We start from the raw sequence: 72,089 nt of genomic DNA on the forward strand, positions 1-72,089 counted from the left end.
TAGGAACTTCTATCCGAGCATGACAGCCATTGTTGCGAATTGGAAATGTGGGTCATTACACTAAAACTAATTAGAATTCTCCAAGCACTATTCCCCCAAGCGCAAGCGGTGCCCCGCGCACCTGTCTAGGCGCCATTTCCATCAACAGGTCACTCAGGTACCAAATTCCATCAGTCGAAGCTCAGCGCCCTCTAGTGTCACAGCGCGACGTCCTGTATCTACGTGCACACTCAACAGTGCAGGAAAAGGGCCAGAGAAAGGACAGAAATCCCAGGAAGTGAAGTCTGCGGGCTCCATCCCGAAAGATGAATCATTTTGGCAGCGAATTTGCACAAAATTCACGTCTAAACTAGAGGTAAGTGTATTTTTCTGTGTCTTTGATCAACAGGTGTGCAGATCATGGTAATGTGGAACTAGCAGACCTCACGTGTCATGCGCTGCAGACTCGTATTCCACTCGCGACAAAACATGGCGGACCAACTCGTCGCACAACTTTGGTCACTTGCTTCACGTCTTTAACTCATTGATCGCAAGTAAAGTTTCTATGTATTATTTTGCAGCTGATGTATTTATTTATCAACTCTGTCACTTGTTTCGCCGACATGGTCAAGATAGCGAAGCACGCGGACAGTTATCGAGTTAGGGGTGTGTAATCGACTCGCGGTCATGAGCGAGTGGGTTTGTCCCAATTTTGCGGGAACACGGCATGGTCGAGAGCCGTTTGTTTAAACAGGATGCATTTAGAAGGCCACAGCTGCATACCGAATATTGCCAGCTCCTTTTATCAAAACAATCAATAAACTTTTGAGAAAAGTTAGAGTGAAAGGCTCACTGTTCTGCTAATCGATAAAGTGTAGAATCACCATTATTTCCCGGGGGCTTACTGTGTGACATGAAGACAGGCCTGAGGACGGTCCTCCCCCCCCCACTTCTCGGGGTGGGTGAGATAAGACCGACCCGTGTACACAGTCTGCATTTGTAAACAGCTTGTTTCTAAAGGGTATGGGTTGTATTTGTGGGTCTGCCAAACTTGGGTTGGCAAACCCAGGTATGAAGTTTGGTTGTCATTTGGTGAATTTCAGGAATGCAGTGTTTCAGCAACGGGGGAATTTTGGGATTTGATTCCCGAGAAACCGTCCTCCCTGAAAACTGGGAACATCAATAATCATTTGGCAAGAACATATATTATTTCATATGTTGTGCAAATAAATATATGTTTTAAAACCCAACACAAGTTGGCAACTCTGCACGGATCACAGGAGTTTTATAATTTGTTAGAAATTGGTGTTTCAATCTCAATAAAAACAATCTGTTCTATCTTTGGAAATATTTTAGTTCCAAAAGAAGTCTGAGGCCATTAACAGGCATTAGAATCAACAGGTGGTATGTGAAGGAAATTTCAGCCTCTGTTCACAGCAGTTATGTTTCATTTGTTTTCAAGAGGTATACACATTGCTGATGCGAACTTTTATGCTGGGTGTGTAAACTATTTAATTTGTCTTCTTGTGTTTTAATTTTTGTGAAAAACGATTAAGTAAAAACCATTGTTGTAATCATTAAAAAATAGGTTTTCAGCTTATTAAAGTAAATATTATGTATATCAATATGATCAATTAATTTTAAAGTAGTTTATGAAGGTCATCTACAAAGAATTCTGAGTGTCTTTTTGAACTGAAAGAAAAGTCTTTTCATATGCAAATGTCAAGATGTTATATGTCACTTTCATGTTTCAAATATGTGGCTTAGTTCACAAAGTAGTCTGGCTGCCATTCTCCTGCATCTCACATCTTCCCGAGGCAAGGGAGTTAACTGACTATAAAAGACCACCCTTGTTGAACTAGGCCGGAATTTCTGGGTTCGATCGTAGTTCCACCAGTGGCTTTTACGAGTTGTGTCCCTTCAATGTCCCTCCTGTTGACCATTCAGATTCAACCTTTGTTTAAAACCGAAATCTGCACTGCAGTTTACAAACTGGATGTTCACTTCTTTGACGCGATTCTGATTGGGCTATGCATAGACTCGTTAGTCCAGCCAAAGTAACTCCATAATTGCTGCCTAGTTAGGCAAGGGTGGAAACTAGACTTTTATAATCAGGTAACTCCCTTGACTTGGGAAGATGGTATCTGAAGCCGGACAGTCCCCTTTTTCTACTACCTTTATCTTTGAAGTTAGACTAATGCATAGTCTCTGAAATGAACATATATACAGAAGAAACAGTTGTTAAATTATAGTTATGAAATACGAAAATAAGCCCAGAAACCTTCTTCATTTTCCTGATACTGCGGTACTTTAGACTTGCCAAATATTGTGGACTTGCATGGACTAGATTGGATGAGTTGTTTCGGGGTCTGTATGACAGACTACTTTGATTTGGAAATCTATCAAAGAGATGACATTTATGATAGTATATATACATGTTTTAAAATTTATCCAAAAATTGTTCCCCCAAGATGGAGTTTCAAGCTAATCATTTGATGGTACCAGAGGGCCTTTGCTGTTTAAATTTCAAAACTTTTGAGACCCGTGAAGATCCAGGGTAGAATAGGTCTTCTGCAACCCATGCTTGCCATAAAAGGCGACTATGCTTGTAGTGAGAGGCGACTAACAGGATCGGGTGGTCGGACTCGATGACTTGGTTCATACATGTCATCGTATCCCAATTGCGTGGATTGATGCTCATGATGTCAATCACTGGATTGTCTGGTCCAGACTCGAATATTTACAGACAACCGTCATATAGCTGGAATATTGCTAAGTGGCGTTAAACAATTATAATGGAATTGGTTCTCACAATATGCCCATTACCTTCCGATGTGCTGAAATATCAGCCTAGAAAGGGCACTTCGAGCATAAATGTTGGCTGAAAATAGATTTTAATTTGTCTAATCATGAATATACCATAAAGCTGTGCATAAATATTGCAGGAAAACATTCTCTTAAACTTTAAGTTAAAGAAGGGCTGTGATGCAGCACATTTGCTACGCTGGGGTAGAGAACATAGTGTCACTGTGCTAACCTTGGGTAATTGGATGCACACGTTATGAGTTTTCATGTGTTCAGATATGAAGTAAAAAAAACCAGAATATGCCACCACACCCAGCCCAACTCATCCTTCCGAAAATGGGAGTAGAGTTTGTACCTTTTAACAGGAAAATTTAAAAAAATGTACTTAATTTCCAGAAGAAAAATAAACTAAACTTTTATTTTACCATTTTGAAGTTGAAGTTGAAAGGATGATCTTGAATCAGACTAATTGATAAACTTAATATATCTTCTTAAAAAAATGTACAACAAACTCTTGAAATATTGCCATCATAACATCCTCACTAGAAAAACCCATGTAATTTGACACACAATAGCATTGTTCCAATCTGACCAAAATCTACATTTGAGATTGGCTGTGACAGCCAGAGTTGCTAGCTTGGACTAAAAGCATTAAATACTGTCATATTTGACCTTTACTGTGGTGAAAGGGAACAGAATCATCAGCTGGGGATGTTGACAAGCTTTAGAGGTTCGGCACCAGGAAATGGCAGCACGCTGGTGATGGAAGATAAGGCATAACTAGGAATTGTCTCGTACACAACAGGAAGCAAAGCCACTGTACCACTTTCAAATTGAGACATGGTATCATCAAGCATTTTCCGGTTTTAATGAAATTTGTTTAATCGTGGTGCTTTAAAGTGGTTTTTGTCCTGCATGATGTGGAGGGATGCACAGTTGGAGTTGGTACTAGTGCAATGGTAGCAACGAGGCTGGTTTGATATGTACTGTGCTCAGCCTGTATAATGGTGAGTGGAGTTTGTTCATGCAGACCTTAATTGTTGAATATTTCAAATAATGAAATTCAAAGTTCATATCTTGATGTCATGCCTTTGCAGTATTATCAATTGTTTACAACAAACTAACTCTTCTCCATCACTGGTCCTCAGAAATATGTATAAAAGAAAGTATTTCAAGTTACAGCCGTCTTTGCTTGTCCTGCTTTCTTCTGATTGAACCATGTATTGAACTAGTGCAGTCAGTTACGAAGTGATATTTTCCTGGACTCTAGGTCTTTCACAAAGTTTGCAAGACTTAATAAGGACTTGAATTAGGCAGTTCGGTCTTAAATTTGAACCTGACTTGAAAAGTCTTTTAAAAGCCTTGAATTTAGCGACCGCTGTTAACACTGCTGTTAAGAGTATATATTAAAATTATTTTTCTTCTGATAATGTGTTCATGACATCATGAAGCAAAAGAGTAGTCCTAAACATTGATATTAAATAATATTGAAACAGTTGACTTGGATATGAATATTTTATAATGTGTATTTGGATGTACAAGTGCAACCATTATGACAATGAAATGGAGTAAGTGTCCTTATTAATCTGTTTGAAAGCACATTAGTCATACTTTCAAATTTGAAAATGGTGAACAGTGCCTTGAAGAAGGTTTTTAAACTGGTTGTTTGTGTTTATGAAGGTAGTGTACATTTATCGTCATTGGTTAAACAAAAAAGCAATATTTTAGAGCATTTCCAATTAATGTAATAAACAGAATTTTCAAGAATTAAAAATAAATGAGTAAAGCATGTGTATCTGTTAGAAATGAGTTAAACCCCTCCAAATCTATGGTTGATTAATTTATCTGCTATCCATCAGTATCCATTAATTAGGAACCTTAAAAAGCTAATATTGTTAATTGATATCTTGTAGAAGTGGTTTCATGAAAAGATGATGATTGGGTCATGTTAATAATGAATAGAGAGAGGCAGAGAAGTAATATGACACTGTAACTATATGTCAAGATATGAACATAGGAATGGTGTTGCTTTGATGTTATCTTTGCTGTGCATTTTGAATGACATCTATTCATAATTAATGGACTGTTGGTTGACTAAACTCTGATTGATTTTAGAGGCTGTAAATTCTTTGGTTCCTGGTATTCCAGCATGTGCCATGTTATGAATGTTTAACACACCTTTGCTTGGTCGTTAACTGAGTAGACGTGTGTTATGGTGGCACCATGGCAATTGTTGTACTGGAGTTCTTCAAGAAGACGTCTTGTTTAAATCACTATGGTGAAATGGTCATTTTACCTGCCTGATAATTAATGCCATGCTAATTCTGAAACTACTTAAGTTCTCAGATTCCCTTTAGAAATTAATGAGATGTTTTTGTCTTGCCACATCTGTTCTGTTGGTGATCGGCTGTGCTAAGATATGTGTAAAACTTTCATAATGGCATGTGTAGTGAAACAATAACAGCTGTCAGTTAAATATGAAACATGTAATCACAGAAAAACATATTTTGAGGACGATCTATTGAGCTGTGATTTGCATCACAATAATTGATACTGCTCACAGTGTACTAGTCCTGCACCATGACCGTGGAATATATTTATTTTATGAAAAAATAATAATCTAGATATGCATACAAAAACAAGTCTAGCCAGCTCAAGCTAGCTCTATTCCACAGCATGCATAGGGAATTTTTTTTATTTTTAGAGTCAAGAAGGATATTGTGTAATATAAGATTTCAGAGACTAAATGTTAGTCTAACAGTGTACTTTTCAACAGAAAAAAACTATGAATACAGCATGTGCTTTTGTTGTAGGAAAATAAAAGCATGAACATTTAAGTCATATATATTTGTGTATAGGGGAACTATGTCACAATATTTTGTGATATTTATATTTATTTAATTGGTCCCCATAGTTTTGTATTGGGGAACTGAGAGTTTGGTCAAATACTTCCCTGTTTGGCATCCTGACATGATGAGTCGTAGACAACAGGTAGGTGATCATGTGTTGTAAATCACGTATGTTGATACAGTATTTAAAGTTAAGCATGACAGTCAAGGGATACTTGTTGTTACTCCTACATTAAAACGCTATAACAGCACATCCTAAGGACACCAGGACCACCTTTACAGTTAGAACACTTGATATGTTCGTTTGTTTGTTGTTTAACGCTTCACTCAGCAGTATTACAGCTATATGATGGCTGCTATGTTCTGCTGTTGCACATTTGCCTGTAGTCTGTCTTACAGACCCTGATACATTTATATCAACTACAGCCCATGCAAGTCTATAATGTTTGGCAAGTCTAGATTACTGCAGTATCTGAAAATGAAGAGAGTCACTGGGCTCCCTTTTTATTAGATTTTTATTTTCTGTATGATATGTTCATTTCAGAGACTATATGTTAGTCTAATTTGCCTGTTGACCAGAACCAAGAAGACTTTGCCTTGTCCGATAGGTACTTTATTTGTTATCTACCATATCAGGAGAGTCATCTGGTTGAGAGAAACAGCAATGTGATCAATATTTTACTCTGGTTAAATATCTCGTGGTGGACTATAGTGGCAGCATTTTTGCACCCGAGATTTGTGACAGTAAAGATAATATCCAGATAAATTTATGTATATCATGATAAGTTTATTTATCCACATATGTTTATGTGTGCTGATAAACTTTTGTGTCCACATAAGTTTATATAGATGTTTGGACCCTTTAGAATATAGGATTACGAGCTACCAATGAAGAGAAGACAGAACAGTAAACGTTTTTTGTACATAAATTTGTACATTATTTATGTGGCTTTGTTATAAGATAGGTTCTAATCTGAAACCTGTGATGATGTCTTCAAAAGATGGAAAGTGATTTTCAGGTTGAAAAACTTTGAAAATCCCATTCACATGTTGTAGCTTAAAATCACCAAGTGCCATGTTGTCTCTTGAACTCTGCTTGTCAAACAGGTTTGTTAAAAGTGCACAACATTCTTAAATGATGCCGAAATAATATGTAATATTTTTGTCAACCATTCTGTCAATGATTATCTCCCTTTGTATGTTGATAGTGTACAGTTTAAACAGGAACTCTCTTGTTACCTTGAGAATTTAGCTTTTGAAATGTCTTGAAAGAAATTATCACATTTACTGGTGTTTTTTTTGTTAGGCTAAGATGAATGAGGAAGTGACTCTCTTGAGCAGATTCACATTTCTCAGATGGTTGTATATATATCAGATTATTTTGTAATATCTTGTAACTATTATCAAGCTTGAGCATTGTGTAAGGTATATTTTACAACTTAATATACAGGGAATTTTCGAATACATTTAATATAGGTAGTAGATATCTAATAAAGAATAAAGCTCAATTAATTCTTTTAGTATTTTTCCATATTTTCAACGTATGCTAATTGCTAAAACTAAACATTACTATTAAAAAGAATTTTGACAGGATAGTTGTGGGAGCTCGGAGACATTTTATGGCCTTAATATGTATCAGTTTACTTTGTGACAGAGGAGACAGAAGATTTCTTGAAATCATGTTACAATAAAGATTGATGGTTATGTCCTCATTATTGTACAATGTATATTTGAAAGGCACCTGGTGATCAACAAGCCCAGACTTGAGTGACTACTTGCTCTTTTGCTTGCTACTTTTGCATTAGAGTTCCTGATATTTCATGCTAATCAGCCATAACCACATGTAATCAACAATGGTTCATAGCCATCAATTCTAAATAACCAAACATTTAAGCGTAACACAAGCTTCTCGCCTGAAACAAAGTTGGAAATGTACAGACTCGTGACAATTATCTTTTAGCTCATCTAGCCTTTATTTGCTGTTGATGTGCCATGTTTAACATTCGAGGCCTATAAACTTCCAGAGGGCATTGTGGAAGGGGAGTGCCTAGTTCCTAGTCAACCTTGTAGCAGAGGGAACGGTGTCAGGTGCTGACACAGGGAGAGGATGGTTGCTCACTGGACCAAATCCAGTCCCATTTCTCTTGGTAATGGTTGACAAACACTGTTTCCCCAGGGCTGAATGAGTAAGCCCTCAGATGGAATTTGGGAACATTAATGTAGTACTGGAGGGTAGTCACACTTTGAAAAGAAACAGTTCTATCTTTCTTCTCCTGTCATACTGAAAAGTTTTCATGTAGATATATTTTAATGGTTTTGTTTGTTTGATAGTTCTGTGTGAGTAAACATGCATTTGTCCTTTCCTTTTTATTGTGAATTATGAATTTTGCAAAAATCAAATTTGGCAAATAAAATATTTCATTTCATAAGAGACATGTATAAATTTGCAATGTTAGCATACCTGTGTCAATTTGTTTGAAGAGAAAACAAGACTTTTTTTTGGTACTGACCTTGAAATATGGATGATGAGCAATTTCTAGTCCTTAAAATATATATGAAATATTACATAGCCAATATTGTGGAAATTAATCATGAACGACACACAATGCACCACCCCCAAGTTAATTTATGATACTGCTTGGCAAATATTTGTCTATAATTTGTATAAGTGATGGGATTTGAGATTTATTGTAATCCTGAGATTACTGTATATTTGTGAGAGCGTTAGTATAGCTGACACAGCTTTCAACAATATTCTTGCAGCATAATGACTGGATATCAAAATGTTGGCTTTTACATGTGTGACCATTTGCCATTATTATTTATGTTCATGCTGCATGCAGTGTGGTGTATAAATTTTATCATTTTTGGAAGTCTTTTTACAAATTTTCAATTTCCCATCTTACATGAAACATTTTAATACCACACAGCAAAAAGTTAGTTTGGTAATAAGGTGTAATATGTACCCAGGAGTCACCCAAGAAATAACCATGATGAAAGGAATCTGGCAATCTGAGGCTGAAGTCAATCCGTTACACATCACTGAATAAGACATGGTGAAATGATGCTTTTCAGTTGACGGAGCAGGCAAAGAAATGGTGTATCACATTCATAGTACACAGCTGTTTGATACACATCAGTATTCCATGTGTGAAGCAGGGGTACTGTCTGACTGTAGTATCAAGCATGTTATTCAATAGCCTTTGTGTTCGAATGTAAGGCTCAGCCATAGGATGCCTCATATGAAAAGCTTTTGGATAAAAATTTCAACTAGAAGTGTCTAGAAAGAACATATACATGAAGATATGCAATTTACTCTAATTCATGGGACACTTTTGTGAGACATGAAGTTTGACTTATATCTATCGATTTTTTTTTATCAGATTACTGCCTTAAAGGCATATTAGAGCATGTGAGAGTGAAATGATTATTCATGAAAAATGAAATCCCATTATATGCAGTGCTGTTTGTAGACATGGTAGACATTAGAATGTTTCAAGTTGTAAAAGTCTAATAGTTTGGAATGTTTGTAACAAATATTGTAATCTGTGAACGATTGAACCCTTGGCCATTACAGAAATTAATGGGATGTTATGGTGTAGGTCCATGTTGAAGCTTGTTTGGAATTGACATCAACAGGAGAAAAATGCTTTACGCTCCTGAACAAGATTTACTTTCCTGGGACCTCATGAATAACTCCAGTTTGAAAGGCTGCAAAGAATTAGCCATTAGTTCGGATAGTATGCAATTAATCTTTTCATAAACATTAAATTCAAGAAAGAAAAAACAATCTACCTGAACAGACCAGAATCTAGTTCTAGTCTGGTTGCTTCTAATTGATGGTGCTGAGAAACTCAAATAGGATGAGACCTCAGTGACGATGACAATAGCTTTGATAGGAAGAAGGGAAGTGCATGAACATTGTTCCTGATGAATCGTGTTTCATGCTCCAGAGCTCCTGGTTAAATGGAGAGGAACAGTTTACCAGCTTCTGAATTCTGAATGTAGGTTTCATAATGTAAACTTGGATGGAAATGGATTCTGCTGTTGTTGCTACAGGACTGCCTTTTGCAATTACCAGTGGCACTGTCAGCATCCAGTCAAGCATTGCTGAGTTCTTCAATTAAGAATTTGAAATAATCTGAGTTCAAACATGTCTTGAAAGATGAACTTGACAAATGATCATGATCAAGATTATTAAAGCATGTGTAATTAAAGGGAGAATTATTTTTGAAAAGAAATAAATATTTTGTGCAATGGAATTTCTCTTAATGATACAACAGTACCGAAATGTGAGCCCAGAAGTTGGGAATTTGAATTTAAAGAGGAAGTACAATCTCTATTCTGCAAACAACTCAGGTCATTTTGACCGCAGTACACGACTGTAGCTTAATATATTTGTGTACAGTTATCCCTGTGCAGGTAACTGGGAGAAATGAAATCACTGAAGCGTTACAGGCCGCACATCGTTCTTAATGCGCTGTTAGATTTCCGTCTGAGAATGCCAAAGCTTTTAGTTCACCAGGATACAATTGTCAGTGAATGATGCTATTGGCGTATTGCATTAGTTCACAACACACCTGTTCTTAGAAGTGTTTTTTTCATAACTTGTTTTTAACCAGCCTTTGAAAGGACTGGCCCTTATGTTATGTAATCCTCCTTCCAAGTAAGAGGTGTTTAATTCAGGCCTGCTTTAGGGCACTTCCCCACTTCAGTGAATAGACATTTGCAGAAAACAGCATGAATGTGTGATCTGAAATAAAAGGTATCCACAGAGTAAATGCTTTCAGTTTGTCTTTATTGGGAATGGGAGGTACAAATGGATGTACAAACAAGCAAGTCTATGTATGTGAAAAACTTATAAATAATTACTTAAAGGATTCTGAAGAGAGACAGCCTATTGGGAGACATTAGGACACTTTGACCATTAAACTGATGCCCTAAAATGTTAGATGTGAATGTGATTGATTACTTTCAAACTAGAAAGTGTTACCTTAGATTGTGAGGCAGAATAGCTGGTTGAATTTGCTAGCAAATAAATAATAAATAAATAAATGTTGGAATATCTACAGTTCACTTTGGAGAATCAAAATCTAGCAAATAAGTAAATGTTGGAATATTTACAGTTCACTTTGGAGAATCAAAATCTAGCAAATAAATAAATGTTGGAATATCTACACAAGGATAGAAAGCTGCAAAATCCATGTTGATTTGTGCCATTTTGTACAGTCAACAGGTTTGCTTGCCAGTTCTCAGCTGTGTAATTAAGGTGGATGAGGCAAAGTTCTGCTTGACTGATGAAGCTTGAAATCATTGATGCATGACTGCTTCGATTCATAGACAGATTGCTATGATAGGCAAGTCTTCTGACACTAATTTGTCTGCCAAGGAATGAGAACCAATCGGTTAATGTCTGAAGGATTTGTATGCCCATACAAGCCATTTTTCATTTTGCCGATAAAACATGTTCTAATGTGATCTGTGGTTTAGCCACAAATCATAAAGGATGGAAATGCACTTTGTAGTACAATATTTCCCTAAGAAATGTAAACTGAATATATATATATATATATATATATATATATATATGACACTAAATGTGCTTTACCTCGGAAAGAGTTTTGTATTTGAGATTGAACATATGTTACACCTTGGTTCCCAGGTACCCACTGTTTCAAACCTCCTGCTTGACAATCCTTTATTTCTGCTTCAGCCTAAAACTTAAAAGTAAATTTCTGACATTTAATATTATAAGGTGTGTGGTTTCTGAAGAAATTGCACAGATAATGTGTTGTCACTGGTGCTGCAACAGTTTTCCTTATGTGGGTTATGTTACAGGATGTGAAAACTATATGGCTCTGTAGGCCAGTTCAATGTTGAATTAGGAAAGTCCGATGTTCCAGAGAATTTCATATTCACCATTTGTCCTTTCTGAAAGTGCAGTGAATAACTGTTTTAAAATATGTTTTTCTGGTTTCTTGATTACATTGTACTAAGAGTTGAAATGAATCAGGTTCCTCTGTACAGATAAAGATAACAGGTACTGTGTCCCTTCCATAAGGGGCTGCCATTGATTGGATTCATTCCACTTACAAAAGGTGATATGCTTTGTATGACTTGATGCTCCAATGTACATCCCTGTTCTATAACAGTAAGTCAATAGATGAGAACTGTCTATCATGTCACCAATTTCAACCCAGAGTTGTAGTATAGGGAGGCAGTAAACATGGTTGTACCAGCGGTGGTATAAAGGGGACCCAGAATTGGTTTTCATGGGGTCCATAAATTGCTGCTACTATGTCAGCTGATTCAGGTGGGATGGGGGCTACCGGGGACAGGTGGGGGAGGGGTACTCAGAGACAGAGTGCCCTGTTCCTCGTTGACTCACCTGTGCTAATGGCAGGTAGCAGACAGGTAGGCCAGGTAAACGAGCCGCAAACTGGCGGGCGGAATATGTAGGATTGTGCTGCCTACCAACCAACACACCTGAGTGCTTCTCTTTATTCTTGGGTGTGGGAATCGGGCAACGCGAGATGCATTTGCTTCTGTTTCGGTTAGCTTTACATTTATGTGGATTCAGTTTTTTTGTGATCTGTTCAAATAGCAAGTTGAGAAAATTACTTTGCGCTTTGAAGATGTATGTTGTCTGTGCCATGCTGCCTAAGTTCATCCCGGGTAGGTGATGCTTAATGTTTCGATAAAAGGGAATGAAATTGCAAAGGGATTTCCATTACATGATGCATCCTGGGTGACTGGCCAAGTGTTGAAAGCAAATCAACATGCATCTACATGATCTCAGCATGGACCTAGTCACCTCCTCTACTGGCAGTGGAGTGGGATACTTTGTGTGTCATTAAACACAATCATCTCATAGTGTGTCATAGCAAATATGCAGAAATATCACAATTAGAAACATATTAGTTTTGTGTTTGATGTTGGTTCTTAGTTGGTTGGAGAATACAGGACAAAAGATTAACATCTTCAGTGATCTGCCTAAAATTGAAAGGCCTTTTAATTAAAATGTTAAATTCCTGCAATGTTTCTGGAAATGATGCAGTGAAGCCTCGTTACAATATGCTTTGATATACTCTATTCACAATGTGAGTCAAGTCACAATACACTGAAGCCTCGTTACAATATGCTTTGATATACTCTATTCACAATGTGAGTCAAGTCACAATACACTGAAGCCTCGTTACAATATGCATTGTGATATTCTGTTCATAATGTGAGTCAAGTCACAATACACTGAAGCCTCTTTTCAATATGCATCTTGATACTCTATTCACAATGTGAGTCAAGCCATGTTACACTGAAGCAAGGTTACAATATGCATTGTGATATTCTGTTCATAATGTGAGTCAAGTCACAATATACTGAAGCCACATTACAGTACAACACCAAAACATGACTGTTCAGATTCTGGTTGATGAAGTCAAATTGTTGCACATATCAGTACAGAATCAAGTGTATCTATCATGTATCATATCATTTCAGCTTTGAATGTTGCTGTACTAGATTTAGTCTGTCTCACAGACCCTAGAGAATACACTGAAAAAGGAGTCCAACTCAAGTCTAGAATGATTTGGCAAGTCTAGATTGCCTCAGCTCTAGAAATTAAGAATTGTTCTGAGCTCCATTTGGATTTCTTTTTTTGCGTGTAGATGTGTTTTTTAAATAAGATTACTTTATTTCTGGGACTAAATGTCAGGACTGTGACTTCATGGGAGAGTTGGTTACATTGGGATCATTCTTACAGTTTGTAGGACTTTCTATAAATATGTAAAGTGTGGAGTGTAGTCTCAATGGCTGGTTGAAACAAGTGCATGACTAAAAAGGATGATTCTGAATCAAATAATAACTTAAACAATCACATACAGTATGCATATAGCTTAGGAAATATTAGTTTGATCTCATCATTGAAACTTCTGTGAATGCCGGCACAGTCTAACGATGCACAACTTGCGAAAGCTACTAAAAGGGCCGTAGGGAAGTCCTCACTTGGCATATGGGCCTGAGTTATGATTGAGAGTTAAGTGGGAATATTTGGCACTCTCTGATTCAGTTGACTGGTGGCCGACCCTGAACTAATCATCTGGTGTTATTCTATCAATCATGGTGGACGATGAGGACACAGCTTCTAGGATAAAATGTCACTGGTGGTTTACCAGGAAGATAGTTCAGTCTACATCGGTAGTGGAAGCTAAACTTGGCTCCAAACCTTGTAGGAAATTAGCCACGTCATAGTTGGTGATAGGGTCCTTACTTTTCCAGGTGAATATTCAGATATGGCTCATGTATTTTGAGAAACCAGCAAATAAATAAATCAGATGAATCAATGTTTCAAATACCCTCAGTATCCTGATGTGTAGCTAGATGAATCTTTGTTTCTGATGGAATGTAAGCATACTGAATATATGGGATATATGTGCTGTATATCAACATACAGCAACAGACCAGAACTGTATGGTACTGAATCTACTGATACACATCAAGTAAAGCACCTCACACATGCAACACTACTATTACAGTGTATTAATGCCAATATGCTACTACATGATAGGAGTTGAGAAAAGACAGGTGGACAGTGATGTAGCTTCGTGGTATGGACGATCCAGGTGTGTTTCCCCACCAGACTTCAGCAACACGCCCCAAGCTTGTGTCTTGAATGTACAGAAAATGATATAAAAACTCAAATTCTGGTTGGTTTTTGTCTGAGACTGGGATGCAGATGATGAAGTGCAGTAATGGTGTCAGCAGCCGTGATAATCCCAACTTATATTAACTCTCAACTCTGGGTACAATACAAGATAATTAACCATTTAGCCATTAGCAAATTACACTGCCAGTGCCAGTCCAAAGTGGACATTTTCAGATCCTGAAAGGATGTCTATTACACTTCATTTCAAGAGGAACATGTGACATGGAAATATTCCATACAATAATTGTGTTTCTACTTTTGCTGGACCTTGTCTCCTCGTCATATTGTCTTGTTATGGACTTTGTAGACAATAACAGTATCACAAGTACCACAAGAAGTAGCAGTTTTTTGCCTCTGAATTTTTCTTTGGATCAGATGTTGAATAAAACACTTTTCATGATAATTGGGAGTTTGTTAAAGGTAATGATGAAATGCATCTTAGTAATATTTAATACTTGGTTAGACTATCACACCTTCACCTTCACTTGTCACTCTTCTGGGATTTTTTTTGGAGAAATTTATAATTTGCAAAATAACCTACAAAGAAGTGATGAACTTGGAACACTGCCAGAGTGAACTTGATGTCTGGATGATTTATTTAAAGTTTACCTCTGATTGTAAGTGATGTTTTGAATCATGTTTAGTGTTGATCAGCTACATGTGAAAGGGCTTTTCTTAAACATGTTGGATGCCTCTAGAACCTGGCCACTTGTCAACATTTGGCTCCTGAATATGTTTCCAGATTCCAATGATATGTTATATATCATAGCGGTTTGCCCCAGGACATATTGACAGGGCTTGTGAAGAGTCATGATGGAAATAGTTTACAACTGGCGTCTGTAGATCTTCCCCGAGCACCTTATTCCTAAATCACTTGGTTTCAATGGCATGATTGATAGATACCTTCAAGTACTGGTTCACGAACATTACTGTTTTTTCTATTTGAAAGCTATGATAGAGGTAAAATATCAAATTTGAAATGAAATTGCTAAATTTCTGGTACTGAAAACTCCTGTCTGAAGGTACCAAGATCCCAGAAAAGAAGGTAAGTCTTTGGTGACCTAGGTCATTGTTATGAGGAGCAAACACTTTGATATCTAAGACTACCCCATCACTCCAAACCTAGGTGTTGGAGGTGCCATCAGCAAATATAACAAACCATCGTGCAAGCAGGAATAGATATGACTATCCCCATATGTCTTTCCAAAACAACTTCATGGTGGTGTATTATTAAACTCAAATCAGTCTGTCTTAAGCAAAGTAATATTTCTTAACTTATAAAAACTTCAATATATAAACATGTAATGGGAGTAATTTTTCATTTATTGAAACGTGTGAAACACATGTAGGGGATGCATTGTTCTTCATAAATTTCTGATCAATAACACAAGTTCATCAGAAACAATCACATATGTTGCCAAAATGGAAAATTCTGATTTTGAAGTTACAGAAAAAATAGAACTCCATTGATTCATATGACAGGTGTTGAATTTATGACCAGTAAGTGAAGGCTGAGGGATTCCTAGTATTGATTCTGTTGCTTGACTTAATCTCACATCGCATCTGTTGACTTTCAAGCAGTTGGATAGCTCTTTTATACCATTGTGATTGACAGTCTATGTTTGCAATAGTTTTGTTTTATGGGTCATAGACAGTGCTGTTATACAGTGTTAATTAGCATAAGTTTGATGATTGGCTGTAGCTGTTCACAACACGGCAATTAGAACCACTGTGGCTGTAATTGAGTTGGATTGAATTGGCACAGATTGGCAAGAATTAAGAATCAAGGAAAAAAACAACACAATTTGATTTGAGCGAGAAATTATCTATTCTAGGGATCCACCATTATTCTTGGAAGGGGTGGAGGGGGGCTGGATGTCTGTTAGAGATAGGACTTTTTTCGGTTACTGCGTCAAACTGTTCTCCAGTGAAAAGAGGAGCCATACAGTTTTGATTGAAGACACATTGTTTCGGGATAACCATGCCTGGTCATGAAAACAAGTTATTTTCTTCCATTTATCTTGCATATGTTGTATGTCATGAGAAGGACCAATAGTTGGGCCCTGGTGTGTTGATTGGTGATCCCATATTAATTATGTTTTGTAAAAAGTAATAATTCTGTCGTAATTGAAAACTTCTATGTTCATGGGGTGTCCTGACATGTATGTATGAGTACATGTATTTAATGGCAGTAGCATAGTAAGGAGTATTTTATCATGGGCTATTAGTACTAACTTTCATGCAGTCTCTATACATGTATGTCAGTATGCAGCTTCACTGTTGATTTACTGGCAGATAAGATCACTTGGTTTAAAGAACATTTTAGTGGGTTTTTTTAAGCATGCAAGGAAAAGAGTACAATGTTGGGAGGGGGCAGAAAGACGCTATTTCATATATTGATCGTCTTCAGCGGGTAGGAGTGTCACTAAGTGGGATTAGATCCATGTAAAACAAGTTGGCTAGATTGAGACAAGACAGTATACAGCTCATGTTTCCTGTAGCATGGAGCAAAGTACAGACTATGGAATGTTTGTTACTGCATACAAGGTATATGATGGCAAGCGCTCTTTCTACTCACTGTAATTCATGTACCAAGATTACCCTGCCAGATTAAACTGATACACTACAGTTAAACTGCTGTAGATGAATTTTGTCATCTGTGTTGCTTGACTGTGGAATTACCAGACAGAAAGGTTGTGAATAGCATTATTTTGGTTGTGTAATGTTAAATGTTGAATAATTGGTAGCAGTGTATGTGTCTTTGTGTTTAGATGTTGATATTATTATCAATCACTTCTTACTTAATTCAGGCAGATGAATTTCTACGATGTTAGAAAAAATCGTTTTTTTTAAATCAAATTTACATTGAAATTAGATACAGACTGTTTTTCATTGCCTAGAAATGACTACTCTTATCAAGGATAATGTTCAACAAAGACAGAAGTTATGAAAGATGTTAGCCCAACTGAAGATGAAAAAGTGATGTTTGTGATTACCTGATGAAATCACAGCTACCTGTTGAATTCTACCTGTAATAAAACCAAGCTTAATTGCAGGTAGCTCAGGGAGCCATGGCTTTATGGGACTGCCATTGCCCTTAAAATATGCTTGAAGGAAACACCCCCACCGGCAAGTGAGATCCTTCCTTGGTGAAAGTTGCAGGTTCAGATAACAGTATATTCACTGCTTCCTTGAAATTGGTTGCAAAATGTCCAGGGAAGGAAAAAATATGTGTATACTTAAAGTTTGTGAAAGTTAAATTTGATCAGGGAAAATTTATTGGCATTTATGGATGTAGCTAAAGTAGGTTTGAAAATTCTCAAATCATCAAGAAATTTTCAAAACATGAAAGAAATTTTTTCCAAAAAATAGAATTTCATGATATAGTATGAATTAAGAAGTAAGCATTAATAGGGTTTCTTCTTGAAAAGGAAAACGCTGTGTTGAAAGAATTGGTGCTCACAACTGCTACTGAAAAATTCAGGCTTCTCAGCACCAGTAAATGAGTATGTAAGTAGTATTATATCCAGCCAATTATGTGTGGAGTTATGCAAGAAGCAGGTAACTGCAGACTGTTGAGTTAATCTGGTGCCAGGTTTTATTGTGCTGAACCCCAGGGACCTCTACTCCTTGTCACAGATGGAGTTGCTGGTCCCAGCTCAAAGTTCAAAGAGATTGAATTCAGGTATGGCCCAGATCCTATCAGCATGAGACCCAAGCTCATGGATTTGGTTGGTCCCAGGCCTCCACGCCTGATAGTCGTCCATTAAGCGAACCGCTAGCTCTGCCTCTCAGCAGAATACCATGTGACAAGCCGTTTGAAGCACCTCGATTCATTTCGGGACTCGTCAGCTACCTGTCTCTTAAGTCCGACCGTCTCTCTCCCTGCCGGCCTGGCTGCGACAACAATGGTTTATCGTTTATCATCCTCAGTCCACACACACGGGGATAGGATTCGCTCAGACCTCTCTGATTAAAACTTTCTATTGTGCAGGCTTGGCAGCAAGTGGCCTGTTGAAAGACTGCTTATTCTTTTGTGGGGACTTTTTTAAGTCTTTGGATCCAGACTCTCTGTTGACATGCTCTTGTGATTCTAAATATAGAGCCATTGAACTAGTATTGACTAAGTGGAGAGGCTCCGTGGCACATGTTGGTACGCCTAAAAGAGATATACAGTTTTTACACCAACATATTTATGAAGCATTCTGTTCAGCAGTCGAGGCTAAGTTGACGTAATCAGGTAGCACAGGAAAGCGGAATCGAGTCACGGTCATAATCACAGGTAGCAGGCACAGAGGCAGCAGACGGACTTGCTAGCAGACGACACTCTCTCTCTCTCTCTTCATCATGGTAAGTTTAAATGTCTTAAATCTTTCTTTCCCACTTGGTATTTACTGTTTGAGATAGAAGCTACAACCACTTTTTGAAGTTGTACAAGTTAAAAGGAATTTGTGATGTGACACAGTCACTTTCTTAGAATGATGGACTCAACTCATGGGACACTCCCACCTGTACAGCTCTCCTGTGTTGCCTCACTATAATGCCCTCAAGTCAAGCAGCCACTGTCTTTGATCTTGTGGCTCTTTGTTCTACTGAACTGAGCTGGTTGCCTACTGTTTATTCTCTGTTTTATTTCTACCTTTATTCCCTACTTGGTTTATATAGCTGTGCCATTGTTAGTCTTATAATGAGGCAATTGGGTGCATGTATGATGCTATGTTTGCTCGATGTTGAAGTATCAATGTCATTGGATGAAAGGGCAAGCTACAGGTGTATTTATTATAAGGGGCATCTGTTGTACCTGCCAAATCTTATGGGGGCACCCAGGTGCTCCTACATTTATACACGTTATCAACAACATTACCAGGAAATGTGGTCGCCACACATATTTTATGAGTTAGATTCTTGATTTCTATGGTTGCCTGCATCTCAAATCATTATCCGTTGTGAGGCCTAAAGGGAGAAAAGTATTTGATAGGAGTTTGAAATGCTGTGACTCAGAAGTAATGGAGACCTGACCTGGTTTCTGATAATACCATTGCGAGTACCTCCTGGACTACCCTGTGGCAGATCCAGGCTGAGCTCCGTTGACTCTGCTACCATCCCCCTCCTGGTGTTCAGTCACTAGTAGCCCCCCTCATTCCCAGGCTTGTCGGCTGGCTGGTAGGCAGAAAGGCCACTTGTTGATACCAGCATATTTGCTCTGCTATGATAGGCACAAGTTATTGATTGGCTTTCCTTCACTGCCGTCTAATTCTCATCTGTTAGAATCAATTCTCACTCACAAAACCAGTTTCCTATATATACCTAGAAATGTAAGGGGGACAGTTGATATAAGATTGAGGTTTGTCACTGTGACATGCGTTTCAAGCAGCCACAGAACAGCCTGTGGAAGGAGGAGTTTGATTGTCACTGCTGCCCCACCCACAAACAGGCTTTAATTTCTGTCTCCACAGGAAAGGTGGCTTTGTCTGCAGCTGTTGCAAAGCAACTTGAAATTATTCCAGATTTTATATTGGGTTGAGAAAGAAGCATATGTTGCCATGTCTCACCAGGCTGTCTCTGCCAGTCTTAATGCCAAGTGAAGAATAGGAAACAGCCTGACTACATCCAGTGTAATACGAAACTTGGCATCAGAATGTAGCGCTATCTAATCATATCATATATGATGTTATAATATTGATCCCAATTTATGAGAACTTTCTAAGTTTGAGTTAAGTAAGCTGGTAGATACTTGATATGTTAATGTTTAATATGGTTAAGTTTTAGTTTAAGAATTAGAATAATAAACAATCTGCTAAAATGGTAGTGGCTGAAATAGTGATTTCTGTGACCACAATAATGTTGATGATATTTATTATCATGAACCATTTCAATATTTGTCTTCCAGTATTTTAATATTTTAGGTTATCATGTAACAAGTTTTCATCCTGTCTAAATTGCTTCCCCAGACCTCATAAAAAACTCACAACTTTTAATTTGTTAATGTGCCACACAGTAGAAGAATGCCTAGTTCTCTTTGAAATACAAATCTTTGTGAGCTATCCTAAGTGCACTGCAGGTGTGGGAGCCAGGAATGGGACCAGTGTATTGGCATGTAGATTTCAGGACAGGAGGTGTCCCCTCTATTTATCAAGGTCCAAGCCTCTGTTCCTGGGACTTGATAGATAACATTGTTGTCAGGTTTTCTCTCCTCACTCTGTGTGCTCATGACTTGAAGTCATGGAATTATGGGGGTGGCATTCTCTTTTACACAGGGTTCATAAGGGTCAGGAAAGACTGGAATAGTCATGGAAGTCTACTCATGCTTTAACAGGCCTGAAATAGTTTTGGAAATAGAAACGTGTTATAAAGTCATGGAAAAATATTTATATATATACCAGTAACATTTCTCTGGTGAAATCAGTGACAGGAAAGTAAGTACCGGTAAAGCCCAACCATCAGCCATTTCCTATGTTATTCGGACTTAACACTTTTTAGAATCAATTGATTTATTACTAGGGAACTAGAAAATATACAACTTTTGATTTACAAGTCACTAACTAGTTAATTGGCTTATGAAAGGAATTTTACTTAGTCTGGGCTAAAATGTTTCCTTCTACTAGCCCAAACATGGCGCTATTAAAGCATCATTTTTAGTAGAGTTTAGTGCAATCATAAGGACAATTGTAGCTGAGCTTATTTGAACTAACAGAATTTGACTCGACTCAGGCCTGGGACTACTGGCTAAAGTCACAGACTATTTACTGAAGGGTTGGGAGTTGATAGTTCTGATGCTATTTTATATCTGGCTTCATGTATCTATCATATGTGGAAACTTCGACCAAGTGGTCCCGCATACATGAGAAGTCAATTCTTGAAGAGAACTATTCATTGTATTGAATTTCACAGCAGAACTCACCAGCTGACTAGGGTCAAGTCTTTGTCAGGTTAAATGTGGACATACTAAATATTCTTGTATCGTGCACATAAGGTTATTTTTTTTGCATGCTTGAAATGGAAACATTAGAAAGTTGCATTGAAGTGGGGTCAACAGTCCCTCCCTATGTGACGTTCAGGGAGGGCACAGGGAAGTTAATTGTGCATGAGTAATTACATTTGCAGGTTCCAGGGACTGAACATCCATGATAAGATAACTAGTAAGTGCCTCTAAATCGCAGATGATTTCCTGTTAAGAACTTGTATTACAACCTGTCAAATATAGTCACGGAAATATTTACTCTCTGGTAGTCTTTTCCCTGTTTCCTTCATGATAAATCTTTTATCAGTTTCTGCTTAACAGAAAATATCACATTCCAGGCATCAAGGGCAATTGCCTATTTGGTTTAGCATACTGCTGTGTGCTGCACAACTCTTGAAAGTGCTTGTACCGGTAATGAATATGTTTTATATTCGTTTCTATCTTCCTCCTGGACCGCTTTGTCTCACCACAGTCATGTATTTTACAGACATTTTGCTTTTGATGAAGAAAAGGATAAATTAAGTCATGACAAAAGCTGTCTACTGAGATTTTTTAAAATACGTTTTTGTGACAACATGTAATTGAATATCACTCTCAGTTGTTCATGTTTTTCACAAGGATATCTGTAAACATAAGTTTAGTCCATTTCCATGGATTGTTGACTTGAAGGTAGTCCTGGAGAAAATCTCCCCTTTTCAAGGACAACCCAAAACATGATCTTAGGCAAAACATTGCAGTCACTCTTCAAACTGTTCATATGCACCATTAGGACAATGCCTGTAGCAAGGGTAGACATCATGGGCTAAATCCAAGTAATCCACTTTTCATTTGCACAAATTTATTTGTTGCTACTACATTCTGGTTGGAGACTATTAGTCCTTGCTATTTATCACTAGTCTCAGACTAGCGGAACTGTACAGTGTCAAAACTTGTATTCAGTAATTTGATTAAGTTAAAAAAACCTATGACTTGAAGATATTCTTGAAATTCAAATGAATAAGAAAACTGAATCAGTTGTTGAATGAAAGTTGGAGGTGTATCCCAGTGTACGGATCAGAGGTTACCAACTTTATATCATGTTTGAGAGGTTAGGTAGATTTACAACAGAATTTAAGTTGAGGCACTGCATGCTGGGCAGCGTTACGTAACAGGGAAGGGGTTAAGTCTGTACATCCGAGAATGTTGTTCAAACAGACTAGCCACTTGAAGCAGCCAGTTTGTGGGGGAGAGAGGGAGGGGTTGGCAGTCTCATGGCTTCATGGCCATTGTAGTCAAAAGGAAGCAGATAAGAAGACTTGGGTCATGCGTCTCAATAAGGACCAGTAGAGTCGTCAACATGCATGTTTGGTAGGACCAGGGATAAAGAGAGCACTTGGTGCCCCAGCCAGGAAGTGTGATGGTAGAGATTGAGGGACCATGCTGGGAAAGAGAGGACAGTAATCAGGGCTGAACACAATTCACTGGACTTATGTCTCTTTAAGTCTTTTTATGATTCTGTTAGGATGAGAGGCATTGATGTGTTTGTCATGTATAAAAGTCTCAACACTGACTGGTGAATTCAAGGAAAGTGATCAGGATTGAGCCTCAGTGAATGATGATGCAAAGTTGGTCATACCATTTTTAACTCAAAATCTTTCTGGATCCGTGGTTATTTTTTCTCTCCTAAATCAAGTATTTGATGGTAGATGAAAGAACTTGTGTAATGTTTCATGGAGAACTATTCCTGCACCACCTGACACAGTTGGCAAATGTTCCCCTTAGTGATTCAATAGATTTTAAGTTTCTTGGACAAAGATTTATTAAGGAATGCATGATCTCCCATCATAAGAATGGAAACAATTCACACTCTATCATTATTTCTACTGGTGTCTGTTTCGGTGTAGGGGTTGATATTGGTAGCATGTGCTCTGGGTTGTCAGCATTAGGAGCGTGAAGGATTGATGTCTTCGTCAGCAGACATCACCGGGCTACATTATTAATGTACCTGCCTGTATTTCATAATGGAACATTGTTTGAGGTGATGCTCACGTCAAGACTACAGATGACTCCAGCTGAGATCTTTTGTTCCCCCCAAATAATGTAAATGACAACAATTGAAAATTGAAATTCCTCATATGCACAGGGATTTACTTGGGTATATCGATTTTGAATCTGGGGACTCTGAGTAATACATTTGAGGGGGAGCAAGGCATGAACATGGGTCTCCCAAATATGAATATGTGACTCGATAAAAAAATTATAATCATTGTACATGCTCAGAAGCCTCAAGCCTACTTGATGAGGGGTTCGACCATTTCACACTAAACATTGAGTTACCAGAGTCAGTTTATGTAACATGCCGTCTTCAGTTCGATCAATTTAATTATTCCAACACATACTCTTTTTGCATCCCACAGGACTTGCAATGTTAATTATTTGTGTGTATTCCCAATGTGTATAACATGCAGTATTCAGTGCGGTAAAACCCGGATATGCAGGACTTACAGAAATGAAATCTGATACTGGAGTGAACCCCATGAGGTGAGCATGCTGTTGTGTAGCACATCCCACAGCAGTGTAATGGTGGTTACAGCAAGTGTGTAGAGAGATAAACCAGCTAGAGATTAGACAATCAAATACTCTTCTGACATGACTTAGGTGATCAATTGAATGAACACAAATACCTTAAAACTAGCCTTCACCTCACTTAGATTATCTGATACTGAGAACATCCGGGGTAGATTAGGTCTTCAGCAACCCATGTTGCAAGCAACATGCTTGTCAAAAGAGGCAACTAACAGGATCAATTGGCCAGGCTCGCTGACTTGGTTGATGCATGTTATCATATCCCAATTGCGTAGATCAGTGCTCATGATGTAAATCACTGGATCGTGTGGTCCATACTTGATTATTTACAGACCTCCATCTCTATAGCCGGAATATTGCTGAGTGTGGTGTTAAACAACAAACACACAAATTGATTGGTTGATAAGTTTTTCTCTCATCAAAATGAAGTAATGACATTGAAGTAAAACCACCCCATACAAATGGAATGTCGGGAGGGGTCACCAAAATCTATCACACCTATTGGGTATGAATGGAAGTTACTTAAAAATGGGAGGTCAGCATAATATGATACAGTCCTAAGATTGATCACCCCCCAAACACCACCTCACCCATGATAAAGGACCGGTCCTTTAGTTTGATGATGATGAAGTGTATGTCATCAGATTGTTTTGTTTTAAAGACAAAATTTCTACAGGTGAATGAGATTTGGTGTAAGCAACAAGCGAAAATTGAGTCATTGAATGTCTATTCCAATGTTCAAGGCATGTGAAAATGTTATTTTGAAACAGGAGTGTTTCAACCTCTGGAAAACTTGCAGTTGAAATTCCATCCCAGATTGTGGATGTAAAAATACCAGCTATTTAGGCGGACAGTAAATAATTTTTTCCATCTGTTTTGAAAGCAGCATCTAGGATAGGGCAGAAAGTTTGTTGGAACAATTGATGGTAATGTTACATGTGACAGTGTTCAGCATGAACATGATCCTCTGCCTGTATTTCTGCTCACGTAGAGCTCCGATCTGGTTCTGCAGACTTTGGCTACCCAGGTCATCGCAGCCTGTCACAGCGAGAACCACTGAACTTTACTCATGTGCCTGTGTGGGATGCCAGATTAGGCACTGGCTGTTTAGCATACTGCATTGTTCTATTGTTACAAGGGTTGTGGAGGTATTCACTGAGTGGGAGCCGTCATGTGATACCTGGGCTCGCATGATTGTTTTACCTGGCTAGAAACTAAATTAATTCATACTTTGATGTCATTGAACAATGGAGCTTTACTCCCTCATCCTAGATTAAGATGATATAGAAGTAGAAGGGGTGTAGAGGGATATTGTCATGTTTCTACAAGAAACATCAAGTCAGATCTGAAAAATATTGTAATACATAACTTTTCAAGGGAACAAATATGTATATAAGTTCAGAATTCACAAGGCAGAAATTTAAATGAACTATTTGGAATGACAAGTAAATTTGATGTTTCTTGCTGCAAGTTATACCAATTTTTATCATAAAAGTGTGGAAATAATAATCAATTGAAGACAATTTAATTCTAGGCATAAATGATAAATATCGGATGTGCAGATAATCATGTTGAAAGATGGGGTAAATGTATTAGTATTTTTCTTATCTCAATGACAACTGAAGCATTATTACACCCATTAAGCCGGAACAGTAAATCATGGGCCAGGGAGAACACAGCCTGGGGGTAGTTGATTATGTAATGCTATAGTGGGGATGGCAGCAGCCATGGCAGATAATCACACCAGCTTAGTCTGCCTCAACAATTGTCTCGCCCCTTTTGCTTTCTATTGTTTTACCTTTATTGCCTTACCTGGAATCCTAGCCTTAATTCCCCAGGTGCCAAACTGAATCTTAATCATGTTTATGGTACCTATTGTTTGAATACTACTACTAACTAAGGTGACTGTGCTTGTTAATATTTGTTTAGTTTGTGGACAGTGTCACTCTTCCTGATATTGTGCCTTATAATGAGGACCCGAAGTTGAGGGTTATATAGAGGACATGGAATAAGAAATAAGTGCGACATTCACAGTGCTCAGACTCAGATGGGATGGCAATACAAGGAAGTGAATTTACCCACCTCTCCAGGGCAGTGCTATAATGAAAGTGTTTTGATGGCTGGTGACATGGTATAAGGAGGGAATGCTATATATGTCTCCACTACAAAGAGGATGCTTCAGGGTTTATATATAGACTTTAAAGACTTTGAATTCTGTCATGTCCTAGAGGATTAAGGCGACAGACTGATTCCCTGTGCGGGGCATAGAACAGGTGCCTGTCTCTGCCATACGTTAAGCTTGGCGAACAATACCTGGCTCTGACATTTCCAAAAAACATGTAAGTACTGCTTCTTAAAGTTTAAAACTTCTTAAAGTATTTTGGTAGAACTTTAAGGAAATGTCACTTTCTTAAGTCTTGGGCCTAGGATTTGGAGAGGAACGCTTAAAGAAATAATTAGTTTATGTATGTGTAGTTCTCATGAACAAGGTTTTTGTTGTCAGGCAGAACTATGCATGGTGGACTTAGGAGATTTGAGTTGCTGCATTCCAAGATGTAGTGGATATGTTACACTGGTGTTGTTTGTTGGTGTGCATGGAAGTTAGTTACACTGTACACTAGTCAGGAGATAGTTTGTTGATGCAGGTTTATTCCATTTTACAGTTGATCAATAAGAAAGTGTGGGACTCTGACTGTATATTACATGCATGAAGAATGTCTCTGTCAACTTTACAGAGGGACAATGTTAATGTTTTTGCTACTTCAACCTATAGTATAGAAGCTGTAGCATCAGTGAAGACACAGTTGTGTTGTGGATTTCAACCTCTTTATTCTTTCACTGCAATACGTGGTACAAATGCTTGATAAAGGTATGAGCACCTGTAACGAAATGTTGCTTTGACAGAACAAAGCAGGTGAATCCATTGAGTAAACTATCTTCAATATTTCAACCAATGTTTGTTTTCCAAACAGGATCAGTGTTTAAACTTTCCTGATTTTTGTTATTTGGGAAATGTGAAATTCTATATTTTTCTCCTCAAATATAATTATAAGCATGTCTTATGAATTTAACCTGAATTCTGTACAGTGGGGTGGAACATTCAAGTGTAGGTGTCCTGGTGGTTAAGCCACATGTGCAGGGGTGTTTTCCTGGATGTCGCCTCCTCAGTGTTTAACCCTCTCACCTCCATGATCGGCTTTAACCCATACCTTCAGGTGCGATGTGGCCTCACTTTGCTCCCTGCCTGTGAAAGCAGCATGGAGAATAAGATGAGTTACATATTCTCAGTTTCCAGTATCTTTTCCTGGTTTTAACAAGGAAGACTTTCTTACTAGCTCTGTTAAAAATGTTTTATCCTTTGAACATCTTTCCCAAAGACAAGCTGTGAGTTTCCCGGTATTGGTGTGGACGAGACTCACTAGGTGGTACTTGGCGTACATGCCAGAGTCCTCCACTGACATGACCTGCTTCCTTATTCACAGCATCGATGTGTGAGATACAGGAAAATAAACGTTATTCCACATGACCAACACAAGTTATGCAGAACAAATAATTGGATAATACTTTGACAAAATTCAAAGACTTTTGAAAGGGTTGTTTGAAAGATAATAGAAATATATGTCTGTCACATAATTATGCTGGAAAGCATTCTGGAAATAGTTTTTCATTTGTGTTCTAGTCTATAGCATACTGCAATTCTTAAGTCCATTTCTTCACCATCTCTAGACACAAGGACCTCCATGGCATTAACAATATGTACATAAATTTATTTTACAAAAATAGTTTTTTTACAGAAATGAGTATTTGAGTATGTTGTAAGTACTATGGTTCCACATGCCTGTAGGTGCTATTGTTCAACATTCATACATGTTTCAGTGTTGCATGTTTTTAAAGAGTTATGGCCTGGATAGGTCATGGTCATGAGTGCAGTGTATGAGTGGGTATGGTAAACGAGGACACTGCTGATTCATGGACAGTTTCAGAGTTCAGAGGAAAAATATGACACATTTATTTGTGGATTGTGATCGGCACAGATAAGACTGAGGAAAGAGGTGGCAGTATAATAAATTAGAGCTTCAGGCTTATTCAGCACTAAAATTTCCTCGGCAAAGTCAGACGAGTCAGAAACCTGAAACCTTATCGGGAAATTGAAACAAGGATACAACTGCTTTAGCAGTAAATGCAAAGCTTAGTCAGGATGAATCGGAATCGTAAACTTTATCAAATATTGCTTTGAATGGATTGTAGCGAAGTGCTGAGTCACGTAAGGGCATGGATATAAGAACTGATGAATTGACATGCATCAGTTGCTGCTGACGCCTTCATAATTACACTCAATGGGAGATCATTTAATTTCATGTTCCCCTTGTTTCAAATATGTCTTTTCAACTTGTTCACATATACCTGTTTAAGCCCTCATTAAATTCTAACTGTCATGTTGTTTGAAAGTGAAGGAAATATAGTGACTTATTTTCCATGTTGGATGTTTTCAGTACAGAGTAGGCAATATTGGTAGCCTAGTTATTGAGCCCTGTGATAGCTTGTCTGTGAACAGGTAATGCTATCAGATTATAGGAACAAGGTCCACGCTGTATCAGTTCCCGAACTTCAAGATGGCCCTGGTCAGATTTGGACTGTGGCATGTATTATTTCTCTGCCAAGTGGAGATAAGTTCACGTGGTACCACTTGAAGTGCTTGGCCTTGAGTAAACATGGTTCACAGGCCTGAAGTCAGATTAAGCAAAGTTGACTGCAAGCTTGTTTGATCGATGCTAAGAATGCAAGAGTTAACTCCCTTTACTTCTTGCATTTTGTCCCAGTGATACAAGTAAATGTATAATTAGAGGTGATTCAAGAACAAATCAATCAAAATAATAATCAATTTTTTGTGAAACTTAATCAACAATTTAAAAAAAATTTCCCTATATACAGCTTTATAGAAAACAGCAACTGTCATTAGCATGATTAGCTGTATACATGTTGTACCTGAGATGATTAATTGTTATTGTTGTTGCCTGAATGGTTAATTAAATCACAAGAAGTGGTATCTAGGTAATATACATGTGATTATTTTGCTATTAAAGTGCAACCCACCTAATTGCTGTCTGTTGGTTTCAGGGTGCCACCAGAAGCCCAGACCAGAGGGGGGAGCCTAGTCCAAGATGGAGGACGGTCACGATGCAGGAGCAGATGCCAGCGCAGATGATGTAGAAATATCTGCTGCAGCACCCAAAGGCCGAGGGAGATTGAGAATCTGCAAGCAGTGCAAGTTCACCTGTACAGACTCTATCGAGTTCCTCCAACACCAGACAAAAGCACACGGTGAAGGAGACGATAGTCATCCATCTAAGAAGGGTGCACTCAAAGTGGCAGTCATAAAGAAAAGAACTTCAAGAAGTGAATCTGAGATCTCAATGGACAGCATGACCTCTGAAAAGGTTAATGGAGAAGAAGTTCCATTTGTTACAGAGATGTATGATGAACCAGAACATGAAGATGATCGGCTCATCATTGCCGAGGAAAATGATCAAACTGATGGACAGGACCCTTCTTCGGTAACGCCGACCCGATGTGGAAATATCCAAAACAGAACATATGTATGTAATGTGTGTGAGTTCACCTCCACCAGTGCCAAGACATACCTGCACCACCAGAAAGATGACCACAAGTACGACTTCACAATATACGAATGTGACATTTGTGAGTATGCAACCAAGTACAAGCAGAAGTTGCCACGGCACCGCAAGCTTCACTTCTCGGGGCAGGAAGGCATGTTGCTGCCCAACAACACTTTTGAGGAGACTCCAAATAACTCCCTTCTGAATCATAGCCAAGAAGAAGACATGTCAATGATTGGTGAGGAAGACGACGATGAAATAGATGAGGAAGAAGATGACCCTGTTGTCACTGTCATTCCACAGCCTGTAATTGAAGTGCCTTTCATCCCAGAGAAAAAGAAGAAAACTCGCCAAGAGGTGGACCCAGCCAAATACTTTGAGGTTGTGGATGACACTGGCATAAAGTATGCCTGCTCTAGCTGTGGGAATGTGTACAAGTGGCGCAAGTCCCTCAACAAACACTGGAAAGAAAAGCATGGAGGAGAGGTCCCTGATGGCAGCAAGAAGCCTCCAGGTCTGATGTATCTTGTAAACTCAGGCAATCACACCATGTACGGCAAGAGGCGTATCTACAGCAACAGTGTCCTAGCAAGCATGCAACAACCATCAAGTGCCAAGTCTCCCTCGGTGTCCCAGTCACCAAGCCTAGTTCGAGCGGAAACCCCTGTGAGCATGGGTTCATTGATGAATGGTCCCTCGCCAATAACGTCTGATTATACTGAAACCACCTCGGCACAGCCAGTTGTCTTCCCAAAATTCATTGGTCCTTTTGTGAACAACACCACCCCCTCAGCCTACACACCACCAACTGCTACCTCGATACAAGATTATGTGTCTGCTCATATTCAGAGACAAAAGGAAGAGGTTGAGGGTGCCAAGAGGCCTTCGAGGTCTCCACAGTCTAACTCAGGGTCACAAGAACAACCTTTAGACTTTTCCGTCAGGAAAGATGACAATCCTACACTTGATCCCAGCTTCTTCAAAGTCAAGATGGAACCTTTATGGATGGGTGACGAAGATCCAAAGGCTTCGCTTACTGATGAATCTAGCAAGAATAACAATGCCATTCTACAATGTACCAAATGTTCCTTTGTAGCTAAAACGTTGGTCGACTACAGCTCACACATGACTTTGCACCTCAACAGGCGGGCTTTCAAATGTGCCGTCTGCCAAGAACATTTCAATGGAGTTGAAGATTTGAACAAGCATTTTCTTGATGAGCATGCAGAGAAAATCCAAGAACACAAGGATGCTATTCAGAAAATCCCCCATGGCCTGCAGCAGACTTACCATTTGCTGAAGATGCCACTGGATGCCATCACTCACCTCTCATCCCAGGATCTATCCTCCACTGATTCCAAGCAGTTGAAGTGTAACATGTGTGACTTTGTAGCCAAGTGGCCAGCAGAGCTCCAAAAGCATGCTGTGTCACATTCAGAAGAGCGTCCGTTCATGTGCATGGTCTGTGGATCAACATACAAATGGAAATGGGACCTTGTCAAACATTTTGAGAAGAGTCACCATACACTACCAAATCCTTACAAGAGACGTGAAACATTGGGAGGAGGTGCCAACAAATCAAACAACAATGATCAGAGCCATACCTCTGCTGACGACAGCCTCCTGTACACCTCCACAACTGACGATTTGGATGATCTGGCCTACTTGCAGAGGGATGGGGAACCAATGTCCAAACGCAGGAGGATGTCCGACTCTGATATGCCGGAACTAATTCCCAAACCAAGAGATGATGACCATATTGCTGTATTTGATGACAGCAGAGACTTGGGCATAGGTAAGAATATACTGGAAGCTCCATCACTGTATGCTGAAAGGCCCTCGTCATTGCCTAGTAAGTTAGACTCTTATGCTGATCCAGACCATTCTAATGATGATGAACACAGCACAAGTTCCATCAAGATTACTAATGTGCAGTCCCTGTATGATGATGAGATGGACTACCTGCTATATAAGCATGATGCTGACAGTATGATTCAACGACCAGTTACAGAAGAAACACAGAAGGCTATTGCTGCAACAGTGCGTCAAAGATTGAATAATTTAGATTCTCAAAAGTTCCTGCAAACTGACATGAACTCCAACAACATTAATTCATCCTGTGCTGATATCCTGTTGCCCTACAAGTGTCCCAAGTGCGAGTACAGAGCAAGGTGGCCATCTGAGATCACCCAGCACATGAAGAACCACTCTGACGAGAAGCCATATCACTGTCCTCGATGTAATTACAGGAGCAAGTGGAAGTGGGATGTAGTGAAACACCTTAAGCGTTGTGGTGGAGGAACAATAAAAGACGTGATCGATACTTCTAGATTCATTGGTAGCAAACGTATAGCTCCTCCCAATGTGACAGTCCTTCCTGAAGGCAAGCTCCAGCAACAGACACCCCAGCCCGTTGCCTACCTGGTCAGCTCCAACAACACTGATCATACAGGGGGACAAGGAGCAGTCATTGTACCCATCATGGCAGGCCAGTCACAAGGAGCTCCACCTCTGATATCTGCAAATCAAGGAAACACTCCAATCCAGCCTAAGCCTGTCAATACTGGATCTAGTCATCAAGTCAAACAAGGCAATAACTCTCATTCATCCAAACAGACTGTATTCAGAAGCCTCATCAACCAGGGTCTGTATCACTGTCTAGAATGCCCTTTTGTGGGTCACAGCCCAGCTGAACTTAAGCGTCACTCTGTGCTGCATTCAGAGAACAAACCCTTCACCTGTGGGACCTGCGGCTACAGCTCCCGATGGAAGTGTGATCTCAAGAAACACATGAGAACCTACAATCACTTTTCCAGCCAAGTGTCAAGATCTCCAGGGCTTAATGGAGATGATTCTGGACATACCGACAGTGACGAGCCTGACCGTCCAGAAAGACAAGTGTTCACCTGCACTAAGTGCCCATATGCAACTACTAAACATCATATCTTGGAAACTCACATGAAAATCCATGGGACACCATCATCATCATCATCATCTCCTGCCAAGTTCAAGTGTAAGCAGTGCGATTTCCAGGTGAATGATCTCTCGAATTTCCTCCAACACAGAGTCACCCACTCCAATCAAAATGCAGCTGCTTCAGCTCAAGCCTCTCCAAGTCCATCTGATGTTCAGAGACATGAAGAAATCGATGCTGCCCGCCTTAAACATCCCAGAAAGGCAATGAAGAGGCTTCAATGCTCTAAATGTGACTTTGTATGCTCCAAAAGAGAAACCATGGAAATTCATGAAGCAGAACATGAAAAAGAACTTAACTATAAATGCTTCTACTGTGACATGACAGTGAATGATAAGGAATCGCTGCTTGACCATATCAGTACTCATACCGAGTTCAACCCAGACGAGTGGGAGACATTCTTTATGGAAGATGACCAGTCTGATGAAGAGGACGATCATCTCCCAGAACCCACAAAATTCACTGTGGCTAGATCAACTCCAACAGATGCTGTTGATGTGCCATCTCCACCTCCACTGAAGATGTTCCATCCCAACCAGCAAAGGGCTAACACAATTGCTCAGAAAGACTTCCATTCAGTTGGGCCACCGCAACTACACATTCCACGATCTATGCAAAATAGTCAACAAGTGATGTCTTCCAAATCCGTATGCTCCCCTTCTTCTACACATTTGTCACTTATCAGTGGTAATAATGGACGAAGTGCAGGATCGATATCATCGATACATTCCAGAAACATTCCTCAACAGCAAACCTCCAAATCCAACCATGTATCAGGCCAGGGATATGAACATTCCACCTTGAGGAATATCCAGCCCGCCCCAACAGTCACGCGGAAACGCTTTACTTGTGAGTGGTGTGAAGCAATGTTTGCCCATGTCACAACACTGTATCAGCATGCCAAGAATGTACATCCTCTAGAACTTCGCAAACAGGAATTGGCAGAAGCAGCTAGGTCTTCCTACCAAGATTCTTCATCAAATCATCAGTCATCACAAAATCAAAATCCTCAGAGACCACAGCAGAGACAACAGCAGCAACAACAGCAACTATCCCATCGACCAAAGCCACTACATTTGGTATCAAGTCCACAGTATAACCAGCCGAAACAGTCATTAGTATCTGAGAATAAGCGGCAGTTTCTTGATACTTTAAGACACATACTGCCAAATGATAGCAAACAGAGCAACATGCATAACACACATGTCAAATCACAAGGCATGACTGCTGAAAACATTACCAGTACTCTGATGAGAGCTAAGAAAAGCACCAGCCCTCAGAAGAAAGCTAGATCCTTCCAGTGCACCAAGTGCCCCTTTACTGCACCAAATGCTGTCACGTATCTCCGCCATGTTGAACGCCATGGCAGTAATTGCAAACATACCTGTTGGTTCTGTGATTACAGCATTGACCGCCTTAACCTCCTTTATCAACACATGAAGGGATCTCATTCAGACAAATGGAAAGGGTCCGAAAGTGAGATGCAGCTCCCAGCAGGCCCTGCCCCTACATATCCCATTATTGTAGAGGACGATCCACACACCATGGAGAAAATCAGAGCTGAACTCAACTTTGCAAATAACTATCAGAAGAACAAGAAACCTGTCCTGATCCTCAAGGAACAGATGACATGGAGAGGAGTCCCCATCCAGATCTGTAGCATGGATGGGAAGAAGAGCTACAAATGCCCTAAGTGCTCCTATGTTAACAGCAATATTGCCAATGCCGCTAACCATGTACGCCAACACGGTTCGAACAGAAAGTACCAATGTAAATACTGTGACTACTGTAGTGACAATCTGAAACTCATCTACCAACACATGGACAAAGTGCATCCTAAGGAACCAGCATTCATTGAAGTCACCAAGAACATTGAAGTGGGGTCTGCAGACATTGACTCCGATGAGAGAGAGAATGCCGAGATTGAGGGAGAAATGGATGCAGAAATGGAAGCAAATATGGAAGAGAATATGCTGATGAGCTGCCCTAAGTGTCCCTTCAAGGCCAAGCTGTATGACATCTACCGTGCTCATGTGTTGATGCACACCTACAATGGACAGTACAAGTGTGAACACTGTGACTACAGTGTGGATGATCTGGGCATCCTAACCCGCCATGCTGTTGTCCATGAAGAGAAGGACAGTGAGAAGGACGGCAGTCTGACGCCAGAAAAGAAACACTTCACAAGCATGCTGAACCTGAAGAGAGTGAATGATGAAGCTCCTTTACCTGCAAAGTCCAGTCCCAACAAAGCTGCTGAGCTGGCCACAAAGCTACTGACCATGCAAGCCAGGCAAGTTCTACAAAAGTCCCGTTTAAGTGGCCGGGTTCGCTACAGGTGCTCTCGATGTCCATACAACACCTTCTGTAAGAACAACATCATCAAACATCGTAAACAACACATTATCAAGAGTCGCTACAAGTGTCCTCTTTGCAACTACAGTGCAAGTCGAGCATACCTGCTCCAGCAGCATATCAAATTCCATAAAACTGAAAACAACAGTCCTGAAAACTCTGCTGAGAAGAGCTACCAAGACATTGTTTTAGATCCTCTAGATAAAAGCAACAAAGAATATGAGAAGTTGCAAGAAGAGATCGAGGCAGAAGCCGAGTCTAGACCTGATGGTGCAGGAGAGGAGGTGGAGGGAGACGATGACATGGACATGGAAGAAGAAGTCACTGAAGAAGAGCCTGAAGGGGAGGAGGATGAACCAGATCTGACTGAGGCAGACGTTGACATGGAAGAAAAGACTGATGGCGACAATACTGGTGAAGAGGGTGAAAATGCTTTATCCATCCTGTCACAGCACAGGAGTTACAGATGTAAAGACTGTCCCTTCAGCAGCAACTCTGGGACAGAGTTTCGCAAACACTGTTTGCTTCATGGTGCAGCACACAGGTACAAGTGTGACTTCTGCTCATACAGCCTGGACAGACTCAACCTGCTGACCCAGCATCGCCGACTTCACGCTGATGAACCAGACTTTGATCCTGCACCACCACCATCTGCTCTCCTGAATCTGGATGTTCTCCGACTGGAATCTGAGAAACATGTAGAGAAAGTGTCATCTACTCTCGAGAACAGCGAAAGTGCTGAGCCTGAACCAGTGGAGGAGAGTGAGAGTGAGCCTATGAGGTACTCCTGTCCCAACTGTCCTTTCAAAAGCAATGCACTCAAGAGCTACAATGTCCACTTTCAGATGCATGGAATAAAGAAGAAGTACATCTGTGACTACTGTGACTGGAGCATTGACAGACTAAACCTGCTGTACCAACACAGAAGAGTTCATACAAAGCAACCTGGATTCAACCCAAGTCCTGACGAAATCAACATTTTGAACAGAGACTATGCTCTTGAAGCCCCTGGAAAATTTGAAGCTCAGATCATGGGCTTCAATAAACATGTTGAAAATGATAATAAAAGTAAAGAGACTGTTGAAAAGAAGAATTTGTACAACTGCAAAAGTTGTCCATTCAGTACCAGCAACAAAAACAGCTTTGCCTACCATAAGATGCTGCACCGAATGCGAGCTCGCTACATGTGTCCTGAATGCACCTACAGTGTTGACCGATGGAATCTCCTGAACCAGCATCTGCGTCTTCATCAGGACACAAAGAAACAGCAGGAGTCTGAGGAACATCAGCAGGGGCAGATGAAATGTCCCAAGTGCCCCTACCTAAGTCCAAGCACAGAGATTTTAGAATCTCATCTAGGCATGCATGGATCTGAGAACAAGTTCAATTGTCAGTTCTGTGACTTCAGTGTCGAAACTATCATTCACCTGCAACAGCATGTAAAGGTTCACGAAGAAAGGTCGAAAAGCTTGATGTCTCCAGCTAAGAATGGTGACCACGGAAACTTGTATGAGCCACAAAGTCCTGATGTTGTGAATCCCCAGCTGTACTTCAGTTCCCCAGATGACACCAACCTCAGCGAGGACAGTGAGGAGATGGAGCTTAAATGTGACCGATGCCCTTTCAGCACAACCTCCAAGGAGGAACTGGATCGCCATGACAACCAGCACAACACACCCAACTGCCTCCCTTGTTGCTATTGTGACTTCAGCTGCTCAGCTGAAGAAGAGCTTCAGGACCACATCGAGGTCCACTTCCCGGGTACTGCTGTTGATAAGGAGGTGATTAAGTCTATCATCACTAAATATCAACTGGAGAAGAACAATAACAGCCTGACTGAAGCCCCAGCAGTGAAAGAAGTGGCCAAGTCCCCGACAGAGACCAGCACCCCAGACTCCACTGTGGGGGAGGAGCAGAAGACCCAGAAGGACTCGGAAGAAGACAGTGCTGATGCTAGGGCTAACTTGACGTCCACCAGTTCCAGGACCAAGGTCTATGTGTGTCAGTATTGTGAACGTGAGTTCGAAAACAAAAGCCTCATGATGCAGCATGAACGCCAGCATCTGATTGGTCATCAGTACTGAGCCTTTACCCGTAGACAAATACCATGAATAGACTAGGAAATAGTTTCCAGAAATCTTTTACTGAGCTGCTGACTATATATTTTTATGAATCTTTTGAGTATTTAAATTTCATACCAGAAGTGCAACTTGCTGAGGTGACATTTAATCAGTGTATCCAGTGCTGTGAGTCAATCATTCAAGATATGTGAATCAAAGGATGCTGATGTTGAACGACTGAATTTATATGTCGCGATGAATGAATGTTTTATGTGAATATTATGCAAAGACAGTGACTGACCTTGAGCTACAAGTGCAATTAAGAGTGAGAGGTGACACAGTTGTGTGAGTCCGTGAAGTTGACATTCCGTAGTTGACATTTGAAAGTGCTGTAGAAGGACTTGCAAGTCTTCCAGTTGTGAAGCCAGAGTCAAGTATAAAGGGATTGTATTCAGTGACTATGAAAACAATCTCTGCCATGTGTAACTAGTTTGTTTGGAGGAAGAACATACAGAACCATCACACTGTGTCTGGAGGGGGATTCTTTCCTTGGTGGAAAGACGTATATTATTGCTGTGAATCACAGTCCAGATGAGTGTGATGAAGACTGGTGACCATCATGAACAATGGTGACATGTATCAATATATGAACACAACATTTGCCATAATACTGTTTTATATGCTTACCAGTAAACTCTGACCATGTGTTGGCCATGGATTTGATATCTATCATCAGCAAAGGTTTGATAGATGGAAGATATTATGGTATATTTTATGATAGATTTATATGTCAGATTTTACTGGTATGCTCAACCGAGCCAAATTGAGTGGACAAATTAATGCTTCATATATTGGTTGTTTATTAATTCCCAGGAAGAATGCATTTTATTGTGAATACTTTCAAGGATATGTAAATAGATTATCATCATGCAGAACACTATTCTTCCAATGTAAAGAAATGCAGGAAAGTATTAAGAAACTCTGATATGCTGAAATTGTTTTTCAGCAGTACAACGAACACAGATTATACAACATAAAAATGGATGAACAAATCTGATGTCAGAACAATTTTATTGCCTGGCAGAAATTATATTTTTTTCACAGTTGCCTTGTAGTTTATATATTTGAGGGTTTGACATAATGGGACAAATTTCATTGACTATGCACCTTTGTATTGCTGACGGGACTGCCCAGTCAATTAAGTGGGAAATATATGTATGCATTTTATGGATAGTTTCCATTCATTATTTGTAAATACTTTAAAACATAAAGGGACATTATTTTGATAAGATATTTTGGTAGTCTACAGATCGGTGCTGGTGGATTTACTGTGATGGTTGTACGAAGTAACGTGTATCAAATTAGTACCATTGATGTTTCATTGTTTGCTCTTGATTCCTGACAAAATACTGCCACTTACGTGCAATGAAGTACTTTGGAAATCATTTTGTATATTTATGGAGATAGAAATCCTATTATGCATAACAAATTTACTGTTGAACAAATCGTCTAGTAAAGCTTTTGATCAAACTTTTGTTAGGTTATCCACTTATTTTATCAGGTAGATTTCTTAGAGCCATTAGTTTTCATTGTTGTACTGCTGTTGTCTACTCTGTTCCTTGAAATCATATCCTGTACCTCAGATGTTTTCTCCCATCTCATGTACATTCCAATATTGAAAATTGCACAATGTCTTCCGTATAGATACTATTGTGGGCACAACTAGTTAAGTACATTGCATCAGTAGTTAATTTTGACTTGAGAGATAATATGTTGTGTATACAGACCCAGAACTGTAAAGTATCATTTCCAAGTTTCATGAACAAGGTGGAAATTTAAATGTGATGACAATTGGAATTTAAGAATTGATTATAATTAGATATTACCATTGAGGTCACAAAGCAGTTTGAAACTAGTATGTAAAAACAAATTCTCTACAGAATTGATTCCGAATGTGTTCAATGAAATTCAGTAACCAGGATATTGAACTGAATTTTAGCACAAGCACATGATGAAATTCAAATAACACTTGATAGTGCAAAAATTAATTTTGTAGACCCATGCAATGAAATGTCCATTTAATCATGAGATAAATTCTTTCTCTTGTTACTTTATGCCAGAGAAAGAAGCTGTCTCTGAAGTTCTATTGTTGCCAAAGTAGCTGCTCACGTTGCTGAGAGTATGCACAGAAAGCACCTATGCAGAATATAGATGTGGTTATATACATGTTGATATTTATCCTCTACTCTGATTAATGATTAACTTGTTGCCTTGAGATGAACAAAGCTAGTAGCAGATAACCGTTATTTTTTTTAATGAACATTTATGCAGATCGCAGCAAGGAGTATATATTTTGTACTAAATTTATTATGAATATCATGTGCCTTCCTATAATAATATGTACATTCCAAAGTGCTGAAATAGAGTATGGTTTGTTAACTTCCACCAATTGTTAGTACTGTTTTATTCATGACAAGTGCCTTATCTGATTGGTTGTCATCCTTTTAAAGCCAGACAAATTCCATTCCAGGCTGACCAAATCCCCTTTTAGATACATGTTACAATGTCTTGGAAGTGCACAAAACCTGTATCCAACGTAGTTCTCGTTCAGCATAGAGGAGTGCAGCTGTTTGAAATTCAGCTTAAGAGTTTCATCCAAATTGAAATTCAACAAAGTCCTTAATGTCAACATGGTGATGATGCCCCGTATTTTTACAAATGCTACGGTATATTGTCAGACAGCACATGTACTTCATCTTTCACACAATATGTCTGCCAAAATAATTGTGTTAAGTTTACTTATGATCCCTGTTGTGTGGGGAAAATAACTGTTTCCAAATATTGATGTTGTAAGTCATGCTGACTGTCTTAGTAAGATGCTGGGGATTATTGGCCTAGTATGAGAAAAAAACATCTCAAACTGTCTTGAAAATTGTTAGCCACACAATGATTTCCATATTTTTGTTATTATAAATGTTTTACCTTCCCATAAAATGTGTGGGGGAGTTTTGTTGTAAACTATCAACTCATTTTCATGACAAAGACATTGTTAAAACCACAATTATTGTACATGACGCAGATATTGTGGAAATAACACTTTACCCTGTGCTATCTGTACATTCCATCACCTCGGAGGACTTTCCTTACAATGTTTGTTTTCTCACATCTCAAAACATTTACAGTTGACTATGTGGAAAGTAATTGATGGAAATAGTGATGAAATGATTTGCTGGTTATTTTTGCTGTAAGAAGCCATTCCTTTCCTTTGTACCTTTCATAACATTCCTACCACTGTGGTCCAATGCATATAGGGCCGTGTTGTATTTATAACTGAACAATTTTAGCTTGTTTTATTTTCATGTTGTTTGTATTTGCCTTTGGCATATGCCGATATTGCAATATTTAGGTGCTATATGTTCTGTATATTTGATTTAAAGCACCCTGATAGTATATATAATTGAGGCTTGATTTCTAGGGACTTCAGCACAGTAGTATGTACTAGTATTTAGTTTCACGCTCTTCTGTTTTAAATCCATGGTTTCAATGGTTGATATCATAAGTTAATCAAATCATAATAAAAGTTCATTTTGCTTGAAAAGATCAGTTGATTTGTTATTACCCTGAATATTCAGAATTGGATGGTCAGCCTAGGGAACGTGGTTTGTATGTCATCATACTTCAACAGTGGTTATGTCACTCACAGCTACTGTTGGTTATGGTCAAGAGATGACGATTTTGCAGGCAGCTGTGATATTGCTGGAATTGTGCTTTCTCCGGCATATTCTTCATACCAATAAATATGTTTTGCATGGGAGAAATGATATAAGTTTGAGGTCATCAAACGAAAGTGGTGACTAACAGCCGACACTCGGCTCCAATGTGGTACAAATGCAGAAAACGGGTTCTCTTTATTCGCTCGCTATCATGCATGGAAATTTATTACTGAATGACAACAATTTGAATTGTTTTCTCTCTGCTATGACAAAATAAAGTCTTGACCCATTGCAACCAGCCACTTCACATTTAGATTCTTCCAACAAACAAGTACAACCTGACAATCCATACTGTGAGGGAGCTGACCGACATCAGGTTTCTTAATCCTTCGAAGCTGCTTCTGTTCTAAATGCTGCATCTTGCCAATTATGTACATCATACGTCAAACACAGTTGTGTCAAACTTTTATGTTTTGGACTTATTGTTATCTCGAAGTAAAACTTGGTCACTGTGTATTCCTTCTTTATTCACCATTTTTGGTTGTGTCGAACCTCGGATAACTCGAATTATTTACATGGGTCCCTTCAACTTGGACACAACAGTGTTTGACTGTAGTTGACACACAAAAAATCGAACACTCTAGTAGTAATCATGGAACTTTTATCATATTTTTACAAAGTTTTTCACTGCAGTGACAAATAAATAAGCCAATAATATCACGAATAATACACATTTGAATATTTGTTTGCTAATAACATTCTGATGGAGTTTACACGTTCATGTCATTGCCATTCCACATCTGGCCAAACATTTCTACTCAATGTAATCAATTGTCTTCAAACCCAATTTGAAGGATGGCACATCTCTTGCAAGTAGTCCTTGAATTCCACCTGTCACAGGAGCAATGTGACAAGTTTGACCAAAAACAAGTGGTAGTCGGACAAGTAAAGTACTCCCCTCCTGACAACTGTTTCTTCATGCCAAGGCAGCTACATCAAAGACTCAACCAATGGATCAAAAATTCCTCACACTTCTGTCAGACAAAGGCCAGTACAGATACACCAAGCCTTTACTTCAGAACCCGATGTTTATATCTTGTTAGTCTTGTATATGCAACATCACCTTTCACAGGTCACATAGAATATGAAAAAGATTCACAAGACTTCAAATGTCTGTTTTTTGGATACAGCATTTTGTCTCCTGTTGTTCTCAGGGCAACTTGTGACCACAGCGATTACTTGTCCTTTTTGTGTGAGCACAGTGTGAACTTTCTGACGTTTCCGCTCACTATTCAAGGTAACAGGAACATTAATTTTTCACAATTCCAATACAGATTCTGTATCACACAAAGACATGCCTGACCCTAACAAATAAACTAGTTGTCATGGTTCTGTTGATGTCAGACCGCATCCGTGGTCTAATGGTAGAGCTTCCGCCCGGAGAGCGGAAGTTCCGGGTTTCGATCCCCGACCGCGTCATACCAAAAGACGGTACTTGTTGTTACCCTGTCTGGCGCTCGGCATTAAGGGGCTTAAACAAGTACTGGTCGGCTCGGAGTCAGTATACTGTGTCTGGGTGGGGTGTTCATGTTAAACTGCGGCATGGTATCTCAGTGTGCTAGCACTATAAATCGGCATCAGTCCGGCCTAGTACAAGCACCCAGTTTGTTGTTTAACGCCACACAAGGCAATATTCCAGCTATATGACGACAGTCTTTAAATAAATCTGGACCAGACAATCCGGTGATTTACATCATGAGCACCAATCCACACAACTGGGATATGACATGCATCAACCAAGTCAGTGAGCCTGACCATCCGATCCCTTTACATCTTACGTACATTACTGTCGCAAGGGATGTTCCTCCGCACTCTCAAAGTATCTGTACACCGATGTCTGACAAGGCCTTACAACAATTCCTTAGTCTTCACCAACCCTGGGTGGAGGTTTTTTCCTTGATGTAATTGCTTTTCCTTGTTCAACTTGAATTATGAGATGGTCTGGAGCCTCCCTGTGGGTTCTGCTTCTTGCTCCATACCAACCACATGGGAAGATTATGCATAACCTTTCAATCACTTAAAATAGTTGACCTCAGAACAGCACAGCATGTAAACCACATGGACATGTGACACTGCCACTGTGAACAGTCCAACAATGTGACTGCTGATTCAGCTACAAAAACCCATGCACACATTTCCGGATCAAAAGAACTTTCTTCACCCACACTACAGTCTGTTTGCTACAAAATTGTTCCTATGAAATGCAAAATAGATATAAATCCGAAAGCAAGAATTTGTCTTAAATGGCATGAAAGTTATTTATTTGTCCATACCAACTAATAACCACATGTGGAGAGTTGAGAAATATTCAACAGTAAACTTTACAACCTAAAAATTCTAAACTGACAATCAAACACTGTTAGATTGGAGACAAAAAGTGCCATTTTCAAATGCCACTACTGTCCAGATGCAGAGAATTTCGGTTAGGTGATAACTCATGTAGGGGACTACAAGACTACAATGTTCTTCCAGTTTCAAATGGTGATCGGGTGGCCACAATGACTCCCGTTGTGTGACGGTATATATACAGGTGCTGATTCTGACCTCCTGTATCCCACCACCATACCTCACGCCATCATGATACTTTTTCACCAGTCAACAATGCTCGGGTGTCCTGTACCGGCATCGTTACTTGCTCCTTAACCTTTCATTAACCTGTTTCATGTCTTAACAAGCTGGGGAGGTGGGGTAGCCTTGTGGTTAAAGCGTTAGGTTCGATTCCCAACATGAGTGCAATGTGTGACGCCCATTTCTGATGTCCCCGCAGTGATTTTGTTGGATATTGCTAATTGGCGCCAAACCATACTCACTCACTCTTAAAATAGCTGTACTTTCACTTTCTACATAACCTATATACAGTAATTGTTAACATAGGAAAATGAAATATAGCACTCAATTTGATGCAAATAATTATACACTCACGGATATCTGTTGCAGGTTTAACAACATAGGTTTATAGAACAAGATCACTGAATAAACAAGATCACTACAAGAACTGTACGTCGTCACCATCGTCACATCAGGCCAAACAAGTCAGGTGTATGTATCTCCTGTAAACATTATGAAGTATCCAATACGTTCACTCGAAGCAACACCAAACCATCTCAACCATGTATTTTACTGGTACTTGTACTTGAGCTTTGAAACAAGCCTCCCTACACTGCAAGCAATATATAGACAATATACGTACACTGTTAGACACACATACACGATATATATACATATACATCAACAGCATATCAAGTTATATACATATGCAGTGCTAGAAATACACAGTGTGGCACTATATAATAACAAAAAAATCTATTGAGTGTAACTATTATTAACTTATCACAAGCTCTAACTATGACTGTTATGAAGTAACAGTGTGATACAACCGTCACATGCTGTGATGTCAGTATCAGGTCATGAGGTCATGTAACGATGCAGCACCACATGTTTGTTATTTAATGCCACGCTCAGCAATATTGCAGCTATATGACGGCAGTCTGTAAATAATCATGTCTGGACCATTGATCTACACAATGGGGATACAATGACATGCATACACCAAGTCAAAGAGCCAGACCACCCGATCCATTTTGTTGCCTCTTACAACACGCATAAGTTGCTGAGGACCCATATCCTCACCTGGAAAGCCCTGGGTACCATACAAGTACCTGTATCTTGTAGGAAATAGATCTTGTAGAAATCATAGATGGATTCATTAATGAGTACTGATTCGATACAGTACAGACCCTCAACATGACAATTAAGTGTCGCCAAGTTTCACATACTGCTTTATGCTGTTACTATCAATGCAGGCATCATATCACAACAACGAATGCGTTTACAGCCTCCTTCTGTACAGCACGGTTCACACAGAGATAACAACTAACTGGTTTTGCTTTTCAGAGAAAAAACGTTTCATGCATGTGTAGCATATGAATTGTTATTCTTCATCTAGCCATCCCCACATCACTCCATCCTGTTGGGGCATCTCATGGCCAATCACACGGTCATGACTGTCAGTGACACAAACTGGTTGCCAAGGGCCCATTTGGACATCGTAGGTTAATTTTCAGATAACCAAGTGCATCCATCATTTGAACATGGCGACCTCCGAGCTCTGGTACATGCACATGTAGGCATCACACAGAAGGCGACGGATGGACTCGGGAAGCTGCTTGTCATCGTCAATCTTATGGATCTTATCCCAGTTCCCTTCTGACAGCCATCCTGACAATTCAGGGACGACCTTCACCTCTGGGATGTTGTATCCTTTTTGTTCACCTGAAAGAGTTATTTGTTTATTGTTTTACCCTGCACTCAGCAATATACAACAATATCCCAGCAACATGTAAATAATATGAATCTGGGCCTGCCAAACCTGTCACTGTAAGAACAATGTCCCATGCTGTGCACAGAGCCTCACCTACCACCCCAGCCTCTTATGACAAGAGTGCTTAATATTGCTGAAATAACAGCAAATAAGTGTCATTTGAGATACATACATTTACACCAGGTGCACACCAGACATTACGTATATTCTTCCATACAGAAATAATCCTCAAGTCAATTCTCTTAAATATATGTCAACAATACCTTCACAGACAGCTTATTTAATCAATAACATACAAAAATGAAGACAACAATTCAAAATCAGTGACATCATTAATCACACAATAATGCAACACATGCCCTGCCCATTCTATTATCAGCCAATCAGGAAACAGTAGTCCATTAGTGGGTGCAGTCTAATATTTTATCAGGTCATCATTCTGCTTGGTTAGCCTGCAATATATTTATAAAACCAGACTTGCTCACTCCTCACACCCTAGCCACTATTAAACTCTGGTCCAACCAGTCATACCCATTCTATCTGCCACTGAATCTAAGCTGGTCCAACCATTCTTACCCATTCTATCTGCCTTTGAATCTAAGCTGGACCAACCAGTCTTACCCATTCTATCTGCCATTGAATCTAAGCTGGTCCAACCAGTCTTACCCATTCTACCTGCCATTGAATCTAAGCTGGTCCAACCAGTCTTACCCATTCTATCTGCCATCGAATCAAAGCTGGTCCAACCAGTCTTACCCATTCTATCTGCCATTGAATCAAAGCTGGTCCAACCAGTCTTACCCATTCTATCTGCAATTGAATCTACGCTGGTCCAACCAGTCTTACCCATTCTATCTGCCACTGAATCTAAGCTGATCCAACCAGTCTTACCCATTCTATCTGCCATTGAATCAAAGCTGGTCCAACTGTCTTACCCATTCTATCTGCCATTGAATCTAAGCTGGTCCAACCAGTCTTATCCATTCTATCTGCCATTGAATCTAAGCTGGTCCAACCAGTCTTAACCATTCTATCTGCCATTGAATCAAAGCTGGTCCAACTGTCTTACCCATTCTATCTGCCATTGAATCTAAGCTGGTCCAACTGTCTTACCCATTCTATCTGCCATTGAATCAAAGCTGATCCAACCAGTCTTACCCATTCTATCTGCCATTGAATCTAAGCTGGTCCAACCAGTCTTACCCATTCTATCTGCCATTGAATCAAAGCTGGTACAACCAGTCTTACCCTTTCTATCTGCCATTGAATCTAAGCTGGTCCAACTGTCTTACCCATTCTATCTGCCATTGAATCAAAGCTGGTACAACCAGTCTTACCCTTTCTATCTGCCATTGAATCTAAGCTGGTCCAACCAGTCTTACCAATTTTATCTGCCATTGAATCAAAGCTGGTCCAGCTGTCTTACCCATTCTATCTGCCATTGAATCTAAGCTGGTCCAACCAGTCTTACCCATTCTATCTGCCATTGAATCATAGCTGGTCCAACCAGTCTTACCCATTCTATCTGCCATTGAATCAAAGCTGGTCCAACCAGTCTTACCCATTCTATCTGCCTTTGAATCTAAGCTGGTCCAACCAGTCTTACCCATTCTATCTGCCATTGAATCTAAGCTGGTCCAACCAGTCTTACCCATTCTATCTGCCATTGAATCAAAGCTGGTCCAACTGTCTTACCCATTCTATCTGCCATTGAATCTAAGCTTGTCCAACCAGTCTTACCCATTCTATCTGCCACTGAATCTAAGCTGGTCCAACCAGTCTTACCCATTCTATCTGCCATTGAATCAAAGCTGGTCCAACTGTCTTACCCATTCTATCTGCCATTGATTCTAAGCTGGTCCAACCAGTCTTACCCATTCTATCTGCCATTGAATCTAAGCTGGTCCAACTGTCTTACCCATTCTATCTGCCATTGAATCTAAGCTGGTCCAACCAGTCTTACCCATTCTATCTGCCATTGAATCTAAGCTGGTCCAACCAGTCTTACCCATTCTATCTGCCATTGAATCTAAGCTGGTCCAACCAGTCTTACCCACTCTATCTGCCTTTGAATCTAAGCTGATCCAACCAGTCTTACCCATTCTATCTGCCATTGAATTAAAGCTGGTCCAACCAGTCTTACCCATTCTATCTGCCATTGAATCTAAGCTGGTCAAACTGTCTTACCCATTCTATCTGCCATTGAATCTAAGCTGGTCCAACCAGTCTTACCCATTCTATCTGCCATTGAATCTAAGCTGGTCCAACCAGTCTTACCCATTCTATCTGCCACTGAATCTAAGCTGGTCCAACTGTCTTACCCATTCTATCTGCCATTGAATCTAAGCTGGTCCAACCAGTCTTACCCATTCTATCTGCCATTGAATCTAAGCTGGTCCAACCAGTCTTACCCATTCTATCTGCCATTGAATCTAAGCTGGTCCAACCAGTCTTACCCATTCTATCTGCCATTGAATCTAAGCTGGTCCAACCAGTCTTACCCATTCTATCTGCCACTGAATCTAAGCTGGTCCAACCAGTCTTATCCATTCTATCTGCCTTTGAATCTAAGCTGGTCCAACCATTCTTACCCATTCTATCTGCCATTGAATCTAAGCTGGTCCAACCAGTCTTACCCATTCTATCTGCCACTGAATCTAAGCTGGTCCAGCTGTCTTACCCATTCTATCTGCCACTGAATCTAAGCTGGTCCAACCAGTCTTACCCATTCTATCTGCCATTGAATCTAAGCTGGTCCAACCAGCCTTACCCATTCTATCTGCCACTGAATCAAAGCTGGTCCAACCAGTCTTACCCATTCTATCTGCCACTGAATCTAAGCTGGTCCAACTGTCTTACCCATTTTATCTGCCATCGAATCAAAGCTGGTCCAACCAGTCTTACCCATTCTATCTGCCATTGAATCTAAGCTGGTCCAACCAGTCTTACCCATTCTATCTGCCACTGAATCTAAGCTGGTCCAACCAGTCTTACCCATTCTATCTGCCATTGAATCAAAGCTGGTCCAACCAGTCTTACCCATTCTATCTGCCATTGAATCTAAGCTGGTCCAACCAGTCTTACCCATTCTATCTGCCACTGAATCTAAGCTGGTCCAACCAGTCTTACCCACTCTATCTGCCATTGAATCTAAGCTGGTCCAACTGTCTTACCCATTCTATCTGCCATTGAATCAAAGCTGGTCCAACCAGTCTTACCCAATCTATCTGCTATTGAATCTAAGCTGGTCCAACTGTCTTACCCATTCTATCTGCCATTGAATCTACGCTGGTCCAACCAGTCTTACCCATTCTATCTGCCATTGAATCTACGCTGGTCCAACCAGTCTTACCCATTCTATCTGCCATTGAATCAAAGCTGGTCCAACCAGTCTTACCCATTCTATCTGCCATTGAATATACGCTGGTCCAACCAGTCTTACCCTTTCTATCTGCCATTGAATCTAAGCTGGTCCAACTGTCTTACCCATTCTATCTGCCATTGAATCAAAGAAGACCCATTGGGCTTCATCCCCAGTGCCACACTTGACGAAGGAGACATAATGACTGGTCTGTATACACACAACAGCGAACAGCTCCATCTTCTCTCTGTGGGAACTGAGATCCACATCAGTGCAGGAGGAGAGGTGCTTCTGTAGACCCTCCGACACCTTGATGGGGGTCGGCAAGTGGCCCTTTCGTGTCTTGTGCTGATGGCTCTGTGGAGAGGAGAAAAAGCTTTTATAAGCCTACTGTAAACAGTTGTTCTTGTTGCTTAACACTGTTCACGGCGATATTCCAGCAATATAACAGTGGCCTGTAAATAAATGCGTCCGGTTTAGACAAACCAGTAATTGCTATGAACAATATTCCATGTTGTCAGAGTAGAATGGCATGCTGATTCTGACCACACAACCCATTTAGTTTCTCTTACCACCAGAATAATTTTTCTGGGACTAATTCTAACCCAGATTTACAATAAACAGAGTATGACTAATGTTCAAGGGATCAATCATACCACAGCGGAGTATGGCTGATCCACTACACTAAATATTGGCAATCATACATTTTTAAAATCATGTAAATAAATGTCTATAATACATAGTAAGTCACTGCAGTATATATGTTACTTTAACATTAACCAATCCCTGTAATTGAATGCATTATCTTCCAGTAAGCTTCAACAAGCGAAGGGAGATAACTAAGACACAAATCCCTCGCTGGTGATTTGAGGGAGATAGCTGAGTTTTTCCAAGGAATCGATCTGTCCTGATTTCCCTTACATTACAGAACATGAAAGATAAAAAAACTAACCTTTGAACAACAGTTTTGACAGAAGGCTGTGGCACTCAACATTGTTTTCTGTAGCTGGTAGCAGTCCTTACACTCGTGCGTGGCCAGGTTGCCGCAGACGATGCACTCCCGGGCTCCTGCAACACAGACTCATTGCTGAGAAATACAGGGACCAACTAGCAAACACATCAACCCTCCGGGCTCCTGCAACACAGACGCATTGCTGAGAAATACAGGAACCAACTTGCAAACACATCAACCCTCCGGGCTCCTGCAACACAGACGCATTGCTGAGAAATACAGGGACCAACTTGCAAACACATCAACCCTCCGGGCTCCTGCAACACAGACGCATTGCTGAGAAATACAGGAACCAACTTGCAAACACATCAACCCTCCGTGCTCCTGCAACACAGACGCATTGCTGAGAAATACAGGAACCAACTTGCAAACACATCAACCCTCCGGGCTCCTGCAACACAGACGCATTGCTGAGAAATACAGGGACCAACTTGCAAACACATCAACCCTCCGGGCTCCTGCAACACAGACGCATTGCTGAGAAATACAGGGACCAACTAGCAAACACATCAACCCTCCGTGCTCCTGCAACACAGACTCATTGCTGAGAAATACAGGGACCAACTAGCAAACACATCAACCCTCCGGGCTCCTGCAACACAGACTCATTGCTGAGAAATACAGGGACCAACTTGCAAACACATCAACCCTCCGGGCTCCTGCAACACAGACGCATTGCTGAGAAATACAGGAACCAACTTGCAAACACATCAACCCTCTGGGCACCTGCAACACAGACGCATTGCTGAGAAATACAGGGACCAACTTGCAAACACATCAACCCTCCGGGCTCGTGCAACACAGACGCATTGCTGAGAAATACAGGGACCAACTTGCAAACACATCAACCCTCCGAGCTCCTGCAACACAGACGCATTGCTGAGAAATACAGGAACCAACTTGCAAACACATCAACCCTCCGGGCTCCTGCAACACAGACGCATTGCTGAGAAATACAGGGACCAACTTGTAAACACATCAACCCTCCGGGCTCCTGCAACACAGACTCATTGCTGAGAAATACAGGGACCAACTTGCAAACACATCAACCCTCCGGGCTCCTGCAACACAGACTCATTGCTGAGAAATACAGGAACCAACTTGCAAACACATCAACCCTCCGCGCTCCTGCAACACAGACTCATTGCTGAGAAATACAGGGACCAACTAGCAAACACATCAACCCTCCGTGCTCCTGCAACACAGACTCATTGCTTAGAAATACAGGGACCAACTAGCAAACACATCAACCCTCCGTGCTCCTGCAACACAGACTCATTGCTGAGAAATACAGGGACCAACTAGCAAACACATCAACCCTCCGGGCATCTGCAGCTTGGGACTGGGCCCCTGGGTCATAATACAGTGTAATGGGAGAGGACTATCACTTTCACACTCTATTAAGCATTTTGCTAAAATGTAAGATATCAATCATATTTCAACAATCAAATATTTTGTCAACACTCTCCAGTCTTTTCAGATATCCATTTCTTGCCAAATCTTGCACACTGATTAATTGCACATCTGCTATGTCATTATTCATCAAGATGCTGTGAGTATAGTTCAACTCACAACACGTGATACACAAGAGTGAGTGAGCGAGTGAGTTGGGTTTAACACCGCTTTTAACACTATTCCAGTTATATCACGGCGTGTCAGCTTAATGTGGGAGGAAAGCCCGATGCAGGTCTCAGACGTTTACCACTTCGGTGAAACCCACGAGCACGTGCTGACAAACCTAGAAACATAATCGGGGTGAACTGGGATTCGAACCCACAATCATAGGTTTCTGGCGTGCCCAAGGGACGCAAATAACCTTAATCCATTTGCCACCATAGCTTTGTTCTGAAAGTGAAGTCACCATTTCCATCTATAAATTATCACAGAATTCTCTCCCATGAGAGAACTTTGATAGGACAACTATTCTTAGCATCATGCCATTCATACTGGGCGCTAAATGAAGCTATGGTAATGAATGGGTCCAAGTTGACAGCACTGGATATAATACACTGCATACTCAAGGATGAGACACAGGATGCTACCAGAACATCACATTTGTCCATTATACTCACTTCCAAAAGAAACGCAACGCCCCAAGTATGAAATGTTGGAAATGGAATATATCCTATATGTATGACCTTTTGTTTTCGGATATTTCATATGTTAAGGTTTGCATTTCTTTTGGAAGCGAGTATATATTCTGTTTTGAATGACCATGTGGCCGTTGGTCTTAGCACTCATCCATACATACCTTCTTCCAGGATGTCTGTGATGTCCAGTTCCAAGCTGGGAATAATCCGGCGGAACATCTTGTAGTCTTTCCCGAACCTCGGCATCTGGATGATGAAGCATGACGGCACCTGCCACACAAACTTCAGATCAAACACTGACAACGAATACATTCTTACATCTTGCATATAATTCTCATTAAACTCTTGGTAAAATACAATGCTGTGATTCATGTTCAACCATTAACTAGATGCACCAGTAAATTAGATTGTAGTTATTTGTTTAACATCTGCCTGAGGAGGCCATTATTTTGTCATCTGATGGATCAAAAAATATTTCTTAACTGTCAGAGGGTAAAAAAATGAGAGAAAAAATTCATCCAGGCTTGTTAGAAAGTCAATGTCTTAGGAGGATAAAGGAGCATAATTTCAACAAAACCTTTGTATTGAGGACTAGAGACAGAACTTTAAGATTTAACATGCATTGAATAAGCTACTACTGACTGATATTGCATGATATGAATGTTTATGTCAGCAAACAAAGGTAAGTGTCCGGATTGACATTTGACACTAATGCAGCCTGGATAGACAGGTAATCTCAGCACGTCCTAGCTAAGTCACTTTCAACATCACATGCTAAGGTTCATATATGGTTGTTTCTGATAACTTGAGACACTCACTGGTCCTTATGATGATGATGTCCTACAACTCCAAGTACCGGTATCACTAATGTCTACTAGTCCTATAGATACCTTAACTAAGAGATCAGGGCCCAGTGCCACAAAACAATCTTCGTGCTACAACTGTCATAAGCTGTGTTAAAGAACGGGAATAACGATCGTGTTAACACTAAGATCACTTAGTAGAACAGGACCCTGAAAGGGTAGGCAGTGACTAGTAACTCCGGTATCACCCACCTCCTTCAACTTGACGTTACTCTGGTGGAAGGAGAGCTCCACCAACTTCTGGGTGGTGGGGAGCAGTAACATGTCATCCTTCTCCATGAACAGCTGGTAAAAGTTGGTCTTCTCCCCCGAGCTGCAACAGATGGGAAGGGGTGAGACACTGCAGTCAGAACACTCGCTAAGGACAAGTGATGTTTCATACGCAGAATGGATCCAGATATCCTCTAACACACAGTAGCTACACTGCTACAGCCAGACATCCTCAACACTACACAGTAGCTACACTGCTACAACCAGACACCCTCAATGTTACACAGTAGCTACACTGCTACAGCTGACACCCTCAACACTACACAGTAGCTACACTGCTACAGCCAGACACCCTCAGCACTACACAGTAGCTACACTGCTACAACCAGACACCCTCAATGTTACACAGTAGCTACACTGCTACAACCAGACACCCTCAATGTTGCACAGTATCTACACTGCTACAACCAGACACCCTCAATGTTACATAGTAGCTACACTGCTACAACCAGACACCCTCAATGTTACACAGTAGCTACACTGCTACAACCAGACACCCTCAATGTTACACAGTAGCTACACTGCTACAACCAGACACCCTCAATGTTACACAGTAGCTACACTGCTATAACCAGACACCCTCAATGTTACACAGTAGCTACACTGCTACAACCAGACACCCTCAATGTTACACAGTAGCTACACTGCTACAACCAGACACCCTCAATGTTACACAGTAGCTACACTGCTACAACCAGACACCATCAATGTTACACAGTAGCTACACTGCTACAACCAGACACCCTCAATGTTACACTGTATTTACACTGCTACAACCAGACACCCTCAATGTTTTACAGTAGCTACACTGCTACAACCAGACACCCTCAATGTTACACTGTATCTACACTGCTACAACCAGACACCCTCAATGTTACACTGTATCTACACTGCTACAGCCAGACACCCTCAATGTTACACAGTAGCTACACTGCTACAACCAGACACCCTCAATGTTACACTGTATCTACACTGCTACAACCAGACACCCTCAATGTTACACTGTATCTACACTGCTACAGCCAGACACCCTCAATGTTACACTGTATCTACACTGCTACAGCCAGACACCCTCAATGTTACACTGTATCTACACTGCTACAACCAGACACCCTCAATGTTACACAGTATCTACACTGCTACAACAAGACACCCTCAGTGTTACACTGTATCTACACTGCTACAACCAGACACCCTCAATGTTACATAGTAGCTACACTGCTACAACCAGACACCATCAATGTTACACAGTAGCTACACTGCTACAACCAGACACCCTCAGTGTTACACAGTATCTACACTGCTACAACCAGACACCCTCAATGTTACATAGTAGCTACACTGCTACAACCAGACACCCTCAGTGTTACACAGTAGCTACACTTCTACAACCAGACACCCTCAGTGTTACACAGTATCTACACTGCTACAACCAGACACCCTCAATGTTACATAGTAGCTACACTGCTACAACCAGACACCCTCAGTGTTACACAGTAGCTACACTGCTACAACCAGACACCATCAATGTTACACAGTAGCTACACTGCTACAACCAGACACCCTCAGTGTTACACAGTAGCTACACTGCTACAACCAGACACCCTCAATGTTACACAGTAGCTACACTGCTACCAGACCCACCTGAGATGCAGCAATGGATCAGCCCTCATTATCTGTCCTAGTAAGGTGCTCAGAAACTCTTCAGGATCTGCAACACCCACATGGGAAACAGTTATAGCTTAGTGCAGATTATGAGTTGAGTCCAATGTTTAGAGTGTGATCTGAATGAAGGAAACAATGATAATAGTCTTTTAACGAAGTATGAAGCTGTAGATGCTCCAATGATGCTACAGCTGAAACAGTATACTTTACTCTCACATGCAAGGGGCACTGAAATGTGAAACACAGCTACTTCATAAGCCAACTTCAGGTGGACACTTCTAAAGAAAATACTACAATAGTTCTTCTCTAGAAATGCAGGTTTCATATATATTAAACGTTTCACTCAACTCATCATATTTCTGATTACTGATTCCTGTCTTAGTAATTTCTGATAGACTTTTAACAGCCTCTGATACAGCTGAAACACGGCCGAGTGTAAAACAACAACCAAAGATCTTAGGCCATTCGTAAGCCAGTATTGACATTTGCTCCCAGTATTCTATTCATGTGGCAAGGTTGGTCACAATGTGTCCCCTGGACGACAGCGTCACCACACCCTTATTGTTGCTCCAGCCACCGGATTGCCTGTTCCAGGGTAAACTAGTTACAGGCAACCCAAGACATTGTTTATACAATTACAAACAGCATTTGTTTGTTCATTCATTTGTTCTGACCTTTCTCTTCTCCCATCATGCCCGGTATCTTCCCAAGTTTATCCAAAAACTTCCGCAAGGCCATCACTTTGTCAGCTCTCACATAATGGAGTCTATAATAAACAACCGTCCATACATTAACATCATCACCTAGTCAGCTCTCACATAATGGAGTCTATAACAAACAACCGTCAATACATTAACATCATCACCTAGTCAGCTCTCACATAATGGAGTCTATAACAAACAACCGTCAATACATAACATTATCACCTAGTCAGCTCTCACATAATGGAGTCTATAACAAACAACCGTCCATACATTAACATCATCACCTAGTCAGCTCTCACATAATGGAGCCTGCAACACAGTCAACTGACGCCCATACAGCACACATTACAGTCAACTCCTCACAAATGAGACACAGGTCAGTCCTCACTGACACAAACCTCCATTTGAAGACCTGTCCCTCTACAATTTCCGCCATTGCTTGTTACAAGCTACAATCACATGTCAGACTTACTTTCTCAATGGGTTCACAATTCCTTCCTTGAGTACTTTCTGCACATCAGCATATGCCTCCAAGTCCCCTGGTGTTGGTGGTCGATATAACACAGAATCAAACACAGTTGTGAAAGAAAACATTGCAAATAAAGTTGCATCCAAATAGCATGAATTATGATGTCCTTGTATTCCCTTGTTTTTACCAATCAGTTTTCTCACAGTCTCTAGTGACGACGGTGGTGATACATCACCAGATATGTCGGGGGTCTCTAATATTCCAAAAGCTGAAAATGAAAAATAAATAAATTATTGTACAAAGAGGATGTTTTTCATCTCAGTTTATTGGCACCTCAAACTTTACAGCAGCTGTCCCAGGTAAAAGGTTCACACATATTTGAATACTGGCACAGCTAACGGACACAATGTCACACAGCTAGTTGAGGCAAGTCCTTGGGTTTGGACAGACAAGCTGGTCACAGCTGACAACTTATTATCAAGGAGTCAGTGCACTTGCTATCCATACTGTGCCATTTTCACCACCCAATCCACAATTTAACACTTAACACAGGCTCCAACAGAGCTATTCTAAAGTGATATGCCCTCAGCAGACATAACCTAATTCATCCTACTTTTGCAGTAGTGTTCCTGCTTACTGGTCATAACCATTTTTTACAGGTCAAATTAGGCTTGGAAGTATATTTTTCAAATGAAGTCAGCTTGTTTGTTACCATCAGGGTTTCTCCTTGCCTATCTATTGTGCAAGGAAATATCATTACACTTCGCTTTCGGGGTCAAATCTATAGCTGTAGCAACTTGGTCTCGAACCAAGTGAATATTAAAAAAATAATGAGAGAAAATTGTGACTGGACTTTTAGTGAATGACGTGAAGATCTAACTAAGTTACTTTGAAGTTGACGTCTTAGAATTTGCAAGCTATAAACATACATGACGTTGAAAAAATGAAAACGAGGAAATTTGGATACATTTCTTGATTTGCTGAAAGTTGGAACACACCAAAATTAGGGAGGACTGGTAATGTTTAGAGTTGCCAGTCCAGTTGTCAATGACTATCTTAAACATACAGTTTGTTTGTAAACAATTTAAAACGTTTCTCCTTTCTGACTAAAATAGGAATCTTGTGGCAACAATTCGGAGATAAACATACTGTGTTTTTACTGTAGAGCTAGGTTACCTGTAGATATTACTGTGCTTAATTGAATTTGGAACCGAACGCGCAGCGAACTCTTTGGTGTTAGCAAATATACTGAGTGAAGCGGCATGGGTTGAGTCCAATGTTTTGAGTGGGTTATCTATCTGAATTACGGAATCACCGAACAAAATATGGCGCTGTATATACTCAAGCAGTTTGTTTACAACCTATAAAGCATATGAGAAAGCAAAATGAGGTGGGCATCCCTAAAGAAAACAAAGCAAGCTTTGCAAGGCTTTCGCTCTACATTGCACGTCACCATTATTACGTCATGTCGCTCATTGTGACGCAAAAGATATGACGTCACAGTCGTATATAGAAAAGCTCCAAAATTCCAAGCTCTTCTGTTGTTTCCAAAACGTAAAAAACATTCCCTTTGTAGATTTCTATTGTGTTTTCTGCACGAAATGTATTGCCACACATCCTTTGAATATTGTAGTAACCGCTATGGTGCATTTTGTAACATGTAATTGTAGATATAATTATTTAAATATGCCTACCGACAATGACTGAAAAAAGTACTATTCTATGAATATTAGCTTCCGCAGTGATGCGGCCGTCAAACCAGCTGTTTCAATCAGAGGGGGTTTATTGTGATTTAATAGCCTCTGATTGACCAATCAGAATCGAGTAAATTCCAAATTCATGGTAGAATGGATAATGGCTGACCTTCACGACTAGGCAAGGAATGACACACTGGTGGCGGCTAGTTTGCCCTTGCTTACTGATACATCAAGGCCTACTAGTATCAACTGACTAAGGTAGCAGGGTTTAGATACTTTCTGGAGATGAATAGGTGGGCTAGTGTCACCTGTCCTTGTACGAGTGTTACCTGTATGATGACTTAACTTACACGTGCTATCTGTGCTCCTCCTGTTGGCTGCATGGAAGCGTTTGTCTTTATGGCATTTATACAACGGGACAAACAGTGCTCTCTTCGGTCCACAATGAAACAGACGGTGGCCCTTAAATGTCCCATCAGTGCCTGCTGAAGTCTCATCCTCCTGCAGAATCAAAGTACAGCATGTTAGACAGGCTGGGAGACAGATCAGTGCTACAGAGTACCTACACATCACCACCAGTAGGCATGGTTAACACAGCTTGGGCTGTTCTTTAAAGAAAACTATAAGAATTAAAAGAGTCATATGCCATAACTGTGTAGATGAATTCATTATGACCAGCAATTAGAATATCCAACGAACAGCATCATTCATTCATGAAGGACAGATAATTTGTATTTCCGAGTTTTGAGTAGGCTTTTCTATTTATTTCCCATTGTCATTTTAAGACAGAAAATTAACAAGAAAGAAGTGAGCAAAGCTCAAATACCCCGGTTATCCCCGCTGGTCAACAACAAATAGTAAATAGTTTGTTAATTAATGAAATATAACATATTTCTAACTGATTTTAACTTCAATGTTTTAAAAACTAAGATTGAGTTCCAGTGACAATTGACCACCCCCACCCCAAATCTCCCATGTTACCACACCTTTGAACACCTTTTAATAAAAATTGATTGAGGAGTTACATAAGAAGAATTATCAAAAGGACCAAAAATTTTGATATAAAAACACATAAAAAATGGAACAAAATCATATAAGAAAATCAATAAATTAATAATTTCCATCTAGCCTTTACAGATATGGTAAAGAATTCATAAATTCAAACTAACACAAAGCACAGATACTGTCATCTGTCATCAATATTTCTAAATTCCATCATGTTTCCATGAAAACAGCAAAAGAGAAAACTTTCAGAATCTTATAAAAGATAAAAAAACAATCATAGTGGTTAATGTAGCAAGTTTAGGATACAAAATATTGTAAACATGGATCGTACAAAAACTCTACCCAAAATTTATGTTTCACCATGATTCCTTGGAAACGGCAAAAATAAAAAAAATCAGAATCTTCAAACTAGCAAAAGGCACAAGTACTCATTGTGGTTAACGTGTGTAGCAAGTTTGGTGAAGCTAGGGTGCATGGTTAAAAAGTTATGGGCCGTACAAAAGCTTGGACGGAAGGACTGACGAACGGAACGCTATATACAACCAATTTACTTCGTAAACGGGGGTATAATAAAAACATATGAAATACCAACCCTACAGAGAAACTTCACTGAACTTCACCTATTGTTCTCATGAAGCACTGTCATCAGTTTGTTATGATTTCAACAATGCATCACTGTGGTGTCACATCACTTCAACTGTCCAATCAGTTAACTTCTTTGTCCAGTCAGCATTGAGGACTAGCAAATATGAGGGGTGTTCATTAGAGATTTCCCCTAAACCACTTAGGGTTATCATATTTGGTTGAAATTTCACATGTGTAATGATACATGTATCTATGGGTTATGTCTGAATTTCCAGCACCGAACTATTAATCTTACCACTTTTACAGGTGTTATGATCGAGTAGGTAGTGACAATGGAGCCAGTAGAATACCGAGCAGTGATTAGGTTTTTATATTTGAAAGGTCGCACACCAAAAGAAACTTTCGATGAAATGAAAGCAACTTTATTGGGAGGATGCCCCATCATATGACGTTGCCAGTTCAAGTTTGGTCGGACATCTGTGGAAACAGCTGCCATTCCTGGTCACTCCCATTCAGCCATTGATGAGGACACTATCCATCAAGTGGAGACCGCCATTTTTGCAGACCGACTTATGTCTGTTCGCCAGTTAGCATGAGATGTCAAAATCAGTGTAGGGTCTGTGGAAAAAATCATCCATGACAATTTGAACATGCATAAGGTGTCTGCATGATGGATTCCCAGGTTGCTCACACCTTTCCAAAAGCAGGAACGAGTCAATTGCTCAAAGGATCTTTTGGACATGTGCCCAAAAAGCCAGGCAAACTTTTTTGACAGACTTATCACACAGGATGAAACATGGGTCCATCACTATGATCCTGAGACTAAAGTTCAGTTGATGCAATGGAAGCATGTGGAGTCCCCAAAGAAGGCACATGTCCAACCCTCTGCAGGCAAGGTCATGCTCACGGTGTTTGGGGACCAGCACGGAGTAGTGATGATGGATTTCTTGGCAAAGGGGACCACAATTACATGAGCTTATTACGTTTCACTGCTGCAGAAATTGCGGGACGCTATCAAGCTTAAGAGGCGTGGCATGCTGACCAAGGGTGTCCGTCTCCTGCAAGACAATGCTCCAGTACACAACTCTCATGTTGCCCAGACAGAAGCGCAGTCCTGTGGCTATGAAATCCTTCCACATCCTCCTTACTCTCCTGACCTTGCACTATCTGACTTCAACCTCTTTCCAACCATGAAGTCATTTTTGAAGGGAAAACGTCCTGGTTTGAGACGCAAAATGAGGGCTTTTACAAGCGAGGTCTCCATAGTTGCATAAAACGATGGGAGAAGTGTGTAACTCTTGGTGGTTCCTATGTGGAGAAAGACTAATACCTATGCCAAGTTTCCTTCCACTAGGTCCATCGGAAGTGGGTCAGGGGCATTCTTTAATGAACACCCCTCGTATCACAACATTATCCCACTTGTTTTGTCTACCTCTTAGGGGAGTATCAGTGTATGTCTACTGTACAACTGCAGGCTAAGCACTCACACATTACCCTTATTCCTGCATGGTCTCCCTGTGTTTCTGACACCCGTATCAAACCTCCTGGATCTCCTTGGACTTCGGTATCATTTCACAAAGAATGTAATTCTTTTAAACATGATTTAGAAGTATATTTTCTATACGTGAACAAGTCACATGTCCTCTGGGCATTGGGAGAACTCAAATTGCAGCCCTTTAGATAACTGATACAACAGCATGAGACAACACTTGGCATATCTATAGCCTACGTACCATCTCCAGCCCTGCTATCTGTTTCCAGGGGTTGTCAGGGAGCGCGCCGACCCAACGGATGACTCCATATAGAGGCGGGTTGCCCAGCACCTCCACCATGGAGTCCACGCCCAGGTCCGGGTCTGGCGTCGGAGCAACCTTTCCGGAACTCTGGGAACTATTACCAACTGAAGTGTCGTGATGCTTATCATATTGGTTAATTTCTCCTACATTTTCTGTAATGAAAAGAAACATGAACAGTATAACAAGTACAAAGAAAAGTATATTTTTATATTAAGGCCAAATTTCTTGGTCAATATCGATACAAAATTATTGTCAAGGTAATCTTGGGGTTAATTTCCTAGACAAAAAGTTGTTTGAGACTAAGTCAAAATTGTTTCCATGGAAACAAATAGGAAATCATTTTGAAAAGATTTAAAATAGCAAAGGACACCAAACTGATTACCAATGCATATGTGAAATGTCTTAGAAAACTGTTGAAAGGTTATGGCCCTGAAGTGAACCCTACCCTTGTTTGAGACTAATTTGAAAATGTTTTCATGGACACATAAATTTTTTAAAAACCTTTCAAAATTCCAAAATAGCAAAAGCACCTGTTAAGCTCATGAACAATGCATATGGCAAATTTCATTTGGGGCGTAATAACAGACTAACTTGTAATACAGAATTCTTGATTGAATAGGTCATGATTGAAAATTCAAATAGAGTGCAGGATATTATCTTCCCAAGGCAAGGCAGTTAACCGACTATAAAAGTCCAGTTTTCACCCTTGCTGAACAAGAATGAGAGAAAGATGGTGTAATGTGTTGCAATATCAAATAATGACTGCTCCCTATCATATCACTGTCCAGTACAATAACTGATCCCCGTATATCGGGCTTCTGAGATCATGGCCTGCGAGAGTAAACATGTGAAGTTAGACATGCTTCTTGTTGTCTCTGTAATTAGTGTTTGGATAACACGGGATACTGAAACATAATGCGCAATCAGAAATGTTCACATACCTAACAAGTAGCAATAGCAATACACATGACAAACAAGAGAAGGCTAAAACATGGCTCAGTCACCACCACACAAGCCAAGCAGGCTCTCCATGGTCTGTGTCATTCAGTGGTAACTAACAGTCCCAGCTTGTACAACAGCAGTACCAATATACAACAGTAACTCCACTGATCTAAGCACCTGGATTGCTAGCTGACCAGTATTGTTTCAGTTAAGTACAACCAACAATGTTGTTCACATTGGTTATACTGGTCCCCTTCAACAACCACTCATCAGATAGCATACATCAGTCAGCAGGATTCTCACAACAGGACAAAACACATAGTACAAACCCATAGTATCTACACGATCTAACACAGCACTTTGGACTTCACATTCCATTATTTTGCTTCCTGATTGTTAAAAACAAACATTTCTGTGTTACCATAAATATTCAATGCAGTTCATGGGACAGGATCTCTAATTTCTTCCTGATAGCCCAACAGGTGAAGGGAGATAACTCCAATAAACCGGTAGAGGGGAATTCCCCAGGACATTACTTGTGACTAAATATAGAAAATTACAACCAGGAAAGACCAGTACAAAAACCCATTTTTAACACATTAATCAAATAAATGTTCCAAAATTTATTCAGTTTTTGTCCTTGGACATGTTGAAGAGCATGATATGGACTGTATTCCAGAGGGTTTTTTTAAGCAATCCTGAAAGTTGCCCCTTTTGTACTGATATTTTGGCAAGTTCATAGAACTTGGATTATGGAGAAAATAGGGAAATTTCCAAAATGAACTTGCTATTCTTTGTTTCCTCTGACCGAACTTAAGAGCTCTTTACTGTTAGGGTCAGGTGTAAGTATATCAAGGCTTCATGTGAAAACAGGCATCAGAAGGAATACTATTTGTAACTATATTTTGTTATTGACTGTACTGTTTCTGAAAGATAACAATTAGTTTGTTAACTGCAGCTTTAGCATGTTTCATGCCTATATTTATTTATTTCTCTTCAGCTACTTATTCCTACAAAAAAGGTAAATGCTCAAAGTTATGAAAACATGTTGGTCTAATATTAAATGGGACAAATTCATAAAGCCACATGATCTAACAGTTAAAATTTTCTTTCTTGCCTATGTAAACGGTTGTCAGTTATCTAACACAGGGCACCTACAGTTGACATTCTAAACAACAAAGCCTGTAAAGAAATGCAGGCAACTATGGGCTTGATTACAGAAAACTGATAGGTTGGGCAATGAGGAAGTGAATGTCTTTTGCTGACCCCAATCCTGTGGAGTTGAGAGTATTCATTCAATGCTCTAGCATTAACATTCTATTGTGACTCTCTTGTGAAAGTATATTTGCTGAGTTCAACACACAAGATTCGTCCTTTCACGGGCGCATTTCTTTGAGTATGAAAATGTGCCTGTCTATTCTTTCTATTACCTGTTACACAGAGGTAGTCTACAAAGGGAGGATTTACTAAAACTTTATTTGGCTTTCCACACCAAACAAAAAACATGAAAGATACAATGTAAAATGACTTGAGTCTAACAATACTCTTGTCTTTTGTTTCACATTCCAGTATGCATACCTTCTTTTCCCAGAAAACACTGCTTTTATATTTTTCCCTTCTCTATTTTGTACCCTATTTAATCTTTGGCTACCTTTTGTATTCAACCTCCAATTCACGCTATCTTCTGTCTTTACCCTCCAATCCAGCTACCTTCTGTATTCACTCTCCAATCCATGCTACCTTCTGTATTCACCCTCCAATTCATGCTACCTTCTGTATTCACGCTCCAATCCACGCTACCTTCTGAATTCACCCTCGAATACACTCTACCTTCTGTCTTTACCCTCCAATACACGCTACCTTTTGTATTCAACCTCCAGTCCATGCTACCTTCTGTATTTACCTTCCAAACCATGCTACCTTCTGTATTCAACCTCCAATCCATGCTACCTTCTGTATTCAACCTCCAATCCATGCTACTTTCTGTATTTACCTTCTTAACCATGAGACCTTCTGTATTCAACCTCCAATCCATGCTACTTTCTGTATTTACCTTCTTAACCATGAGACCTTTTGTATTCAACCTCCAAACCATGCTACTTTCTGTATTTACGCTCCAAACCATGCTACCTTCTGTATATACCCTCCAATACATGCTACCTTCTGTATTTACCCTCCAATCCATGCTACCTTCTGTATTCACCCTCCAAACCATGCTGCACCCTCAAATACATGCTACCTTCTGTAATCATTTCTCTCCAATCATTATGATAATTATAATTGATTATATATAACATATTAATTGAAATACTCAGTGATGAGTGAAATACATCTGACACTCATAAGGCCTCAAGAAAAGCGGCCTAACTGTGTAAAACGTGCAAACTAAATCCCCATTACCCAGTTAATTCTGAGTTGCCTGCATACTAAAATGTATGAAACATTTAAAACTTAACAGTATAACATCATTCTGCATAGTTACCCAATGTATCCATTTTTATTTGTGTGCATGTATTTCTTTACAGATGTTTATGTTTACTGATCGAGTGCAGGCATTCCACATACATGAACCCTACTGCAGTAAATAATGCATAAAAAAGACACTACCACCTTCTTTGTTAATAAGTAGACACATATTTATTGTTCTGTTAATTGTATGCAACATGTTAAACACTTGGGGCAGCACACAACATACAAAATTAGAAAACTGCATTTCAAGCAGAATCATTAAAAAAATATGTCTACTCTACTCAAAAATACCCAATAGACAGGACTCAAGGGAGTAAAATAACACTGAATACCCACAGAAAACTATCAATCCCTAATGTGAATGATAAGAAGTGAGTATAATAGTCAATGGCTAAAGAAGTTATCTGGAGCCATGACTCAGGTTGTGGCAAAACATCAATATCACTGGAAATATAACGTGTGATGTTATTACAAGCGCATAGTATAAAAACGTGTACCTATGTGGATGTGTAATTCTCCTTGGACATTTGGCGAGTTGGGAACTCAGACCTGACAATAGGTTAATTGCAATTATGAAAAATATGCTTAACTCAACATGTAAAGACTATTTTAATACGTACCTTTAGAATTATACAGAGGGTTCTTCCTTGACACCGGATCCCCTGATAATCCATATACCTTCATGTCACGCACTTTCTCCGCCATGCCAAAATCAAGGTTATTTCCCTGCACGTTATCCTTAAATTCTTCAGTGGTCTTCTTCCCGTGTTTGAGAACCTCAGAAAAATCCCGTTTACTTAAGGAGATGTCCTGTTCATTATCTGTGTTATAGTCCAGCAGTTTATGCCCTGATGAACCAGTATGTTGATGATCTAGGTGTACAACATTGATATGCTCATCTCTGTAATCGCCTTGCGTGAAACCTGATTACAAACAGAAAACATTTACAACATAAAATCTATTTTCATAAATAATGTCTATTTTCATAAATAATACCTAGTTTCATTAATAATACCTAGATTCATGAATAATACCTTGTTTCATAAATAACACCTAGTTTCATGAATAATACCTAGTTTCATGAATGATATCTATTTTCATGGATATTACCTATTTTCAAAGATAATACTTAGGTTCATAAATAATATCTATTTTCATAAATGATACCTATTTTCATAAATAATACCTAGTTTCATAAATAATATCTCTTTTCATAAATGATACATAGTTTTATAAATAATACCTTGTTTCATGAATAATACCTAGTTTCATCAACAGTGATCAATAATATCTCTTTTCATAAATAATATCTAGTTTCATAGATAAAACCTAGTATAATAAATAATATTGTTTCATAAATAATATCTATTTTCATAAACAATACCTTGTTTCATAAATAATACCTAGTTTCATAAATAATACCTTGATTCATAAATAATACCTAGTTTCATAAATAATATCTATTTTCATAAATAATACATAGTTTCATAAATAATACCTTGCTTCATAAATAATACCTGGTTTCATAAATGATATCTATTTTCATAAATAATACCTATTTTCATAAATAATATCTATTTTCATAAATAATATCTAGTTTGATAGATAAAACCTAGTTTCATATATAATACCTGCTTTCATAAATAATACCTAGTTTCATAAATAATACCTAGTTTCATAAATAATATCTATTTTCATAAAAAATACCTTGTTTCATAAATAATACCTTGTTTCATGAATAATACCTAGTTTCATGAATAATATCTATTTTCATGGATATTACCTATTTTCAAAGATAATACCTAGGTTCATATATAATATCTATTTTCATATACTTGATATATGATACCTTGTTTCATGAATAATACCTAGTTCATAAATAATACCTCGTTTCATAAATAATACCTAAGTTCATAGATAATACCTAGTTTCATCAATAAAACCAAGATGTCAAATAGATATTTAAGTAATGAGTGAATGAGTTTGGTTTTAAGCTGTTTTTATCAATATTGCATTACAATCATTCACACCCTTACCACCAGCCTGTAATACCACACACACCCTAACCACCAGCCTGTAATACCACTCACACCCTAACCACCAGCCTTTAATACCACACACACCCTAACCACCAGCCTGTAATACCACTCACACCCTAACCACCAGCCTTTGATACCACTCACACCCTAACCACCAGCCTGTAATACCACTCACACCCTAACCACCAGCCTGTTATACCACACACACCCTAACCACCAGCCTGTAATACCACTCACACCCTAACCACCAGCCTTTGATACCACTCACACCCTAACCACCAGCCTTTAATACCACACACACCCTAACCACCAGCCTGTAATACCACTCACACCCTAACCACCAGCCTTTGATACCACTCACACCCTAACCACCAGCCTGTAATACTACTCACACCCTTACCACCAGCCTGTTATACCACACACACCCTAACCACCAGCCTTTAATACCACACACACCCTAACCACCAGCCTGTAATACCACACACACCCTAACCACCAGCCTTTAATACCACACACACTCTAACCACCAGCCTGTAATACCACTCACACCCTTACCACCAGCCTGTTATACCACACACACAATAACCACCAGCCTTTTATACCACTCACACCCTAACCACCAGCCTTTGATACCACACACACAATAACCACCAGCCTTTAATACCACACACACTCTAACCACCAGCCTGTAATACCACTCACACCCTTACCACCAGCATGTTATACCACACACACAATAACCACCAGCCTTTTATACCACTCACACCCTAACCACCAGCCTTTGATACCACACACACAATAACCACCAGCCTTTAATACCACACACACCCTAACCACCAGCCTGTTATACCACACACACCCTAACCACCAGCCTTTGATACCACACACACCCTAACCACCAGCCTTTGATACCACACACACCCTAACCACCAGCCTGTAATACCACACACACCCTAACCACCAGCCTTTGATACCACACACACCCTAACCACCAGCCTGTAATACCACACACACCCTAACCACCAGCCTGTAATACCACTCACACCCTAACCACCAGTCTGTTATACCACACACACCCTAACCACCAGCCTTTGATACCACTCACACCCTAACCACCAGCCTTTGATACCACTCACACCCTAACCACCAGCCTGTAATACCACTCACACCCTAACCACCAGCCTTTGATACCACTCACACCCTAACCACCAGCCTGTAATACCACTCACACCCTAACCACCAGCCTGTAATACCACACACACCCTAACCACCAGCCTTTGATACCACACACACCCTAACCACCAGCCTTTGATACCACTCACACCCTAACCATCAGCCTGTAATACCACACACACCCTAACCACCAGCCTGTAATACCACTCACACCCTAACCACCAGCCTTTGATACCACTCACACACTAACCACCAGCCTTTGATACCACTCACACCCTAACCACCAGCCTTTAATACCACACACACCCTAACCACCAGCCTTTGATACCACTCACACCCTTACCACCAGCCTGTAATACCACTCACACCCTAACCACCAGCCTTTGATACCACTCACACCCTAACCACCAGCCTTTAATACCACACACACCCTAACCACCAGCCTGTTATACCACACACACCCTAACCACCAGCCTTTGATACCACTCACACCCTAACCATCAGCCGGTAATACCACACACACCCTAACCACCAGCCTTTGATACCACTCACACCCTAACCACCAGCCTGTAATACCACTCACACCCTAACCACCAGCCTTTGATACCACTCACACCCTAACCACCAGCCTTTGATACCACACACACCCTAACCACCAGCCTTTGATACCACTCACACCCTAACCATCAGCCGGTAATACCACACACACCCTAACCACCAGCCTTTGATACCACTCACACCCTAACCACCAGCCTGTAATACCACACACACCCTAACCACCAGCCTGTAATACCACTCACACCCTAACCACCAGCCTTTGATACCACTCACACCCTAACCACCAGCCTTTGATACCACTCACACCCTAACCATCAGCCGGTAATACCACTCACACCCTAACCACCAGCCTGTTATACCACACACACCCTAACCACCAGCCTGTAATACCACACACACCCTAACCACCAGCCTTTGATACCACTCACACCCTAACCACCAGCCTTTGATACCACTCACACCCTAACCATCAGCCGGTAATACCACTCACACCCTAACCACCAGCCTTTGATACCACTCACACCCTAACCACCAGCCTTTAATACTACTCACACCCTAACCACCAGCCTTTAATACCACTCACACCCTAACCACCAGCCTGTAATACCACTCACACCCTAACCACCAGCCTGTAATACTACTCACACCCTAACCACCAGCCTGTAATACCACTCACACCCTAACCACCAGCCTTTAATACTACTCACACCCTAACCACCAGCCTTTAATACCACTCACACCCTAACCACCAGCCTGTAATACCACTCACACCCTTACCACCAGCCTTTGATACCACTCACACCCTAACCACCAGCCTGTAATACCACACACACCCTAACCACCAGCCTGTAATACCACTCACACCCTTACCACCAGCCTTTGATACCACTCACACCCTAACCACCAGCCTGTAATACCACACACACCCTAACCACCAGCCTGTAATACCACACACACACACAATAACCACCAGCCTTTAATACCACTCACACCCTAACCACCAGCCTGTAATACCACTCACACCCTTACCACCAGCCTTTGATACCACTCACACCCTAACCACCAGCCTTTAATACCACTCACACCCTAACCACCAGCCTGTCATACCACTCACACCCTTACCACCAGCCTTTGATACCACTCACACCCTAACCACCAGCCTTTAATACCACACACACCCTAACCACCAGCCTGTAATACCACACACACCCTAACCACCAGCCTGTAATACCACTCACACCCTAACCACCAGCCTTTGATACCACTCACACCCTAACCACCAGCCGGTAATACCATCCAAACTCTTATGTCTGGAATACCACCTTAAACATAAACACTTGTCTGGAATACGACCCAACCAATCATTTGAGAGATACGTAGATAACCTTGAAATAATTATAATATTTTGAAAACAAATTTTTCGCATCACAGACATGTATCACTGACATTTGGTTTTAATATTGTGTTAATGGGAACATTTATTGAACAGGAACTTTCTATATGACAAAACTGTATTTCTTATTTTGACAAGGTTGCCGGAAGTGAGATAAATAGATAAATAATTTTGGTTACATGTCTATGTCGATGTTGATATTAATATTCTAACTATCACCAATGTATTGCTGTAAGAACATGTACAATTGTGATGCACAGACAGTTTGATCAATATTTATACATAAAAAAATAATAGAATTTGCAGGATAAAAAGTCCAGGTATTGCTAAGCAGACAAGGTGCATGTATCATATCAAATTGTGAAGGAGCTATATGCCAATTGAAGTGAAAACGTAAATCTGGTGGACTTAGAAAGGCTGCTATATATCTAAAGGCAGTGAAAATACCATTTGATGGCTGGTGAGTTGATGCAGGATGCACATGTGTAAAGAGTACAGGACCACCTGGGATTGACTATTCTGGAATACCACTGTTATGAATTGGTGATTTGAGGAAGAAGTATAAGTGAACCCCTGCATCTTTGAACCTGTGGCCGACAATAGTGAATCAAATAATCAGGAATGATCCCCATCTTGGATGCATGGATTGCAAGTGATTACAAAACACTGATTGGTTCGTTGTGTAGTTTATTTTCTCCAAATCACAATATCGCGTTGCAGTCTTGAAATAGCACAAGTGCTATGTCATACTGACATGTCAGAGACTCTGGAAACCCAAGTAACTCATAATGCATTTACATTACACGCACCCCTAAAATTGAAAAGGTAAATATCTTACAATGTTAAAATTATATAATTCACGATAAATCAAGGTTACTCGACGCGCCCCCACTTGCCATACTCTTGACATACATGGAATCCATACCATATTAAATATACACCACAGATCTCCCCACAACTAATAATGAAACGATCATGTATATTAGCATTCCTGTTTACCGGTAATTACCAGTTTTTACCGGTAAAATTAGGCTTGGACCGGTAATTCATGTGACTGCCAGTCCCCGTGGACCGGTAAATACAGTACCTTATTAATCTTTGTTGTTGAACAAAACATTGGTGATATTCATATAAGTACATTTTTTTAACATAGTCAGCTTGTCTGTTACCACCAGGGTGTCCCCTTGTCTATTTCCATTTGTAGCGATTTCGTCTCGAAATATCAAAAAAACGAGAGAAAATTGTGACTGAAGTTTGTGTGAATGACTGATAGATCTAACTAAGTTACATCAGAGATGACATCTTTGCACTGAGTATGAGGTTGAAAGAATTAAAACCAAATAATTTGCATACGGTTTTTTATTTGTTGAAAGTTGGGACTTGCAAAAATTAGGGGGGACTAGTAATTTTTAGAGTTGCCAGTCCACAAGGACTGGCAGTTTCAACAGCCATCAGGAACACTGTATATTCTGTACCCAACTGGTGGTACTACTCAACCAGCTTGGAGGCCTAGTTGCCTGTGCTAATGAAGCCACGCCTCCTTATTAGCACTTTAAGATTCGTTTTGGGCTGTTACAAATACAGACCTCAAAATAAGTACTATTAATTAGGTGCAACAACACTATGTTTCATTTTCACACATTTTATCTCAGCCATCACATTGTACATCACACTGGCGGCAAAATGATGTAAGAAAAATCTAGTACTGTGTCTTATGATACTTGCACTTCACAGATTTGCCACCAAAGCTTCATTTGGAGTCAACAACGCTAAAAGTTGCCATCCAATCTAATTACAGTTATTTTATGTCAAAACTCAGTTTATCTCCTAAATTTCCTAACTTTGGAAAAAATGCAATTGTGATTTGTCAATCAGATGTTTGAAATCATTATAACAACCTCCAATTGAAGCAGATGATTTGAGTTGATTTAATTATGTTCCTTGAATGGCTCCCTTCATTTCCAGTAGGGGTGTTTGCTTATGATGCAGTTGCACTACACACTTTTGATGCCCAGTCAATATATATGTGAGTTGTAATTTATACGGGAAAAGATTTTGGCTGCCACATACACAGTCACTGGTGAATAAATGTTTTCTTAAGACTGTATGCATGTAGTGGACATCGCCATAATGTGTAATCTGAACTAGATTAAGTAATCACCTGGACTGAAAAACTCCTCTTCTTTTAACAAGCCTAGTATAGGAACAAGTGATGCATGATTTTGCCGAGCATAAAATAGTCGGTGTTCTTTATATTTTCCTGTGCCTGACCCCACTGGGTTGTCCTGAAAAAAAGCAGACATAACTAAATGATGAACGAAACTGAACTTTGAGCAATTGAAAAATACAATCTTAGATCAAAGATCCAAACACATGCACATCTTGGCACATCGTGTAAATTGTGTCCTCAGGTGTGGAGGCAGACTTAGTAGGACATTCACCTGTAACATACAAAACACCAGTCAGGTAAAGCTTTACCTAAGTCTTCCAGTGCATATTTAGTAATCTACACACATTATGTTACAGGGTATTATTTTAATCCTCATTTTGGGTATACCCATGTCACATATGTACCACACCTAGTTACATTTTCAGGTTTCATTGGTTTACTCTGAAAAACATAAGATCATGTAACGGCACTTATTATTTATACATTAAATGTTTTCTTGAATACACATACATACATAATGTTATTACAGATATATATCCCTCTATGCTAGATACAGTGGTAGTCCTTATTGCTTGATAAGGTGGACTCGAATCCTTTTTCAAGGAATCGACTACCAGAGGAAGGGAAATGTGTTGACAAGGACAGATACCTCTCGTCAGCAGCACACATGGCTGCAGAAGGCCAACAAAATGCATACCATATTCGACATAATTAGCGCCCCGCTCTAATAAGCGCCCACAGCGATATTTGCTAATATATTGGCAAGTGAACAATCCCAATTAGCATCCCTTCCGATTGATCAATGTACACAAGACTTATTTATTTGTGTATAATACACACTCGTGCGTTATATGCACCCTTAATTAT

At 39.9% G+C, this 72,089-nt stretch overlaps 2 protein-coding genes and 1 pseudogene across 4 annotated transcripts in view; 1 reads left to right on the top strand and 2 right to left on the bottom strand.

Moving 5' to 3' along the window:
* Positions 1–247: 247 nt before the first annotated feature.
* On the top strand, positions 248–40,441 carry LOC139454222 (uncharacterized). Of its 3 annotated transcripts, none has more exons than XM_071235801.1 (2): positions 248–355; positions 28,979–40,441. In XM_071235801.1, exon 2 carries the CDS (start codon positions 29,023–29,025, stop codon positions 36,889–36,891), a length of 7,869 nt encoding a protein of 2,622 aa, XP_071091902.1. In that variant the 5' UTR covers positions 248–355; positions 28,979–29,022; the 3' UTR covers positions 36,892–40,441. The 3 variants fall into 3 exon arrangements, with proteins under 3 accessions (XP_071091902.1, XP_071091904.1, XP_071091903.1); XM_071235803.1 differs by lacking the exon at positions 248–355 and adding an exon at positions 3,705–3,791; XM_071235802.1 differs by lacking the exon at positions 248–355 and adding an exon at positions 18,496–18,684.
* A 1,628-nt stretch (positions 40,442–42,069) lies between these two features.
* LOC139454223 (ubiquitin carboxyl-terminal hydrolase CYLD-like) overlaps positions 42,070–72,089 on the bottom strand; it is a 32,592-nt gene continuing 2,572 nt past the window's right edge. Inside the window, exons 3-14 of the mRNA XM_071235804.1 lie at positions 71,214–71,337; positions 64,510–64,812; positions 60,416–60,630; positions 57,443–57,593; positions 55,399–55,663; positions 54,897–54,988; positions 54,202–54,268; positions 52,480–52,600; positions 51,586–51,694; positions 49,275–49,390; positions 48,448–48,679; positions 42,070–44,912 (exon numbers count right to left, since the gene is read on the bottom strand). Of these exons, the coding sequence (XP_071091905.1) occupies positions 44,722–44,912; positions 48,448–48,679; positions 49,275–49,390; positions 51,586–51,694; positions 52,480–52,600; positions 54,202–54,268; positions 54,897–54,988; positions 55,399–55,663; positions 57,443–57,593; positions 60,416–60,630; positions 64,510–64,812; positions 71,214–71,337 (1,986 nt within the window). The 3' untranslated portion in view covers positions 42,070–44,721. The remainder of the gene's footprint in view (positions 44,913–48,447; positions 48,680–49,274; positions 49,391–51,585; positions 51,695–52,479; positions 52,601–54,201; positions 54,269–54,896; positions 54,989–55,398; positions 55,664–57,442; positions 57,594–60,415; positions 60,631–64,509; positions 64,813–71,213; positions 71,338–72,089) is intronic.
* On the bottom strand, positions 62,833–63,749 carry LOC139454224 (mucin-22-like; annotated as a pseudogene).

This window comes from Haliotis cracherodii, unplaced genomic scaffold, assembly GCF_022045235.1.
Source record: "Haliotis cracherodii isolate W230 unplaced genomic scaffold, xgHalCrac1.p SCAF_10, whole genome shotgun sequence".
NCBI classification, from domain to species: domain Eukaryota; kingdom Metazoa; phylum Mollusca; class Gastropoda; order Lepetellida; family Haliotidae; genus Haliotis; species Haliotis cracherodii.

Coding starts and splice junctions, on each gene's coding strand:
- LOC139454222 (XM_071235801.1), top strand. CDS start 29,023: ATGGAGGACGGTCACGATGCAGGAGCAGATGCCAGCGCAGATGATGTA.